This window comes from Schistocerca nitens, chromosome 11, assembly GCF_023898315.1.
Source record: "Schistocerca nitens isolate TAMUIC-IGC-003100 chromosome 11, iqSchNite1.1, whole genome shotgun sequence".
NCBI lineage: Eukaryota > Metazoa > Arthropoda > Insecta > Orthoptera > Acrididae > Schistocerca > Schistocerca nitens.
The window spans coordinates 68037139-68109227 of NC_064624.1; the positions used below are offsets into that span (position 1 = coordinate 68037139).

At 43.3% G+C, this 72089-nt stretch overlaps 1 protein-coding gene across 1 annotated transcript; it reads left to right on the forward strand.

Annotated features, from left to right (window-relative positions):
- Positions 1-9234: 9234 nt before the first annotated feature.
- On the forward strand, positions 9235-59054 carry LOC126212642 (uncharacterized). Its single transcript, XM_049940068.1, has 7 exons — positions 9235-9397; positions 20993-21120; positions 35696-35871; positions 45437-45645; positions 56171-56626; positions 56942-57135; positions 58896-59054. The coding sequence occupies exons 1-7, from the start codon at positions 9241-9243 to the stop codon at positions 59052-59054; spliced, it is 1479 nt and encodes a 492-aa protein (XP_049796025.1). The 5' UTR covers positions 9235-9240.
- The last annotated feature ends 13035 nt before the right edge of the window (positions 59055-72089 follow it).

The following is a 72089-nucleotide window of genomic DNA, read 5'->3' on the forward strand; positions in this document are numbered from 1 at the left end:
GTACTACAGTCGAGATCTGGCAACGTCGTTCTCTGTTCATTGGCTGACTGTATGTTTTGACGTCAGATGCGCAGAACGAAGCTAAACTCGGCCGCCAAGATATATGACGCGCACTTTAGTGCGGCCCGTACCACGTCCTGTGACCTTCCTAAAAAAGAAAAAAAAAAGAGTAGTTAGTGCGCGGGAATAGGATACGGAAGGTCATGGGTTCGCGCGTGGGTGGATGCGAAAAATTTTCTTTTCCTCTTCATAAAAAAAAGAAAAAAAGTTGATAGAGCACTTGCCCGCGAAAGGCAAAAGTCCCGAGTTCGAGTCTCGGTCCGGCACACAGTTTTACTCCGCCAGGAAGTTTCATATCAGCGCACACTCGGCTGTAGAGTGAAAATTTCATTCTAGAAACATCCCCCAGGCTGTGGGTAAGCCATGTCTCAGCAATATTCTTTCTTCCAGGAGTGCTAGTTCTGCAAGGTTCGCAGGAGAGCTTCTGTGAAGTTCGGAAGGTAGGAGACGAGGTACTGGCGGAATTAAAGCTGTGAGGACGGGGCGCGAGTCGTCCTTTGGTAGCTCAGTTGGTAGAGCACTTGCCTGCGAAAGGCAAAGGTCGCGAGTTCGAGTTTTAATGTGCCAGGAAGTTTCATATCAGCGCACACTCCGCTGTAGAGAGAAAATTTGAGTCTAGAAAGAATATATTGTTACACGGGGAAACGTATAATTTTAGAATTGTATATTTGCATTCGAAACGTTCTAAGAAGTATGTATGCGTTAATGGCACATGCTGTTGCTGATGTCCGTGTCTGCTATTTCCAGTTTGGCTGGTATCTCGGTATTGCAGATGATGTGCAGCGACATGAACAACGGCATGTGCTACTATGGTTTACATGTCTGTTATAACGTTCTGAGCAAAAATAACACATTCCCAAAAATATGCCTATCCCAATGCGATATTTTACTCTTTACTCTGCAGAAGAATAAAGGAAACCCGCTGGTGATAATGAAATATGGCTGAAATACATATCGGTAAAAAGAGAAGAAACCGTGTTTTTTCAAGGTTGAATCTTTTCAAATTTTTGTTCTTAAATCAAAGACGAGATTTAAAAAAATGAGATTTCATGTAGAGAAATCACCTCAAGATGAATACCTACTCATAACATTCCAAGAAGCTGTATGAAGCGAAGAATCTGAGAATACAAGACGGACGCCTGGCTGTCGCTCTCGTAGGGCCGTCAAAGACGAGGTCACACTAATTACAGGGCGCACAGGAGCGAAGTGGCCGGGGAGACGGTCCAGTATGTGCTACTGCAGGAAAAACCCTCTACCACGCACTTCGCAGGGGTTTGTGGAGTATGGAAGTGGAAGTTGATTAGGATATTACCAACATGTTATTTTTACAGCCTTATGACTGAATATTTACTTTCGCACAGGAAAAAATAAATTTCACGAGCTAGGTGACTGAAGCAAAAGCGGTAGTGCATGATATAGAAAAATATACTGTCCCAAATAATTTATGATCTCAAGCACATGCACTCTTACTTATTCTGTAATTACTGCTTCCATTTCCTTACAGTTGGCATCCTTCAGCTTTACCTTTAGTTGCCAACATTAAAAATGGTGTTACAAGCAATTTGAGTGAGCGAGGCGCAGGAGTTTGAACTTTCTTCGACGTACAAGACTTTATTATTTAAACGTTTGCAAATCCCGTTAACGTTAGTAACGTCTTCACACTACGACATTCAGTAAACAGATAACCGAAGATTTCCGTTGCTCGCCTGCCGTTGTCCTCGTTATATACCAGCTGGCCGGCCGAAGTGACCGTGCGGTTCTAGGCGCTGCAGTCTGGAACCGCGAGACCGCTACGGTCGCAGGTTCGAATCCTGCCTCGGACATGGATGTGTGTGATGTCCTTAGGTTAGTTAGGTTTAACTAGTTCTAAGTCCTAGGGGACTAATGACCTCAGCAGTTGAGTCCCATAGTGCTCAGAGCCATTTGAACCATATATACCAGCTTATTTTAATGTTACTCTCAGATATGTACATACTACTCACACAGCTGATACTATCAGCTGGTCTAATGACATTTCTCAAAATATTGCAGTGTTCTCTGTAATTATCTCTAAGTGATGGCTCTTGATACTGCTGTATTCCTTGGTAATATTATGCTTTTAATATGTGTTATTCTGATGCATTGTGTTTTACACGCTTGCTGTTTGTCACTTGTAAAAATGGACAACTTTTTCCTGGAATATATGAAACGAACATATATCCGGCCTTCTAGTTAACAGTCAAGGCCAGGAGCGTCAGGAGGAATTAAGTGCAGCGTACCAGCTCACACGTTTTGTGAAAACAAATGCTAGGGAGATGAGGTAATTACAGTTGGAGCAGCACGAAACAGCCTGTGGTATGAATACAAGGTGTACTATTGCGAGAGACTTGGATGAAATAGGAACATGAACTGGCCACACAAATGTGGTGTTCGTGGAGGTCTTACAGCGCCATGTTCGGTCCTGCGTAAACACTGCTGTAAGGCGTGTTAACACTCTGGCTTGCTATCTGAAGTAGTGGAGGAACGGGATGTTCCAGATACCCCCAAAACCTCACACGCGCGATGTTCCTGTTGATACTACTGGTAGGTGAGGATACACTACGCATGGCCTGCACCTAAATAGGAAGGGGAAAGATAAGTCAGCTTCTCTATTAGCAGAAACTGTAAGGGGGAGCCTCAGTCACACGAGGGTGACCCCTGTGGTTAATGGGACCAGGTAGACAGGTTTTTTATGTCAAGGTCAAAGTCCAAACAGATAACACTCAAGAAAAATTGAATAACAGAAGCTTCATGTACAGTAAATAGGGATGAAGATAAGGGTAGTATCAACTTACTTCATCAGAATATCAGGGGAATAAAAAATAAAGTAGATGGTCTGTTAGCATATGTAGATGACCTATTACGCTGTCTGTCAGCCAAAAACAGGAAGTTGTTAATCTGTGATGATTTCTATGTAAACTTTCTAACCAGTTCAGATCGGAAAAGTGAAAGTGTTATTAATTGCATATAACATAGAATCAGCTATCAATTCCCTACACGTATAGCTCAAGGCAGTAGCGCTCTAATAGATAATGTATTTGTAAAGCAAGAGGGTGTAAAACTAACACATGCTTTTCCATTGATAAATGGATTATCAGTCCATGATGTACAATTGATTAAATTAGAAAACACAGCAAAGTGTACAGTTCAGAAACCATGAAATAAAACTGTAAGGTTGCTCAACCCAGTGTTTATTGAGCACTTCAGAGAAAATTTAATAAATATATATAATGAGCCAAATGCACTTGTGCCTGGGCGTGGCCCGTGAGCCAATGTCTTGGCCACCCGATTTCTACACTCTTCGTTTCTTTTGTAATTCCTACAAACAATAACCCCTGTATTCGTACTGGTAACTAGTTTAAATACAACCTACTGGTGAATTTTGCTTAATGGGTATTAGGCCACTGTCCATGGCATATTTGTGTGCCTAAGACTTCGTCTCCTAAATGTGGAGGCACCACCAGAGACACCACCAGAGGCAATAAACAATGACACAACACTAACTTGTGGAAAGACACCTATCCGAGATTTCAATTCTGATGTATTCTAGAGCTTCCAGCAGATAAGGGCAACGCTACAATGCTCATGAAATAATGAACCTACTGCAGAAAAACTTGCGTTGTATTGCAACCAAGAAGGTACAGTGAGATTAAAATCAATCTCCCAAGATCAGTACTTAGGGTAACGGATCAGCTAGTAAAAGCCTCTCTGATTTTTCTCACCAACTAGAAGTGTCTTACTAAATCAGAACTGGTCCCATCAAGATTGTGTGGTATACCAAAAATTCACAAACCCGTCATTCCATTAAGACCACTTGTTAGCGCTATGGACTGTTCGACAAGCGTGACTGCCAAATACCAGGACAGTCTTCTACAGACCTCTGTAGCAAAAAAAGACGTATAAAAGGTTCAGTTCATTATACAAAAAATAGAATCCCTCATGTCCATCAGATATTAGCCCATTTAGACATTCTATTACTGCTTACCATAGTTGCTCTTAATAAAACGATGTCACATATGGAATTTACACTCTTAGACAAAAAAAGGAACACTCCGTGAAGGAAATATTCGAAAGATACAGAAAGTAGTAGTTGTGCTGTACATGAGCAGACAAACAAGTGGATGACTTATTCAAGAGGGAAGCTTAACAAGTTAAGTAAGTCAATAATGCTTCCTTATGTAAGCAATTTTTCATCTTGACATTGATTGACAGAGTTGTTGGATGCCTCCCTGAGGAACATCATGCCGTATTTTGTCCAAATGCTGCGGTAGATCGTCAAAATCCCGACCTGGTAGGACGTCCCTGCCTATATCGCTCCAATTATTCTCAATTGCGAAGAAGTCAGGCAACCTTGCTGGCCAAGGTAGGGATTGGCAAGTCTAAAAACAAATAGTAAAAACTCTCCCCATATGCGAGAGGGCATTATTTTGCAAAAAAATTTAGCCAAGAATGGCTTACCTTGAAGGCAGCAAAACGGGGTGTAGAACAGCATAGACGAACTGCTGTGCTGTAAGGGTACCACAGATTAAAACCAAAGAAGTCCTGCTGTGGATAAAAATGACACCCCACACCATCACTCGAGGTTGTCAGACCATATGGCGGACGACAGTAAGGTTGGTATACCATGACCATCCAGGCAGAAATGCAAGTCCTGAGGGATGAAATAGACAGGATGGGTAGGAAAGCTAAGACGAAATGGCTGCCTGAAAAATGTGAAGAAATCGAAAAAGAAATGATTGTTGGAAGGACTGAGTGAGCGCATAAGAATGTTAAAGCAACCTTGAGTGAAATTGTTAGCAAAGGGTGGGAACATGAAGAGTGCAGTTGGAATTTCACCGTCAAAAAAGGAGGAGGAAGTGGATATATGGAAAGCGTACGTTGAAGGCCTCCATGAGGAGGGAAGATTTGTCTGATGTGATAGAAGAAGAAAGAAGAGTCGATTTAGAAGAGATAGGAGTCCAGTAATAGAATCAGAATTTAAAAGATCTTTGGAGGACTTAATATCAAATAAGGCAGAAGGGATAGATAATTTTCCATCAGGATGTCTCAAATCATTGGGGGGAACTGGCGACAAAGCGACTATTCACGTTGGTGTGTAAAATGTATGAGTCCGCCGACATATCATCTAGTTTTCGGAAAAATATCATCCACACAATTTCTAAGACTGCAAGAGCTGACAAGTGCGACAATTATCGAACAGCCTGTTTAACGAAATTGGAGAATAGATCCAGCAAATAATTGAGGACGTAGGTCGCAAGTGCTGCACTGAGATGAAGAGGTTGGCATAGGAGAGGAATTCGTGGTGGACCACATCAAAAGAATCAGAAGACTGACGACTCAAAAAAAAAAACGAAAGGTCTCTAACGTTTCGTCTCCAAATGCTGGAGATATCTTCAGAGGCTATAAAGGCTCAGGCAGCAGTTTGAAACTTCTATAAACTGTACAAGCTGAACTGTTTGTTCGGATCCCTGCCACAGTCGGTCTGTGACGTCATCAGACGGCTGCTTAAGAGCGCAGAGTCACGAGTGCGTGTGTTGTCGAGCTTCTGCTGGGGAACACTTGGCGCTGGTTTCTGTATTCAGCACTGAGGTCAGCAACTAGTCTAATTTCTCTCATTCTTCTTTCCGTTAAAGTTGTTGTATTCCTGAATTTCCCTGAACATTTTTGAACTTCCCTCTTTCATCATGGGTAATAATATTTTAATTGAAATGGTTTCTTCGCAGTTGCTCTCTTTGTACCTATGTTTTTCTTTCCAACTTTTGTTATTGTCATTTTCAGAGATATCCATTCCTCTTCAAGTGGACTGCCTACTGGGATATTCCTTGTTGCTGTATCCATAGCCTTACAGATCTTCAAGAGTATCTCGTCATTCCTTAGTACTTCTGTAACTGACACATTTGCGTATAGATTCTTTCTGCCTTATCTCTTAAACTGCAGCGTACTGTTTATCATTACTACATTGTGATATGAGTCTATATCTGCTCCTGCGTATGCCTTAAATCCGCTATATCGTTTCGGAAGCTCTGTCGGACCATGATGTAATCTAACTGTAGTTCTCCATATCACCCAGCCTTTTCCAATTATACATCCTCCTCTTGCGATTAAGAGTATTCGCTATTACTAGCCGAAATTTATATCAGGGCTGAGTTAGTCTTTCTTCTCTCTCATTCCCTATCCCAACCCCATATTCTCCAGTAACCATTTCTTCCACGTTTTCCCCTACAACTGCATTCCAGTCTCCCACGAGTAATGGAGTTTCATCACCCTTTACGTCCTGTATTACCCTTTCAATACCTTCATATACTTTTTCTGTCTCTTCATCTTAAGCTTCCGACGTCGGCATGTACTATCTGAACTACCGTTGTCGGTATTGGTTTGCTATCGATTGTGATAAGCGTAACTGTATCACTGAACTGTTCACTGTAACACACTCTCTGCTCTACCTTCCTAAAGAATCCTACTCCCGCTATACTGTTTTCTGCTACTGTTGATGTTACCATAATAGCAGGCCAAAATATGACAGTCCCGCCCCGCAGCAGAACCCATGGATAGAGACCTGCACCGGTGCCTGGTCACCTTCACAGCCTTGTACGTCGATCCCCAGTCGACATTCGAAACCTGTACTCGCCGGTGAACACAAGCCCACTCCGCTGATCCAGGTTCCATTTCACGTGTCCCCTTAGCCAATTTCTTCGCACTCCAAGGTCCCAGGTAGTTTTTTATTGTTGTTCGTAGTGGTCGCCTAGTGATAACATTCATCTAGTGGAACTGGCTACTTACTGACTGTGTCGACGAGCCTCCATGTTGACACCAAACAGAGGGAGTACTTTTACAGATAGAGACTCCAGCCAAACACAAGCGGAACTGAGCCCACAGAGTTCTACCTCCATGATACAGAGGCACACAGGCAGTCATATGTGCCCCTGGATAGGACCAAAATTTCCTGCAGCTACTTCCTTAATTACCTTGGTGTCTCCCTCTTCCTGTCACTGTCATTTATGCAGCACTGCACGGACCTGTGAAAGTCGTTTGGTTCTATTCTAAATCAACTGCACTACATTCCTGCAAAAACTGGGGAGCAAATGTAGACAAAAAAAACAACGCTGCAATTTCTCTTGGTTATTGAGCTGTCGCATATTGTGCTAAAGCATGGGAGAATGGCACTCATACAGTTAAGACGTAAGGACCCATGTTGAGTATTAATGACATTGCTACAACAGCTCCCACTTAGGGGTTGTACGTTCTGTCAAATTTTGTCCCCGTTAATCTCACAATCAAGGATGCCAAGGTACTAGTTCCTAAGACAGAGTGCAATAAGTAGTCAGTCCAACTGAGTAAGGTAGCGCAGTATGGTCTTTCTTGTCACGAAAGATCAAAATTCAACCTCATCCAAACGGCAGAAGAGAGACATGGCAACGTCTTGAAAACGTGGTATTATAGTGGAAGTGCTGCTCGTGATTATGGCGCCAAGGAGCAGACGGTGAGCCATGTTGTGGGGCAGCGCCCACTCCATGCCTTTGAAGGCGGTCTGCCGTGCTTGTCCAATCAGAGTTCTGGCTGCATGTTTGCATGTGAATTCTTGTATTTCATCAGAAAACGATCAGTTCGCCACAATATGTTAGCAGACTCGCATACCAGCCGTAATGTACGCCATAATTCCTGACACGCAATTCCTGATGCGCAAAACTATAGACCTATATCTCTGACGTCGATGTGTTGTAGAATTTTAGAACATGTTTTTTGCTCGAGTATCATGTCGTTTTTGGAAACCCAGAATCTACTATGTAGGAATCAACATGGATTCCGGAAACAGCGATCGTGTGAGACCCAACTCGCGTTATTTGTTCATGAGACCCAGAAAATATTAGATACAGGCTCCCAGGTAGATGCTATTTTTCTTGACTTCCGGAAGGCGTTCGATACAGTTCCGCACTGTCGCCTGATAAACAAAGTAAGAGCCTACGGAATATCAGACCAGCTGTGTGGCTGGATTGAAGAGTTTTTAGCAAACAGAACACAGCATGTTGTTATCAATGGAGAGACGTCTACAGACGTTAAAGTAACCTCTGGCGTGCCACAGGGGAGTGTTATGGGACCACTGCTTTTCACAATATATATAAATGACCTAGTAGATAGTGTCGGAAGTTCCATGCGGCTTTTCGCGGATGATGCTGTAGTATACAGAGAAGTTGCAGCATTAGAAAATTGTAGCGAAATGCAGGAAGATCTGCAGCGGATAGGCACTTGGTGCAGGGAGTGGAAACTGTCCCTTAACATAGACAAATGTAATGTATTGCGAACACATAGAAAGAAGGATCCTTTATTGTATGATTATATGATAGCGGAACAAACACTGGTAGCAGTTACTTCTGTAAAATATCTGGGAGTATGCGTGCGGAACGATTTGAAGTGGAATGATCATATAAAATTAATTCTTGGTAAGGCGGGTACCAGGTTGAGATTCATTGGGAGAGTGCTTAGAAAATGTAGTCCATCAACAAAGGAGGTGGCTTACAAAACACTCGTTCGACCTATACTTGAGTATTGTTCATCAGTGTGGGATCCGTACCAGATCGGGTTGACGGAGGAGATAGAGAAGATCCAAAGAAGAGCGGCGCGTTTCGTCATAGGGTTATTTGGTAACCGTGATAGCGTTACGGAGATGATTAATAAACTCAAGTGGCAGACTTTGCAAGAGAGGCGCTCTGCATCGCGGTGTAGCTTGCTCGCCAGGTTTCGAGAGGGTGCGTTTCTGGATGAGGTATCGAGTATATTGCTTCCCCCTACTTATACCTCCAGAGGAGATCACGAATGTAAAATTAGAGAGATTAGAGCGCGCACGGAGGCTTTCAGACAGTCGTTCTTCCCGCGAACCATACGCGACTGGAACAGAAAAGGGAGGTAATGACAGTGGCACGTAAAGTGCCCTCCGCCACACACCGTTGGGTGGCTTGCGGAGTATGAATGTAGATTTAGATGTAGATGTAGACACCTTGATTCGTCTCTAATGGGCTGGCGACCTCTATCAATGGGAAACGTGAAAGCTGGAGAAGTGCAAGTTGAGTTTAGTTTTCACTATTCTATTCTACAAAATACAGTCAAGTTTCATAATATCATCTGTCACATAAGCTGACTCCATTTTATTTTGAAAGGTTGAACAACATGGAATGGAACATGACAACGCTGCAAACAGATGATCTGAGGCATCATATCCTGTCCCAGTCAGTGCATGCTGTTCGACGCATCACAAAAGCCATGGCCAGCAGAGTGAATTGTGAGTGGTGGCGTCATGTTCAGTTTGAGTGGAGGGATAAACATGGTGAGTATATTATTTGGAAGTTCGTTATTGTTAAATAAAGCGTAATGTGCTCATTTAGGTTTTCTATAAAAACTCTCGTCGAAGTTAATCAACACATGGTGATGGAGTTGCACCACATTTGAAAATACTGTCCTAATTAAAGTGCACAGAAATAAAAACATAAGAACTAAATAATAATCACACTGAAGAAAAGAAACAGTTATCTAATCACAACCGATTGCATCTAACAAGAGAAGATCATCAACCTGGTCTGATATACAAAACGCACACTTGCCAGGTGTGAGCCCCAGCTGTCTATGTCGCGCGGAGATTTGCACCACGATTATGACTGTACGCAGTTAAGACCTTCTGAACACATAGCTTTTCAACGCTCGTGTAGCACTTGTTTCTGGCACGCTCCGCTGCGTTCGCCCATTGTCGGAGCTCGAACTACTGTGCGGTACGGTGAGTAAGAGGTTCGCGTTTATAGTGCCGGTCAACCGACAAGCGACAGTGTGGCACCTCCAGGAGCAGTATACAGTGACGGTGAAATTGCCACGTTTAAACGTCAAAGCTCGCGACAATTGTGACTGTTAAGCGTCGTTATATGTGGCTATTCGACTAACTCTTACACGAGGCAAAAGAAACTCTATGAGCGTTTCTTTGTGCTACTATTTGTACCTTGCGATTTAGTTGCGGCAGTCATAGAGAAGACCCGTTAAATGGAGAGAAGAATAGTTGATTGACGTTAGACTATTCTTTATGAGAGGATGGTGGTGACAATGATGACGATGCCATTTCACCACGACCACTTTCGTCAAACAACTTCATTGGCACAATGCGACGGAGACGTAAAATCACGAACTGACTATTTAGGAAGCTTGCTTTGAAGAAGTAATATTGTCAGATTTCACCTTGCCTCTGTCCGTAACAGAGATCTGTGTGTGTGTGTGTGTGTTTGTGTGAGTCTGTGTGTGTGTGTGTGTGTGTGTGTGTGTGTGTGTGTGTGTGTGTGTGTGTGTGTTTGTGTGAGTCTGTGTGTGTGTGTGTGTGTGTGTGTGTGTGTGTGTGTGTGTGTGTGCGTGCGTGTGTGTGTTTTATATAAAACTGTTGCAGAATTTGTCCTAAGATATTGCTCAATAGTGTTGACCATATATGCGCATGGCATTGACATACTATCTGCTCATATTGCTTACCCGTTTTTCATGTTAAATAACATGTGTTCTACTTGAAGAACAAACTTTCGAAACACATGGGGCAACAGTGACCGGCCCCACACACGTCTTCCCACACTTGCGACATGAAGCGGGTATGAGGGCTCTGGACGTCTCCCCGCTGCACAGTACTCTGCACTCGTGCATCAGGCAACTGCAGTGGGGCGGAGCCAGTGGCAGGCAACCTGCACCTACAGAACTTTAAAAACTCAGCATTCAAGACGTCTAAAATGAGTATTATCATAAGTATGGTCATTTATTTTAAGAGGGGGCGGGTGTTTGGTATCTAGGATTGAGATCTCGCAAGTGTACGTTTTTCTCCTTACAAAACAAGGTCGAGTTAGTTATGTTTATGTGGAAGGTTACAAGTAATAAACGTGAAGGTTGAGGACAGATTTCATTCGATGTCAGATAAGGAGAGATCATGCTGACACAGGAGTAGAGCACACCACATCTAGCCTCGACAAGGGCCTGAGTTGGCCGACAAAGAGAGTCCACGAGTCTCTCCAGTTGTGTCGTGTTCAGCTGACGTCACTCAACAGGTCCCGTAGAGACGCCAGATCGCAGCGACGTTGAGACCGCCGCTGTCCACACGCTGGAGCCAGACGTTTCCTGTGAGGCTGAGACTGGATGGCTTAGGGGGCATGTCGGGATGCGGCAGGACGGCTGAGTGGTCGTCCAGCCAGGAGCGTGTCCACGCGGTCTGTGAACACGGCTGCTGTCTTGGGAGCGTCCCCAGGATACTCAGCACGAAGGTAGCGCACAGGTCCGGATTAAAAATCACTATGCGATGTGATGCGATCTAGACTGCTCGCTCACTAAACTTCAGCACAGATCTCTGACACGTGACGTTTTAACACTCCCGTTCATTGACGTTGCGATAAAGGTGACAATGCAGGAAGGTACTGTAACTTTTACGAAATTTTTAGACCTTTAATGCCATACGCTACTGAGCGTACGAGGATCCACTACACGATGCCAACCCCAGCAGAACAGACACTAAGAGTCGCAAGAAACGACAGAGCCCGTGTCCTTAGAAATAGTGTAATGTGCGTTATAAAAAGTAGCGGAATTTGGCACATTGTGTACATTTATTTACTTCTTTATGCGTTTACTCCACCTGATAAAATTATGGCATTCGTGCACTCTCTTATACATAACCTGACATCTCAATGAGTCAACATTACGACATGCGAAGTACACGAGAAACACACGGTAGTGATAACTATACTACTTCCGCTAATAACAACAACAACAACAATGGAGACACATAAGAACACACGTTTCTCTTGATGGGGCATGCACAACTGTTGATACACATCCCAGTGATAAAATCAACTGCTGATGTACAATTTTGCCACTGTAGCAGGTACTATCACAGATGACAGAAATTAATGTATGAGGTTTCATACATTCCACATGTTATGCTTTATATCAGAATACACATACTACAAAAATTGTAGCTCTGCCTCTTTAAGTTGACTTAGATGTAAAACAGTGTAACTGTTTCAAACTGTGGATGCATTACTTTTACATGTTTGTTCGCCTTTCTTTTAACAAATTACATAATGATAAAAATATCAAAACTTAACGTACTGCAATTACATGACATTATTGCTTCAGTACAGTCATGACTGCACACGACGTTTGACCTTGGAGCGGAGTGGAAGAGAGGGGAGTCCCTTTCTCTCTCCCTCTGTCGCTCTTTGTTTTAACTCGCAACCGTCAGTAGCTATAGAAAACTCTCGCTTCCCCACGGGATGTATGCTTCGAAAAGGATCGGGGCACAGGAAAGTTCCATCTGAGGCTACGTCCTGGCGCGACTCTTGTTAATACTCGTACATTTGTATTTATGGGAAGAATTTTCCGATTATCTACGTCTAGAAGTCGAAATCTATCGTTTTGTAAATCCTGTTCGTAGATTGTGTGGCACGCGTAGGGCCAGATATAAGTTCAGATCTCAATTGAACTGCGATGAAGAGTGGATAGGAGTTTAAGAGAATTGTCTGGAAGAATAAATGCAGAAAGGAGTGGGACACTGAAGTGGAGGGCATTCATGAAATGCCTCTGAATTTCTCTTGGGCTGTAGATACTACGTTGATGAATACCACACAGGCAGTTCATTTGAACAGGAATGGACGTCTATGAAAAGGGCATCACAGAAGTTGGGCAAACAAATAACTGGCAACCAATGCTGTACAATCGCAATAAAGTCATGAGATGTTCAATTGAATCTTTTATTAGAGCATGTTACGCGTTTCGGGATTACACCCATTTTCAGACATATGTTACAAAAAAGTACAAAACATAAGCGAACAGCATACTCAACACGTCTCAACGTTACAGAAAATGAGATGTGATCATATGAGTTACATACCGCAAACTTCAACTCCTTCCTACCCAACCAGGCGTACAGCCTTGACAATTCAAAGAAAGTGTCGAATAATATATGACTGCGGCTCAAGCAGTCTTGAAGCAGAGCGTATGCTGACGCTAAACAAGTCAACCAGCAGCGAAGTGCCCTCGGTAGGGGATGCTGTATGGTTTACATGTAATTTAAGAATAATAAACTCATCATATAAATCTAACAGGGTGTAATTACGGCTAGCAGTCGGAATAGTACTTCTGTACACGCTAACACTAAAAGTTTTTAAAATTTTTTTTCAACTCCAATTTTTTTTACATTGCCATACTATGCCTATAGCCAGTAGTGGCCCTAAACACAACTCAAACCATATGTCAATATAAAATAAATAATAGGGAGAGGGGGGGGGAGTTCCTTGGTGAATAAACCTTTCAACCTCTCAAATCTCTAAAAGAATACCACCAAATTAAATATAACCAACATTATCCATCATAAACTAAAACCCTGTGATCAGCTCGCGTACACAAACGTCTTAGGCGGCATCTGTTATAGCCAACGGCAACCACATCGGCGGAAGCCATCCGCCTATCGAGTTACAGCCAAGTGATACTCACGGGCCATGATTGCCCAAACAGAAGCCTTCAAACAGCAACTTACACTCCTCTACCACATGGAAAAAGTTTAATGGTGAGGGGAAGAGCATTTTCATAAAATCCCAAAAGATACGTGGGCTATACCTCATACATTCCTTATAGAAACTAGTGGCACGACAATTGCCCGAGTCCCACCTATGCTATCCGCATACCGGAGAGCTATAGATTTTTAAAAAACAAATACAAAACATTAAAAGTTTTAAAACTTTAGTCTAAAATCAGTAAAATAAACCATGGTGTCACCAAAGAACACCCAAAGGGCACGGTGGTGAACAAATCTGTAAATGCCAACCTATATGCCCATCTAACTTTCCCTGTATGACGTTAAACTAGCCAACCACTAGGCAAAAAACATAGCTTATCATAACGGTACGTGGACAGAACACCACGAGCTCCTATAAAATACACAATCATACTTCTAATGAGGGGATAATAGATACCAAGCTCAAAACAGTATCCGTTCAAACAAGCCAGAAAACCAGTTGTTCCCACCGGAAGCCTGTTTATTAAAGACTGGGTGTGCAGCGTGCTGTATACGCGTGTAGATCTCCAGATCTTCAAAGTTATCTAAAATTTTCCCTTTAGGTTCTAAATGCTGAATTCTTAGGCTATCTTCTATCAGGGCCCGCTTTTGGCCAGTCTCCCTCATATGGCACCCCAGCCCACTTTTATTACTATATTTATGTTCTCTAAACCTTGTGGCAAAATCCCTACCCGTCTGGCTAATGTATGTCCCAGCACATCCCCCACACTTAAATTCGTATATACCGGATTGCTTAAACTTATCTGTTTTCCCTTCGTCCTTATGTAGTAATATTCCCCCAACTTCTTTTTTGTATGGAAGCCTACGCGAACGACAGCCTCCCTGAATGCTCTAGTTATTTTTTGGCAACATGGTCCAACATATTCCATTGACACAAACTTACTATTTAATTTTTGGCGGCCTGACTGCCGCGTCTTGTTAAGAATTTTAGCTCCAAACTCTCGTATAAATTTTTCCTAGTACCCGTTAGCCCGTCGTAATTACACCCTGTTAGATTTATATTCTGAGTATATTATTATTGAATAACTTGTGAATGCAGCGCCCCGACACTTTCTTTGCGTTGTCAAGACTGTACGGCTGGTAGAGTAGGAAGGAGTTCAAGGTTGAGGTATGTAACTCATATGACCAGTTCTCATTTTATGTAACGTTGAGATGTGTTGAGTGTGCTGTTCACTTATGTTTTGTACTTGTTTGTAACATATGTCTGAAGATGGGTGTAATTCCGAAATAAAAGATTCAATTGAACATCTCATGACTTTATTGCGATTGTACAGCATTGGTGGTCAATTATTAACATAAAAATTATCGCAGGCCTCAGACGGGATTTTATGTCCTATATATCAAACAAAGATAGATATGAGCTAACAGAAAAGAAACCTTGTCAAACAGAAAAAAACACTGCAACTGATCGGTAAATGTAGAAGGTGCAGAAACGTTCAGAGGAACACAGGAATACAGCAGTATAAGTCACTTGGGGACGAAGGAACTAGGGGTAGATGTGAAACCAAAGCGAAATGGCTGTTGGAAAAATGTGAAGAGAAATAATAACACATGGTCGTCTGAAAGATTTATTCATTGTACAGATTACTCAAAAGAACATTTGACGTAATTAAAAGTGAGGACGTCATCTTCAAGAAAGCATGGGGAATTCCACTGTCAAATGCAGAGGAGAGTGCAGGTAGGTGGAGAGAGTAAACTGAAGGCATCTACGAGGGGAAAGACCCGTCTGATGACTTCACAGAAGAAGAAATGAGAATCACAACGGAAGACACTGGAGATCCCACATAAGAGTCAGAGCTTAACACAGCTTTGGAAGGCAGGAGCGATAGGTAACATACCTTCGGAGTTTCCGAAATCATTGTCGAAAGTGTCAACCAAGAAATATTGAAGTTGGCGTCTAGAATATACGAGAATGGCGCTATACCATTAGATACAACCCTGAAGATATAAGCAGATACTTGCGAGGCCTATCGCAAAATATGGTTCAAATGGCTCTGAGCACTATGGGACTCAACTGCTGAGGTCATTAGTCCCCTAGAACTCAGAACTACTTAAACCTAACTAACCTAACGACATCACACACATCCATGCCCGAGGCAGGATTCGAACCTGCGACCGTAGCGGTCGCGCGGTTCCAGACTGAAGCGCACAATCAGCATAACACCTCATGTATGGAATTTGTCGACAGGACTAATATACAGAGTAATGGAAAAGATAATAGAGGATATGATAGATGACGATCATTTTGACTGACAGAAGGCTAATAGCACAAGAGAGCGGCACGTCTGACATTGTAACTGATGAGGGAAGCAAAACTTGGAAAATAAAATGGACACATTCATAGGCCCTGAAAAGAAAAGCATCCGGAAATGTAAAATTCTGCAAAATGTTCGGAATATTGAGAAAAATAAAAGTTGCAAAGAAAGACGGGTAATACGTACAAGAAGCAAGAGGGAACAATAAGGTTGCATGACCAAGAACATCATGCTGTGCCATCGTCCTACCAAAGTATTTGGTATGTTCCATTCTTCACCGATTCTGCTGAGAACCTCATCATTTCTTTTCTTATCGGTCAATCTAATTTTCGACATTCTTCTCTAGCACCACATATCAAACGCTTCAGTTCTCTTCTGTCCCGGTTTTCCCACTGTCCATGATTCACTTTCATAGAATACTGTGCTCCAAACTTACACTATGAGTTACTCGTCCTCCAACTAAAACCGACACTTAATTGGATAGATAAAAAAAAACTACTCACCAAGCAGCAGCAGAGCACACACATAAAAGACTGTTGTGATAGACAAGCTTTCTGGCCAGTGGCTCCTTCTTTAGGTAGGAGGGTTGAAAGGGAAGGAAGAAGGGTGAAGGAAAAGGACTGAAGAGGTCTAGGAAAAGGGGTAGATTTTGGGAAAGTCACCCAGAACCGCAGGTCAGGGGAGACTTACCGTACGAGATGAGAAGGGAAGACTAATTGTTGGGGACTGCATCGGACGAGATTTGAAAACCTAAGAGCTTAAAGGTAGAAGACGAGGTGATATGTACGACAGAGATTACTGCTAAGACATTTACCATAAGTTATAAAGAGTAAGAAGCTAAGTGCATTGTACATAACAGAGGTGGGATGGGCGGTGCAAAATAGATGGGAAAGACAACGAAAGATGCAGGAAACTGAAATGGAGTGAAGCAAAGAGCAGTTACACTGATAAGAAGCTGAGCGGCGAGAACCAAGGACATGTTGTAGAGCTAGTTCCCACCTACGGAGTTCTGGGAAACTGGTGTCTGGGGGAAGAATCCAGATGGTGAAACAGGCACCGAGGTCACGAATGTCATGCTGTAGAGCACGCTCTGCCACAGGATATTGTGAGTTGGCAGTGTATACCCTCACCCTATACCCATTCATCCTAACTGATAATCTGATGGTAGTCATGCCTATGTAGAAGGCTGAACAGTGTTATAATAGCTGGTATATGACTTGTGTCGTTTCGCAGCTGGCTCTCCCTTTGATAGAATATGTTTTGCCAGTTACAGGGCTATTATAGGTGGTGATAGGAGGACACACTCTTATTAACTTGTGATCACTGTTTTAGCAGTAATCTCTGTCTTGCATGTTACCCTGTGTTCCACCTTCAAGCTCTCAGGTTTCCAAATCCTGTCCGATGCAGTCCACAACAAGCAGTCTTTCCTTCTCATCTTGTACGGTAAGACTCCCTGACCCCCTGTTCTGGGTGACTTTCCCAAAATCTCCCCCTTTTCCTAGACTTCTTCAGTCCTTTTCCTTCACCCTTCTTCTTTCCCCTTCAACCCTTCTGCATGAACGAGGTGCCACTGGTTCCAAAAGCTTGCCAATCACAACAGTCTTTCATGTGTGTTCTGCCGCTGCTTCGTGAGTTGATTCTTTTATCTATCCTATTAAATAATTTTATCAATAATTGTTTGTTTTCGTTGTTACAAAACTGACATTTGATGTTAGTTGACTTCGTTTGGCCAGGAACATCCGCTTTGAATGTTCTTCTCTACTTTTTATGTTCTCTTTAACTTGTCCATTATGAGTTACTTTATTCTCAAGGTAGCAGAATTCTTTCAGTTGGTCTAGATCCTCGTCTACAGTTCTGACCTTAAGTTGAACACTGATCCCATTTCTGCTAGAGTTCATTAATTTAGTCTTTCTTCGGTTTAGTCTTCATTCATAGAGTGTACCCTGTCATTGATAGCCTTTCAACACGAATTTTAATTCCATTTCTGAACCTCTCATTCCTACTTCGATGTACAGATTGAATGTTAGGGGCGATTACATGTATGTCTTTCACCTTTCGTAATTTGAGCTGTTATTGGTCTTCCTATTTTATCCTCTTGTTTGATGTACATATTGCACGTAACCCTTCTTTTGCTAGAGGTTACACCCATTTTCCTGAGAGTTTCGGAAATCCTGCATCATTTTAAAGTATCGTGGGATTTTTATCTAACTACAAATCCTACGGATGTTTCTAGATTTGTCCCTAAGTCTCGCTTTAATCATCAATCGCCAACCCAGAAGTCCTTCTCTGATGCCTTTACCTTTCCTAAAACCAAATTGATCGTAATCTAACACTTCCTCAATCTTCTTTTTCCTCTTATACACATATTCTTGTCAGCAACTTGAGTGTGAGAGCTCTTTAGGTATTTGTGCGGATGTCCTCGTACTTATGTGCCCTTGCAACATACAGAACTATGTGAATGATATTTTCCAGAGATACTGATTGTTTATCTCGAGAACCAATTTGAATAATAATTTGGCTTCCATATTTCTCAAGAATTTTCGAAATTCCTAAGAACTGTTCCACATGCCTTCCACATGATTTGATCGCGAGTCTTCCTAACCCCTGTTTGTTTCTGTGGGCTGGAGAGGTAGGCATCTCGACGACCGCTGCTTCCCGTGACGTCTCACGAGGCCACCTGAGGACAGAGCAGCGTCGACCTGACCGCCACAGGCAAAAGCGACTCCCGCCGCTGAACACCACAGAACGCCCTACACTATGCTGCTTGTGGTGTGGTGTCAGTGGTAGCCACAGATCTCAACCCAGGCTACACCGGTCTGTCTGTGATGGCTGGTGAACTTCTCAGCTCTCTGTTGTCTCCACCCCAACCCGTGGCTATACATTCTGCAGTCGTTGCCCTACAGCCAGATGCCAGTGTAATGTGTCGGTACGATGCTCTCAAGTCCCTCATGCCGATGATTCGTTTTTTTTACAGAGACATAAAGATGCACGTTCCTTGGACCTTCTCTTTTGCGATTTGCCACTGAGTAATCCCAATAGCATTAGGAACACAATAAACATCGTGTACATACATCATTCTCCATCTGTAGCAATCTCTTTTCTGTACTGAAAATAAGCTCGCATAAGGACGAAATGCGAAAAATTTCGCACAGGCATAAAAATAATGCAGTATTTTTCTTAAAGACGTCGTATCTGCCATTAACTGTAACATTATTTGTTTCCACGACTACAGTTTCGATCCTACGCCCTTTATACAGGTATACAGCAATAACCGAAAAGTGAAGGGCAGATGGCATGTATAGAACGCCACTATCATCCCATACATGAGGCAGTTATATTACAACAAATGCTATAAACTGTACGTCACTTGCATTGGGCCACTGGAGGTGTCAAAATTTACGAATCTTCTGACGTGTGTATATCTCACTGTTGTCTCTGTATGTTGAGTCTCCTAACTCCGAGTGTACATCAACTTTAGATGAGCGTAAGGATCATAGTTATGGCGTAAGGTAAATTTATTGTTACTGATGTTACCTTCACTAACATGAATCCCATCAAATCACTGTTCATGTTGTTTACATGACAACTGAGGCGGTTGGTGGGGAACATATTCACAAGTCGTTTCTTCTTTGTTCTTAGCAGTGATTATACATCCCACAGTAAACGTTTTATATCAGAATGTCAACATCGTGATTACGATACAATCATTTCATGTAAAGAAATAAGATAAGACATTTCTTTATTATGATGGGGCGTAATAGTACATATGGTATCCATCGTCAAAGGCTTGCAGTAGCTTGGCTGCTCATGAAACCATGGCAGTAATAATCATATATATATATATATATATATATATATATATATATATATATATATATATATATATAATTTTACATATGTATTCTTTGTACCATATTACATCACAAAGGCATAAATCGCCTTCACAACAACTTTCGTACATGAATTGATCCACTGGACAAATAAAAAGAAAAAGGAGTACCAAAATGAGATAAAAACGTGTGATTGGATACTTGTCACAAATTACAGAACATTATGTGTATCACCATGTAATTGCGAAATGTACTGTTAATATGTAAGGTATTGTACCAGTACAAAAAATGGTTCAAATGGCTCTGAGCACTATGGGACTCAACTGCTGAGGTTATTAGTCCCCTAGAACTTAGAACTAGTTAAACCTAACTAACCTAAGGACATCACAAACATCCATGCCCGAGGCAGGATTCGAACCTGCGACCTTAGCGGTCCTGCGGTTCCAGACTGCAGCGCCTGTAACCGCACGGCCACTTCGGCCGGCTGTACCAGTACAAATATAGTCATACATTTCCATGGTCCTTAGAACGTTTAGGCCGAGAATGGCTTTTTCAGCTACACTTGCAAAACACCTTATTCATTTTTTTACTGAATTATTAAAATGTATTACTTATGTTAAAATAAATACACCCTAATTATAAATACGTGTATGAGTGGACGTAATTCTTCCTCATTTCTATACATATCATACAACTCACGGGAAACATCGTAAAGACTACTCATATTATAAAACCAGCATAGACACGATTCTGTGCATATCGTTACGTCCTATGCTTCTCAGTAAGTCAAAGTCAATAGCCGAACTATACATCCTCATTAATGTTACTTTCTATTATTAGCACATAAAACTGACTGGAATTTATCTCAAGATCTCTTATTTCTTAAATCTGTCTTATTGTTGGGCAAGCCGTGTGGGTGATTTTTGAAATAGTTGTATATTTCCACTTCTTCAGGTATTTTGATACTTCAACCCTTAGGTTAATTTTTATTACTGGATCTACGTTAGGTGGTGGTACTCCTCTCTCTATGCTTGATGTGCTCTTTAAATTTGTCGCTGGAATATGAGCTTTGTAACGTCTGGTCAAGGTGTCCATGCTGTAACTCATACGATTACTGACATTGTATATTGATCTAGTTTCAAAAGGTAAATGCTACCTGCATACACTTTGTGGGGGCAGAAAGTGAAAGCTGTGCTTCCTACAGAAGTCTGATCCACTAGCTTGTTCACCAGTCCGTCGTCTCCCGTCTTGTGCAGAACTGCAGGCCCAGGCGGCTGTTTTCCGGGAACGACTCTCCAGCTACTGGCGGGACTTGGCGCAGCTGCTCTCACTCGATGCGACCCTCGCCTCGCAGCTGTTGGTTCCCCTCGCATTCGAACGAATGGTAAGTGGAGTTTTCTTCCTCCTCTTATAAACTGTATTATACGTACAGGGGGTGAGAAAATGACACACACCACCTGGTGTTTCCCAGTTTACCTTCTTCACACTGTAGCTATCTTTGGCTCTCCAGTTCTAATACTAACCATCTGGAAGAATTCTGAACCAACCTCTACTTCTGTGAGCCTTTTGGGGCTATGATACTGGGAGGCTAAGCTCGGAATGGTTAGAGATCGAAGAAAATTGTCTGTATCTTTCTTTTCTCGTATTTGCTAGCTACTTCTTTAACAGATTCAGATAACTTTGCATCCAATCCTGCTTTACAAGCTGAAGCATGTTAGCTTCATATTTAGTGGAGAGTGGTCTAGAGTCTCAGTGTGGCATTTCAAGTCTCCATCAGCATCTTCTCTTCCTAAGAATCTCTACTCCATATGGAAGGCCTATAAAATTACTTCTCTCAACATGGAGGTTCGTCAACTTCAAATCTCGTAATGAACCTGTATACATACCACATAATTTATACAGTTCGTTACAACTGCTCAAACTCTTCCCACCTTAACATTCACGTGACCATTTTCCACGACTCCATGACCAGACGATAGCGCAGCTGACACTTGTGGCTCGACGCCATTGGTGGCCCCCTGTGCTCACCACTGCCAGCCAGCACTGTCCGTGTGACACGGCAATGCCCCAGCCGCCGCAGCCACAGAGGACGCGCAATGATAACGAAGGTCCACCAGCTAGCGCGTGTTGCGTCAGCGAGTGGCTTTGTTAAAGGCACTGTGCTACTACAGTCACAAGCGGAATATCTAGTGAATGCGTCAAGGCCAATGAAAATGTGTGCCAGGCTAACCTGAAAGCGGATGCTGCTTTCTGAGAGCATTCATCTTAGTCGTTAGCCTTTCTGCACGTGTCTCGTGGCCTAACTCGAACCATTATCGAGTCTGAATTCTCTGTCTATGATTTATGAACACTACCACCAGTGATTTCCCCACTACCGAGAATAAAAGCTATGTGATCTTAACACATACACTCGACTCGCATTCGGGAGGACGACGGTTCAATCCCGTGTCCGACCATTCTGATTTAGGGCATCGCCGACTTCCTTCCCCATCCTTCCCTAATCCGATGAGATCGATGACCTCGCTGTCTGGTCTCCTTCCCCAAACAACCCAACCTTAACACATAGAATGGCCACTGTGCATTATGACTGTTTGGATTCTGACAGTAGTATACATGGAAAGCAAAAGGACGCAGTATGATCTGTGTCTTTGTGTAGCTTTTTGTGGCGTATGTAGCAACGTGGCAGTCCCTAAAGTGTCGTGTGAGCCTCATTTTGGATCCTTTGAGAAGAGAATTAGGAGATACCTGTTTTAGTGAACTGAAAAGGTTCTGGGTACATTAAATCTTTTTCCTATAAATATTACGGATGTTTGCTGGATGGTAATTTCAAACATTGATAGTTGCGGGTTCCGTATTTAAGAATGGTTTCTGCAGACATCGTATCACGTCCTGTCATTGCATCTAGTTTTCGATACCATCATCCATGCATTTCACTGCAGCAAAGGCAATTTACCTGATACGTATCCAATATTTTGTAGTTAGTACCTCACAGCTTCCGAGAATGTTTAAAGGACGACTTCTTTATTACATTTGCGGTGCAGCTACGCTTCGTTGATCATACACTGCACCTGCTTAGGAAAAGTGTAATTGCGAAAAGTTATTCCGTGAAACCAATGTTGTACAGATAGTTTCGATTTAAAGACACACTTTGCTTTCTGAATGAAACTTAAGTCTTCAGACAGCTGCAGCAGTCTTGAGGTATTCGTATTCGAGATAATTCCTCTCGTGGTTCTTCACTACAGCCCCGCAGAGTAGTACGGCAAAGCATGCTGTGGCCCAGGTAACGACGCAGCTTACGATTTTGACCCTGTGCCCCTGGTAACTGGGCTCTCAAATAATACTGTGTACAAATATGTATGTATGTATGTATGTTCAGAATAGTTCAAATGGCTCTGAGCACTATGGGACTTGACTTCTGAGGTAATCAGTCCCCTAGAACTTAGAACTACTTAAACCTAACTAACCTAAGGAGATCACACACATCCTTGCCAGAGGCAGGATTCAAACCTGCGACCGTAGCAGTCGCGCGGTTCCAGACTGAAGCGTTTAGAACCGCTCGGCCACACCGGCCGGTATACGTAGATTAGGCCTAGATGGCAGAAAGCGCAGCGGCGCCATGGCAAGGACGACGGATTCAACGTATTGGAAGGTGCAGATTCAAAAGCATGCAGCACCTTCCAATTCACTGCTCCTGCCCCACGATGGAAATTCTGAATTTTATTTTTCGTTTTCTATACTGCTTATCGACGTACGGGTAAGAGTCGACTGCAGCCACGTGTCACCACTACAGTGAGTTTGGGTTGGTCCGTACGCCGGGCCCCCTACTGTGTGGACTCGGCCCGTGTCGCTCGCTGGCCTCCCTCGCCCTGTGTTGTTGTGACGCCCACAGCCGGGCTGGCGGAAGCGCGAAGTGGCTCAGACGGCAAACGGGATGTTAGCTGCCCGCTGACCGCTAACCGCATGCTGTCACAGCGAGGACGTGACGCACGTCCCACACACACGCACACACACACAAGTAAATGCGTGCAGTATTCCTGGCGCACATCCGCAAATCTCTACTTACGCAAATACGAATTGGAGGCGATAAATCGCGATTCCGTCTAGAACCGGTCGGCCATGTATGTATGTATGTAAATTTAAAATATATTGTATTCGAAAAGGAGTCCTTTTTTCTCTGGCTCCTGCCATCAATATAAAACTGATAAAGGAGGAATTTCATTCAAAAAATATGAAAAAGAAGAGCAACTGTATTGTGAAAACAACTGAAAGCTTTTTAATTTCCATTTTTTCTCGTATTTGTGATATACGTAACAGTTTCGTTATTTCGTAATTGATTCATTACAATATACACATTCTTTTGTGAATAAGGTAATTTTTTAATTTCCAATGTCTATTAAACACTTATTAGTAACTCAGAGAGAGAGAGAGAGAGAGAGAGAGAGAGAAGTTTTCAGTGTGTACATACTTAGAACAGCAACAGCAATGGCAGCTCAAAAACAATACACACACACACACACACACACACTCACTCACACACACACACGCACCATGAACATATAAAATACTTTCTTTACACGGATGCATATTGTACATGTTCCACACGAAATATATACTCTGTCTCTCTCTCTCTCTCTCCCTCTCTCTCTCTCTCTCTCTCTCACACACACACACACACACACACACACGCACACATGGACGCACTCAGTGTGCAATGAAACATTCGTAATCTCAAACATGCAGTCAGAACTGTGACAAACAGCTCATCAAACTATTCCACACACACCCAGTCAAGTAGAACACCTTTTTACTAACAAATAAACCCACCCAGACACATCAGTAAATAGTCTGGGTGCAGCAGATTTCCACACCTATGCCCCCTGATGAACCACTTGTGATCGTGATAGGACACCCCTGCTTCCAGCTGGAATTGCAGTATATACCTCTGTATATAACCTCAGTCGGAAGGTCTCCTGATAATCATTTGTGGTGCAGCGCCAATGGCCTAGAGGAGGCACCTGTTGAAGTCCCTGAACGTGAAAGTCTTTCAGGCTGAGCAAATCGCCGTCTCTGTCATGCAGACTTGTGGGATAGTCCAGCTCTACCTCTAGGACATATCCCTCAACAGCATCAGCAGCCACATATTTGATCTCTTTCCCCAGTCTGGTCATTTCCCCTTTGGACATCCATGAGAGCCCTTGAAAAGGGAGACTTTGTTGCATGGTTTGCCTTTAGAGACAGTTTACATCCAGGTACAGGAGAAACTGAAATCGTCAGACAACCTGTACTCCCCCTCGATTATTTGCAAGTTATTTGCCTTGGCATACCTGCGCACACATTGGCAAAGTCACTCGTGGACCGCATGTTCCAGGAAGACATGCATTTCAACGTTGGTCAAGAATTCGCTGCTGGCTTGTGTCTTTCTTGACATGGCATCCCACGAAATCTCAGCCATATGCTACAGAACTTCTCGAAGATGTTGCCGGTCAGATGTACATTCGTGTTCATCATTTTACATGTTCTGATAAATCAGAGATGTCGAAGTCCTGCTGTTCATTCACCAAGTGCCCGTTCTTTCCATTCATTATGGAAATGCCTCTTAGTTTACTAGAGAATCCAGATATTCGTATGGAAAGACCCCTTCTCCGTCACAAGTTGAAACTCTTAAAACTCTACATCATCGAGATAAGTGGCTCCCATTGCTAAGCATATCTCCAGGACGCGTTGGTTCAGCAAATTTCTAAATAGGCGTGAGCATGAAGCGTTGTGAATCCAGGAAGTGGTGTGATCCTCTGTGAAGCGGCATGTATTTGTCAACGGTGTCAGCAATGACACTGATCTATCATCCTACTACCCAGACTCGTCAAAGTGCTGAACTAGAAAGTGGGCATCATGCTCACTGAAATTGTGGAAAAGATGGCTGTGTGCTGTGGCAGTTGGTACTTAAAGTTACATGGGTTGTCAGCTGCACTCTGGGACTTCCCCGTTACGTGGCAACAGTCTCTACAGGGAGCTTCCTCACCTCTGTCCAGTCACAGTCCCCAGGTATAACGATCAGCTGCCTGCTTGTACAGTGCATCATTCTCCTTCACGTTGGTCATGAGGACGTTTTCACTATAAATGTTATAAACATCCCGTACAAGACTTTCAAGCTCAGTGAGCAGCCATCTCGCACTATTCCCTTGACATAAGATTTTAATTTTAATGCACAGAACTTGATGAGTAGCCACATATCGTATGCATCATTTTGTGACAGTGATACGGGAGGCAGAGGCACCACGTTCACACTGTACCACAGGAGCTAGGAGGCGCTCTAAATCGACGTAAACGACGAATGGACAGAAGTGTTGGTGAGAGGCATTCTTAAACTTCGAGAACCGTTTATCCTTGATAAGCATTTCCACACCTATTGTTTCCTGGCTCTAGCAGTCAATCAGGTGTCTTTCAAGATACATGCTCTTGGTAAACGACTTGAGACATCTACAGCAAAAATATCTTGCTCCTTTTTTGTTTTCATTTCAGAGGAACGTAGGTGGGACATGCATTTTATCCAAACGTTGTGTTGCTTATCGTCTTCAGAGATTAGCAGCAGGTCTACACTTTTTGGATGTTTCTCGGCTAATATGGACAAGAAGAGGGGACCACCTAATTTACGCTCGACTTCTTTGTCGATGTGCCACACAGCGTATTAATGTTTGTCTTCTTCTTATGGCTTTCCTACATTCGGCCATAAACGAGAAATTAGAACGTCACTGGACATCTGGTGTTCGTTGTGTATCTGTATGCCCTGTATTTTTTGGTTAATTTCTATCATTAGTGAGAAGCAACCATGGAAATCAGTTTAAATTCCTCTCTTCATGATTCTGGGCATTAGGACATGCTTTTTGTTAGCAGTATATACTTTTGAAGAGAGATGTAACTGGACCCCACAATAAGTGGATCAAAATCTTATGAACATAAATCAAGGCAGAGCATACAGCTGAGTGTCTTACAGGACTCCCTTTCCTGCACCTCAGAAAAGTGACTCAGTATGACCACTCTGGTATCGACTCACCCCATGATGTCACGACAGCTCTCCCCCTAACTTGGACAATGCTCTTCCCCTCAACAACACGTCGAACTCCTAATAACTCTGCACACGAGAAGGAGAAACAGGCGCAGTTGATAAGTATCTAAGGAAGGAGAAATAAAAATCCGTATTCGTATAATAATAATAATAAATTCTGAGTACTTACAAGTAAAACTGCTGTTATGTTCATTACTGGAATACACTTCCAGCAACTCATCATCAGTGGGCATGTTTGTCATTTTATTATTATTTATTTTATGGCCTTCATTGGACCACTGTAGTCAAAAATACAAAGTTCTAAACAAGTTGTTACACATGGATACAATCTGGTTCGACAATAACTTAATATATTTAGGTAATATAATTATTAGACGCTATTCTTATATGAAAGGTGTTTTGCTCTTCTGTCTGCCCAATATTTCTTCATTCTTTCAGATATTTTCTTTCTTTCTTCATCTGAGACAACTCTTCCTGTACTCCTTTTATTGATTTTCATTTGTAGTCTGGTTTCCGGGTCTTGCAGTATTCTGGTTTTCTCTGTCTTGTTTTTTAGGTCATCTACTGTAATTTGAAGTTCTTTTATATCTTCCTTAATTTCTGTGATCCATTTAATGTCGCTCTTGCTATTCCACAATTTTTGTATTATTTTTTTACTAATTCTGTTTTCTGGAGTTCTCATCAGATGTCCAAAGAATGAGATGCGTTTCTTCCTGATTGTGCTCATGACTGGTTCTATTTTCTTATATACTGTTTCATTTGATGCTATTCTCCAATGTCCATTTATTTTAGACTGTTTATTTATACATGTCCTAATTATTCTTCTTTCTATTTTTAGTATTCTGTCAATTTCTGCTGTATTAGTTGTTTTGAAGATAGTTTCAGCTACATATGTTATTTCTGGTTGTGTAACTGTTTTATAGTGTTTTAATTTTGCATCTATAGATAGGTTTTTTTTTGTTGTATGTAGTTTTGGTAATGTAATTTGCATAGTTCAGTTTTTTTATTCTATTTTGCCATGATGGCTTCTCATTTAGATTGTATGTTATTATTTCGCCTAAATATTTAAATTTATCAACAATTTTGATTTCCTGTTCTCCTATTGTAATTTTGTTTCCAAGTGGTGGATCAGTTAGCATAATCTCTGTTTTTTCAAATGATATTCTAAGGCCTACTTTCTCTGCTATATCTGGTAGTGATTTCGCTTGTTGCCTGGCTTCTTGAACGGCGTTGGCTAGGAGAGCAAGATCATCAGCGAATCCCAAGCAGTTTAAGCTAATATCATCTTTTGCACTTCCAATTCTTATCCTCTTTGGATTGTCCTTGTACCATTCTCTCATTATGTATTCCAGTGCACAGTTGAAAAGTAATGGTGATAGGCAGTCACCTTGTCTTAAGCCTGTTTTTATGAGGAATGGTTCCGAAATTTCTCCTCTAAACTTCACTTTTGATGTGGTGTTGGTTAGAGTGAGTTGTATTATTTTAATTAGTTTTGGATGGAGTCCTAGATTTCTTAAAATTTTTAATACTGAAGGTCTGTGGAGACAGTCATATGCCTTCTTAAAATCTACAAATGTTATTGCCAGGGGTTTGTTCCGTTTCTTGTAGTATGCCATAATCAATTTTAAACTAATTGTCTGCTCTGCACAGCTTCTCCATGGTCTGAAACCTCCCTTATATTCCCCTAACTCCTGTTCTAATTGCTCCTTGATTCTTTCATATAGGATCTTGGATAGAATTTTATATGTTGAATCTAGGAGAGAGATTCCTCTGTAGTTGTCTGGGTTGCTCTTATCTCCCTTTTTGTGTAGTGGGTGGATGATAGCTGTGGTCCAATGCTCGGGAAATTGTTCTGTTACCCAAATTTTTGTTAGAGCCATGTGTAAGGAGGTCTTGACTGCGTCACTTGCATATTTCCACATTTCAACAAAAACCTGATCTTCTCCACATGCCTTATAATTTTTTGTTCTTTAAGAATTTCTTCTACTTCTTGGAAAGTTGGAGGGTCTAGTTTGTTAGGGTTGGTTTTTATTGGGGTATTTATGTTGATTTGTAAGGGTTCTTTGGGTTCCTCGCAATTCAGAAGTTTGTAAAATGCTTTTGCCGTGATTTCTGCATTTTCCTTGTTACTGTGTGTCATTCTTCCATCTTCATCTTTCAGTATTAGTGTAGGGGTCTCATATTGTTGTAGTTGTTTCCCAAAGATTTTGTAGTAGTTCCTGGAGTTGGTTTTATGATAATTACCTTCTATAGACTTTATAATATCTTTATGAAATCCTCTCTTGATTCTTCTAATATTTTGAGTGAATTTTTTTCGTTCATTTTTTGGGTTGATGGCATTTTCTTCAGTTTTATGTGTTTGAAACTTTAACCATGCTTGGTGTCTATCTTCATGGAATTTGTCACATTCTGATGTCCACCATGCATGTTTCCTTCTTGGATTCAAGGGAGCTAGATTCTCTGCTTCTTTTTTAAGTTTAGGCACTAGTTGTTCTAGATCATCTGTTAATTTTATGGTTTGTGTTATTTGTTGGTACTTATTATTTTTAATTAGCTGATGTGGGTCAAACCTCCTTTTTATTTTATTAGTTTTTCCGGTCCTCTTCTTTAATGGTGTGAATTTGATTTTAATTTTAACCATATAATGGTCTGAGCCTGTGTCTACTCCTCTCAGTACTTTAACATTGTGGATCTCCTTATGAAAATTTTTGTCCATACAGACATGGTCTAGCTGCCACTCGCCCTTCCTCCAGTCTGGATGTTTCCATGTTTTAAGTTTACTTGGCTTCCTCTTAAAGTATGTTGATTTAGATATAAGGTTGTGTTCTCTGCAGAGTTCTACAAGTCTTTGACCGTTTTTGTTTGTAAATTTATGTGGACTCCATTTTCCAATTATATCTTTATATTTCCTTTCTTTTCCCAACTGAGCATTGAAATCTCCCAATAAGATTTTTACATTCTTTTTATTTACTCTGTTCACAGTTTGTTCTAGAAGGTCCCAAAATTTATCTACCTCTTCCTTTGTTTTTGTTAGACAATTTGTTTTCATTTGTTGGGGCATGAGCATTTATTATTGTATAGGTTTTATTCATTGTTTTAAAGCTTAGAGTCGCAATTCTTGGTGATACTGCTAGGAAATCCGTTACTGAATCTATTATTTTTATGTTTACTAAAAACCCTGTTCCAAACTGGGGATATTGTTTCATTGCCCTCGGTCCTGGTTTCCCATTATAAATTCTGTATCCTTGTGATTCGAATGGGTCCTCTGTGGTGTTTCTCATTTCTTGTATCCCTGTTATTAAAATTTTTTGTTTATTTAGTTCATCTGTGAGCTGCTTGAGTTCTCCGGTCTGAAGTAGTGAGTTTATGTTGTGTGTTGCTATATAATTTATTTGCTCATGTTTAATCTTCTTTTTGTGTTTTAGTGTGCATTTGGATGGTTGCAAACGCTCCGATTCGTTGCTGTCTTCTAGTTGACTACCCACCGAATCCGATGTAGCCTTCTCCTGTCTTTTTTGGAGCAGGACGGTGGAATTTTTTTCCTAAAAGACCTTTCCATTTTTTACTGTCGAAGGTTATCAACCTTAGTTGGAGCAAGCTCCGATTTACAACTCCGGTTGTTAACCGCAGAGGGTGTGTTTGGTCCGCGAGAGCTATTTTATTTCACTCAAGTCCGCCAGTAAACCGGTGAGGACTTCCCTATCCGCCACCTGGGACGCGCCACGTAGGAGTATCACCTCTCCTCCTACTATGACAGCATAGTAGGTTCGTGGCATGTTTGTCATTAAGGGCATATCCAGCATGGGTACTAGAGGAGGTGTATGACGTCGGCAGGGGAATGTGTCTGAAAGAATATGGACAAACCCAAACGAAAACACAGGTGCAAAAGAACTAGTAGCAGGTGGTGTCAAAACACCGATATTCGCATTGAGAACATCTACAAACTAGAGCATCTCAAAAATAACAAAAAAAATAATTAATACTGTAGAATAAGCGATATCTGCCTCAGAACAATCGAAGTCGTTCCCCAGAGATCATCATCATCGTCATCATCATTATCAGCTGCTGGGTTCAGATCCCACAGCGAGTAACGCCTGCTCACACCTAGAAAAGAAGAAGTAGAACCCATAAGAATCACTTACACTACCAGCCATTAAAATTGCTACACCAAGAAGAAATGCAGATGATAAACGGGTATTCATTGGACAAATATATTATTCTAGAACTGACAGTGATTACATTTTCATGGAATTTCGGTGCATAGATCCTGAGAAATCAGTACCCAAAACAACCACCTCTGGCCGTAATAACGGCCTTGATACGTTTGGGCATTGAGTCAAACAGAGCTTTGATGGCGTGTACAGGTACAGATGCCCATGAAGCCTCAACACGATACCACAGTTCATCAAGAGTAGTGACTGGCGTATTGTGACGAGCCAGTTGCTCGGCCGCCATTGACCAGACGTCTTTAATTCGTGAGAGATCTGGAGAATGTGCTAGCCAGGGCAGCAGTCGAACATTTTCTGTATCCAGAAAGGCCCGTACAGGATCTGCAACATGCGGTCAGGAATTGTCCTGCTGAAATGTAGGATTTCGCAGGGATCGAATGAAGGTAGAGCCACGGATCGTAAGACATCTGCAATGTAACGTCCACTGTTCAAAGTGCCGTCATTGCGAACAAGAGGTGACCGAGACGTATAAGCAATGGCACCCCATACCATCACGCCGGGCGATACGCCAGTATGGCGATGACGAATACACGCTTCCAATGTGCGTCCACCGCGATGTCGGCAAACACAGATGCGAGCATCGTGATGCTGTAAACAGAACCTGGATTCATCCGAAAAAATGACGTTTTGCCATTCGTGCACCCAGGTTCGTCGTTAAGTACACCATAGCAGGCGCTCCTGTCTGTGATGCAGCGTCAAGGGTAACCGCAGCCACAGTCTCCATGCTGATAGTCCATGCTGCTGGAAGCGTCGTCGAACTGTTCGTGCAGATGATTGTTGTCTTGCAAATGTCCCCATCTGTTGACTCAGGGATCGAGATGTGGCTGCACGATCCATTACAGCTACGCGGCTAAGATGCCTGTCATCTCGACTGCTAGTGATACGGGGCACTTGGGATCCAGCACGGCGTTCCGTAGTACCTTCCTGAACCCACCGTTTCAAAAGTCTGCTAACAGTAATTGGATCTCGACCAAAGCGAGCAGCAATGTCGCGATACGATAAACCGCAATCGCGGTAGCCTACAATCCGACCTTTATCAAAGTCGGAGACGTTATGGTACGCATTTCTCCTCCTTACACGAGGCTTCATAACAACGTTTCACCAGGCAACGCCGGTCAACTGCTGTTTGTGTATGAGAAATCGGTTGGAAACTTTCCTCATGTCAGCACGTTGTAGATGTCGCCACCGGCGCCAACATTGTGTGAATGCTCTGAAAAGCTAATCATTTGCAATCCATCACGCTTCTTCTCTCCCCACTAACATTACTTACACATAGCGCATTGCGACAGTGCCCAGCATGTTGGTACACATTTGAACATGCCTCTCTCAACTTGCAACTGCTCTCATTACTTACCAAGCGTGGACGCAAGGCAGCACAAACGGGTTTATTTCTCGTAAGAAAAGAACTTCCACATATTAAACGAGTGGTATTGTGCTGTGACAGAAATGCGCGAAATGGAATATGCTGGCTGTAAGTAGCTGCTGATCGGCTACGTTTTGAGCGACACATTGCAGAAACTTCGGAAATCATCTCGACAGTTCTCCAAAAAGAGTGTAGATGTCACGTGGTAAATAAACACAGGTGACAAAAGAACTGTAAAAAATGAATTCGGGAGTATCTAAACAAGTACAAAACTTTTATTAAGAAAATAATATTTGCACATATCTGCAACACAAGTAAATCCATTTTTCTCTCCAGCACCATGCACTTGCTTAAGGTGTCTGCCTGACATACAGTTGAATGATTCCAAATTCAGGATGGCAGTGTTCTTGAAAATATCCCACATTCATACCACCACCTCACGACCTTTGACTGCATGACGCTCTCTCTGCGATCACAGTTTCGGAGTGATGTCAGCATATCCTCATAGGTCATTCCTGTATCGTGGCGGCTACTGCGATAGTGGAATCGAGTGAATCACGCTACTGTCTTCCAAGACATGTCAGACTTTAGTGTTCTGAGCAGCTGGGCAGAAGTGACAACTGTGTAGAGACTTTTCGAAACACAGACTGAGTCTATGCGTGTGACAACAGCTACATCTTTAATCATCTTTAAACATGAAGCGGCCGCACTCGTCGTGGAGGCCTCGCCTGTGAGCAACAATGTTGTACCAGGAGGCAGGCAGCTTGGACCCTGGCAAGCAGGTCTTCAGCTGTATCTACAGGTGTTTTGTACACCTACATCTTGGCATCACTTCAGAGAATGAAGTCGAGGATTGTAAGATCCAGCGATCGCAATGGCCATCAGAGAGGACCCCCCCTTTCCAGTCCTACAATGAGTGTGAGTATTCTTCAGGTGCTTGGTGCTTGCAAACATTAACATCAAAGTGGAATGATCTTGGATAATGCCCTAAAATACCTTGACTGAGAATCTTTGCTGTTGGCCTCCGATATGGGTGGCGTGGGTGTTGTCCTCATTCTAGATCTGCCTCATCCACAAACAATACAAACTGTATGAAATTGGACAGTACAGCGCTGTGAACGATACTGGATTGACACAAGCAGACATAAGGCTCAAAATCCGTTCGTCCCAGTGCTTGCACATTTCATCTTTGATTACTCATTGTGCACTGTACACAGCAACACACCTCACCATGAACACGACACAAGCTATCTGATGCAATGGACAGCTGACAGCAGGGTCAGTGGTGTACTTGCGGCACAGGTTAACGCGCCTGTGCGATGCTAGAGTGCTGTGAGACCAATTGTGTACAGTATGTGTGTCTGGTGGACAGGTGTGTACACAGTTTATCAGATGCTACTGTTCGAGTGCACAACGGACACCCGAGATCTTTGCCAGAGTGTGAAGAACTGCAGGCATCATTGCAATACATTCATTCAGACTGACAGTCGTTGCTTTGAAGAATTACTATGAGCTACATTGTTGTTAGGTGGTGTATGCTGTGTATGCCCTTAACACAATAAATATGCACTTTCGAGTATTGGTTCCCTATCTCAATATAATCTATTGTGGAACCACTGTCACCTGTTTCAGTGTTCTGTACAAACTCCCCATCCTGGGAATGGAGATTCCCAATAATTTTTGCCTGTTATCGACACTTTGTAACTTTACTGGCAAGATACTGGTCCCAGGAATACCATGATCGGTAAAAAAATTCTACGTTATTTCCTCAGCCCAGCCCGAACTAACAAGAAAAAGCAAGCAGAGGACTTTAGTTTATGTATGTAGGGAGAGAAGATTTAATAACATATTTCTGTTTACGTACTAAATCATGAATACAACATACAATTTATTTTTGGATGCAGTAATGTTCGTATGTTATACTTTCAACAGGTGATGAATACAATGTATGTCCAAATCGAAAACGACATTTTTATGTGATATAATTACAAGTTAACAAGTTTCAGATTTTTTGCTTTACTTGTACCGGAAAACTTTGTTGTTGCCAAATCTCATGATTCCAAGTCAATGGAGGGCACCCTATAGGTTTCGATGAGTGAGTTTTCGATTATCAAAACACGAGACATAAACAGCCATATCTGTTGACTGGAGTCAGTTATAAGCTTACAATTTTTACGCCGCCATACCTTTGTATGTGACATAACTTGAACATGATACCCAGAACTGATCCAGAGAAAAAGATTCCCAACAGATGGACAGACAAACAGACAGACTGATAAAAAATAATACGAAAAGTATTTTCTAGAGTTATATAGTTACCAATTATGGATTTTAAGATTTTTTCCTTTATTTACACTGTGAAATCTGGCTTCTTCCAAAATGTCATGATTCTAAATCAACAGGGACCACCTTATAGATTTTTGTGAGTGATTTTTCAAATATGAAAATGTGTAATTAAATGGCCATATCTTTATTGCATTGGTTTAGAAGCCTACAATTTGTACAACGCCAAAGGAGCATAGACCTTAATATGTGACATAAATGTGAACTTCGTACCCGAAAATTGTCAAGAAAAAATGATCTTAACACTCGGACAGTCAATACATTCCTTTAAATCTGCAATATTCGAGACGTGTTCAGATACAGACGACATCGTGTTAAATGACGAGCAACAAACGCAAATTTTTGGCAAAAGCGATCAGCCAGGCAACAGACAAACGTTACAAAATTTTGAGTCAAACTGACATTTCGTGTGTGCACAATCAACTCAGATAATGTTTCAGATATGGAGCGGCTGATGTCTATCGTTGCGTTTGTAGAAGGTCATAACATGTGTTCAGGTTTCTCACAGCGTTGGTAACGAGTAGTATTTTGACGGATTTGTCAACAGTCTGGCCATTCTATTTTCGAAAATCGTTCAAAAGTTTGAATAGAATCTCCTCAGAGTTCCAGCCACGCCATGTGGCTTTACACGTAGGAACTCGACACTGCTGGCAGCTCCAGAACATTTCAGTTGGATACATCGTCATGGGAGTATACATTCATACATTCAGACGTCTGTAATGTCTACTACCAAGAAATATCTGCACCTCTCTTATCTGATGTCACAGTTTGAGAAATGTATTTATTTAATAAAACATCTGCTGTGCATTAATGTTTTTATGCCTGTAGAAAACTGAATGTACTACACTCACTAAGCTGGCAGTAATTTCAGTGTCAAGTAATAGTACTACATGTAACTGTATACTAACACAGGCTTGTGGATGTTATGAAAGTAATTTGAACTATTTTCTGTGTGTCTCAGGGTAACCACGCAAGTGATCAGCAACTCCACGGTTGGATTAAGGACATGGAACGTGTGAAAGACACGCTGCGCACGAAATTAACCGGATGGGTACATGACATGCAATTAGCCAGCAAACAGGTGGAGCACTACGAGGTGGAAGAAGACAAGGACAGGCCAGGGCACTTGATAATCAGGTATAAACCAGTGTACACTCAAATGTCTGTCGTACTCACTATGGTTTATTGGAGTTTATCTCACTTTTATCCATGGAAGTATTCATTAAAGTTATAGAAAACACAGGGATCATTTAATTCAGAATGGAGTAAAGAACTAGCATTAATAGTCAGTAGTGAAGGACATGGTTACAGGAACTCGTGATTTACAAAGGTTTTTGACTCCGTTTAGCCTTCGACATTTTGATTCGTATTGTGTCTTAAAATGTGCCACGTATTACGTAACAGACCAGCGGAGAAAACTGGCACAATAACTGATGTTACTGCATTTACTAGAGAAAGTATTGATGGTTACAGATACTTCCGAAGTTTTCGTAATTTGTGGAAACAATGATGTGGAACCTGACACGAAAAGTGAGCATGTCCTCGTCTTATTCGGGACCAAAAAAAAAAAAACACTTCGGGAGAAATTACGGTAATACCATGTAGTAGCGACTCTAGTCCAGATACTGGCATCCAGTCGGTGAGGAAAAGAGGCCACAAGTCATGTTCATCTCAATAGATGGAGGAAAAATCTAAGTAGCGATGAGGGAAGATGGGAAGACGTCAGCAGAGGGCAGGAAGCGGATAGCCATCGTTCTTATATTTTGTCCTGTGGTTGGTGTGTTTAAATCAGTCCGTAGCATAGAGCATAAATACTGGAAGTTGCGAGCGGGAGGAAAGCGGAATAGTCTCTCGAGTGGTTGACATATGGGGCCGTGGAATGGAATAGTGCACGAGATGTGTTGGCACTACGGAGGGTGACCAGGTGACTTCCTATGTGGGAATGGGTAAGCTCCCAGCAGGCACCCCAGGTCTTGTGGCGGTGTTGTTGGATTCTTTTAGGTGGCTTATTGTGGGATAGCTATGGAGGTGGAGAACATGGATTAGGATGGACAATTAGACTAAGTCGTGATTACTATCGATAGGATGAAAGACTTCTGCAGTTATATCTGAAGAGGTCGGTAGGGGAGTCACTTTGGAATGAGTGTGTCTGGGAAATGGACTAGGTCTTGTGAAACGAAGGTGATCAACCGACATCCACAGTGAAGTTCATCATGAGAATTGATGTGGGTAAACAGCTGTGGAGAGGCAGTGGTCAGTGTGAGGAACGAAATTATGTGCTATAGGATGATGACAGAGACAGGCAGTAGGACAGATCACGGTCAGGGTGGTAAAATACACACTCAGGATAAAGTACACTCCTGGAAATGGAAAAAAGAACACATTGACACCGGTGTGTCAGACCCACCATACTTGCTCCGGACACTGCGAGAGGGCTGTACAAGCAATGATCACACGCACGGCACAGCGGACACACCAGGAATCGCGGTGTTGGCCGTCGAATGGCGCTAGCTGCGCAGGATTTGTGCACCGCCGCCGTCAGTGTCAGCCAGTTTGCCGTGGCATATGGAGCTCCATCGCGGTCTTTAACACTGGTAGCATGCCGCGACAGCGTGGACGTGAACCGTATGTGCAGTTGACGGACTTTGAGCGAGGGCGTATAGTGGGCATGCGGGAGGCCGGGTGGACGTACCGCCGAATTGCTCAACACGTGGGGCGTGAGGTCTCCACAGTACATCGATGTTGTCGCCAGTGGTCGGCGGAAGGTGCACGTGCCCGTCGACCTGGGACCGGACCGCAGCGACGCACGGATGCACGCCAAGACCGTAGGATCCTACGCAGTGCCGTAGGGGACCGCACCGCCACTTCCCAGCAAATTAGGGACACTGTTGCTCCTGGGGTATCGGCGAGGACCATTCGCAACCGTCTCCATGAAGCTGGGCTACGGTCCCGCACACCGTTAGGCCGTCTTCCGCTCACGCCCCAACATCGTGCAGTCCGCCTCCAGTGGTGTCGCGACAGGCGTGAATGGAGGGACGAATGGAGACGTGTCGTCTTCAGCGATGAGAGTCGCTTCTGCCTTGGTGCCAATGATGGTCGTATGCGTGTTTGGCGCCGTGCAGGTGAGCGCCACAATCAGGACTGCATACGACCGAGGCACACAGGGCCAACACCCGGCATCATGGTGTGGGGAGCGATCTTCTACACTGGCCGTACACCACTGGTGATCGTCGAGGGGACACTGAATAGTGCACGGTACATCCAAACCGTCATCGAACCCATCGTTCTACCATTCCTAGACCGGAAAGGGAACTTGCTGTTCCAACAGGACAATGCACGTCCGCATGTATCCCGTGCCACCCAACGTGCTCTAGAAGGTGTAAGTCAACTACCCTGGCCAGCAAGATCTCCGGATCTGTCCCCCATTGAGCATGTTTGGGACTGGATGAAGCGTCGTCTCACGCGGTCTGCACGTCCAGCACGAACGCTGGTCCAACTGAGGCGCCAGGTGGAAATGGCATGGCAAGCCGTTCCACAGGACTACATCCAGCATCTCTACGATCGTCTCCATGGGAGAATAGCAGCCTGCATTGCTGCGAAAGGTGGATATACACTGTACTAGTGCCGACATTGTGCATGCTCTGTTGCCTGTGTCTATGTGCCTGTGGTTCTGTCAGTGTGATCATGTGATGTATCTGACCCCAGGAATGTGTCAATAAAGTTTCCCCTTCCTGGGACAATGAATTCACGGTGTTCTTATTTCAATTTCCAGGAGTGTATTATGCAGGATGATTGAACATGATTTGTAGCCAACTGGAGCTGTTTTTGAGGAACGGTATTGTTACTCCACAATGTTTATTGTGTGGGGATTTTTGATTTGCTACTCCACATCTGTCATCAGAACTGTGAGTGGGTTACTGGTTCACTGTGTATAGACACATGCAGATAGTGTGACGGGATAAAACTATCGATATTGTGTCAGGCAGTGGGAATGAAGGTAACAGTGGTTGGGAAGGTGAACTGAAAATCTGGGATGGGTAGATTTGAAGACAGGGGTGCAGTACACAAAGGAAGCAGCTAATCGGATAGCAGAGTACTTGTGGAGAGTACATGGGGGGTTTCAGGGTAGCCAGTAGTTTGAGGTACTCTCATGAACACTCGCCAGTTGGTTCACATTTAGGGAAATCAGATAGCTTTCAGAATAGTCAGTTCGACTCTAAAACTTTTATCAGTCAACTGTCGAAGTATTTGTAACATAGTTCCCAAATTTACTCTCCTCCATGAACGTTCTCAGCCTCAAATTATTCTTGAATTGAGAGCTGGCTAAGACCCAAAGTAAAAAAACTGAGATATTTAGCGAGTCTTGGAATGTTTATCGGAAGGACATATTTGACGCCGTAGGAGGGGAAGTGTTCATTGCAGCTGACAAAAAATATTCTCTTTACTGAGGTTGAATTTGAGTGCAATAGTGAAGTTACGTGGTCGCACATAACAGGACTAGGTGAAACCATATCAGTTGTTGGATGTTTTTACCACCCACCCGACTCCGCTGGGACAGATGAGGAGCCATTCAAAGAAGATAAATAGTCAGCATTGCATAAATATCCAGATCACGGGACACTAGCTGGCGGTGACCTTAACCTACCGAGTATAGACTGGGACGTCTATGGATTCACTGCAGGTCGTGCTGACAGACAGTCTTGTGAAGGACTTTTCAGCACGTTTTCCGAAAACTGTGTTGAGCAGCTAGTTCGGCAGCCAGCACAAACAGGCACGACCTTATCGATGGCGTCAGCATAGAGATGGGGATTAGTGATCATGATGTTATCATAGCGACTATGGTTACGAAAGTCAGTAAATCAGTCGAGAACGCTAGGAGAGTTGATATGCAGTTGTCAGCGTCTCACTTAGACAATAAAATACAATCATTTAATTCCAGAATTATGGCCATAGAGGAATTATGGCTAAAGTTTAAAGAGAATGTAAATCGTGATCCGGAAAAGTATGAGCCTACTAAGTGGATCAAGGGCGGAAAAGACTCATCATGCTTTAATAACAAAATTCGGAAAATGCTGAGGAACGAAAGGCTGTTAAATTCTCGGTTCAAAAGAGAACGCGCAAAAGAGGACAGCAAGATTTGTAGAGATTCGTGCGTCTGTGAAAAGATCTGTGCGCGAAGCATACAACAGCTACCACCGGAGAACCGGAAAAAGTTTTGGTCTTCTGCAAAATCGTTAAGCGGATCTAACGCTTCTATTCAGTCACACGTTGACCAGTCTGCTTTGGCGCTAGAATATTCCAAAGTAAGGCCGAAGTTAAAAATTCCTCGTTTAAGAAACCGTTCACGCAGGAGAATGGTACAAACGTGCCGTCGTTTGACCATCGCACAGAGTCCCGTATGGAAATCGTAGTTTAAATATCTGGGCGTAATGTTGCGAAGCGAGATGAAATGGAATAAACGTGTGAGGATTCTGGTAGGGAAAGGGAACGGTCGACTTGGGTTTATTGGGAGAGTTTTGTGAACGTGTGGTTCGTGTGTAAGGGAGACCCCGTATAGGACGCCAGAGCGACTTCTTGTTCATCATTGCTCGAGTGTTTGGGATCTGCACCAGGTCGGATAGAAAGAAGACATCGAAACAATTCAGGGGGAGCAGGTAGATTTCTTACCGGAGTTTCGATCAGCATGCAAGTGTTACGTACATGCTTGGGGAGCTCAGCAGGGAATTGTTGGAGGGAAGAAGACACTCATTTCGAAGAAAACAACTGAGAAAGTTTAGAGAATCGGCACTTGAAGCTGGCTGCAGAACGATCCTAATGACGCCAGCATACATTTCTGGTAGGGACCACGAAGACAAGATACGAGGAATTACGGCTCCTAAGGAGGTATATAGACAGGCGTCTGTCCCTCGCTCTGTCAGCGAGCGGAACAGGAAAGGAAACGACTAGTTGTAGAACAGGGTACCCTCCGCCACGCACCGCACGGTGGCTTGCGGATTATGTATGTAGATGTAGATACAAAGGACGATAGTTGAGAGGAATTGTTGGTTTCATGTCCGTAAATTTAGTGAAATCATTTTTGGCTTGGTTTCATTTGGAATCGTGAGGTTTTATCTATTCTATTTCATTTGTTTGGTCTTATGACTGCATGCATGAGGGTTGTGGTGCAATAGGTGGCCCCAGTTGCGTGTAGATAAGGACATTGACAGGAGTTTATGACGGCGGTGACGAAGCTACAGTGGTGGTGGATGTGGTTGGAACTTCTGGCTCCGGCAGTGATGCGGGCGATGGGGCGGGCCGCGGTTTGGGGCTGGCGACGGTGTTGGCGACAGAGCCAGCGACGCTGCTGGAGAGGGAGTCGACTGTGGCGCAGGTGGCGGCGACGGTGGTGGAGCATTTGACGGAGGCAGTGGTGAAGGAGCTGCCAGACTACGGCTCTCTGTTAGTGGTGAAGCAATGAAGACGACGACGAAGGGTGGGAGATTGTCGGCGAAGAACCACTGGGAGAGTCCAGGTGAGAGCTGAGGTGCTGGCGAAGTATAGTGGGGCGTGTCAGTAAAACGGAGGATATACTTCGTTCTGGAAATTTTGGGAGGACATTTTGAGGTTCACATGAGTAAAGCGAGTCAGAGAATATACTCCAGCCGAGAATGTGCTCATCGTGAGTAAAAGGGTGAGGGATGTTGCTCAAAACAAAGAACGTTCTCCGATTTCGTGTGAACAAAACTAGAGGAGCTTCTCACAACCGGAAAATACTGAAGCGAGATCTGTAGCATTCTTCGGGCTGAGTAAGTTCTGTTAAGTTTTACCTACATTTTGGCAATGATGGCAGAATTCATATTGCTTGGGAGGCAGAAAAAGAAATATATAGCCCAACGAAGTGCGGAATTGAGGAGCTGTAGAAGTTTATATCTCTTTGGCAATAATAACATTATCTGCGTACTACCTCTCAAAAGAAGTGAAAATTGAAACATTTTTATTGCTATTTAGTAGACCCAAGTTTTTAGACTGACGTACGAGAACATTTAGCTGTAGGCCTACACCAAACAACCGTGTCGCTGACGTTCCGAGACGTTCACCTTCATGTCTTCTCACAGCATAAGTCTTATATAGTGTGATGTTACCAGAAAAATTAATAACTGGTTTATTGCAAACCTAGCGACCTGTTACTCGTAAGGAACGCATGGTGGGGCGCTTACGTGCTTGCCACGCGAGCAGACAGTTGTGCGCCGTATATAACCAAAATTATCTCGTGTTGCAGAACTGTGACAGAGTTCCGATTTGGTGTCATTTAATCTTCAGATTTCGTTCGCATAATGTGTTCACCTAACATCTGTAACGGAAAATTTTTCCACATGTTGTAAATTCGGTAACATCGCAAGTAAATACATTTTCGTAAACTGTACGTAGTTGTCTTAATAATTTGTTGCTGCACATAAAATAAACAAAATGAAACGCAGTGCAACTCTGCCTGAACACACTGGTGCCGGTTCCAGACATGTCGCCCGTTTGAGCGAGCTGAATGACACGTGACACTGCGCGTGCTTTCTGTACCGGACACGGCAGACCACACACACCGAGAACTCAGCAGGGAGCCGAGGTAGTGAGAAAAAGGAACCCTCTCGTCACAGATTATGGCTTCGAATGTCTTGCTCGTAAGAACTTTCTCAGAGAATGTTCTTTTGCTCGGAGAATCTTCTCCAGAGAACGTCGTCTTGTTTATTCATACGACCCAGCGTGTTTACCTTCTGTTGGATGTCAATACAAAGGCGATAACCAAAGACGCATCAGGGGCCACAGAGCTCCAGCGGCAGTGGTGCAGCTTAGGTAGCGCCCTCCTAGTCCAGGCAGCGCACAATTTCGTGTCTCTTCTGTAGTTCACGTGTCGCCATTTACAGTCGGTCATTTCTAAATTCCGCCAATCCACTTCATTACTGGACTCGCATGATACCTTTAGTAATGGCTCCAGCACTACAGGCCAAAGCCGCCTATAGCACACTGACCCTGCCTCTGTACCCTAATTCACGACGATTGCCTTCCGTGGTAGCGGTCTGCCTCGCTTATCGACACTCCACGTCCCTGTGGCGAGTATTGATTGCGTCTTCTGTGGATTCGCCACTCTGTGTGCCAACGCACGTTCCCCCAAAATGAATATGGCAGTCAGTATTGTAGTATTACTGCTGTGTAGTACATAGGCAAATTGTCCAGAAGTCTCCGGGCTTTCTTTACCATTTTAGTGGAGTTTGTATGTTCACCTCAAATGATACAAATGGCTCTGAGCACTATGGGACTTAACATCTGAGGTCGTCTATCCCCTAGAACTTAGAACTACTTAAACTAACCTAAGTACATCACACACATCCATACCAGAGGCAGGATTCGAACCTGCGACCGTAGCAGCTGCGCGGTTCCAGACTGAAGCGCCTAGAACCGCTCGACCACAGCGGCCGTATGTTCACCTCCTTCCTCCACTTAAATACTTTCTTTGGTTGCCTTATGAAATGAACGGTTCCATTGCGTTAAAAACAGCCCTTTCCCGAAATTCTTTGCCAAAAAAAATCTCAGTATAATGATAATTCAGATCATTTTCAGTATGCATCTGCTTCCTGGATCTGTGGCATGCAAACGATAAATTTCATCACGGCACGGATTCTGAGTCCCAGCTTGTCAGTGCAGTAGGTGTGGTACTGTACCTCTAAGCAGAACAGCGTGCTGGTGTACGTAGCGTGGAAATGATTTGCGAGCCTTAGCACCATGGCACCACATGTCTTATGGGAGGGACAGCTTTCCGGTCAAACTGGGGACCCAGACATCACACGGAACTCATTATGATGCAGCTTCATGCTTTAATTGACAACGACGTTGTCAAGTAACAGTGATAACCAAGGACCGTACTACAAGGAGTACAGGGAGTAATGATTGTTCTGCATTGTATCTGGCAGTATGGAAACTTTCCATCGTTGATGGGCTATAGGGAATGCAGTCGTAGATTAATCAGGAAAAAATTGTCTCACACCCGATTCTCCATTCTCATCACAACATGTACCTGACACATATGCATAGAATCGATGTACCGAACACTGACCTTAGGACAAAGTTTTACGGCCATTTCTGTATGATAATTTCCACTGCCAAACGAGAGACCCGCAGCAACCACTCACGAAACGAGACGGAGCGAATGCTTCAGAGCCAAGTAAAGAAACATTTTTATGCAATACTGAAGCGTCATTTTGTCAAGTTTTACGTCAGGAGACATGTACTTCTGCTCGTCAAGCATACAAGAGTGAGATGGTGGGCTGCGCACTGCCGGATGTAAGCGGAAACATTATAAAAATGCCACAACTGATAAGGGTATAATGAGTAAAACGAAAGACCTCTTGTGAAATAAAAACACATGTTTGGTATTTGCAAAGACGGATTTGAAATAGTTTAAGTCATCGTATCGCGCTGTCCTTAGCCGTCGCATTAGCTGAAAGGGACTGAATAAGTGGACCTGCTTGACGGTACATTCAGATTTGTCCATAGAGCTCTTCTTCCTGTGGGAGTTCTGCTTTCAGCTGTCATACAGTCTTTACGGAATATTATCGCAGATGTCACATCACCTAATGCAGATAGGAAACTCCCTGGCCGGTCAGAACCGTGTGTCGGATCCCCGACGTTTCAAGTGACTGCACTCTCCACTGCAGAGTGAGGATTCGTCCAGGAAGCAACTCCCGAGGCCTCTGGTCACTGCAGTGCCCATCCTTCCGGGAGCGCTGGTCCCGCCAGCCGTGCAGGGGAGCTTCTGTGACGGCTGGAGGGCAGCGGCTGAGCTACTGGCGGAAGTAAGGCTGTGACGGCGGCTCTCGGTTCCTGCCTGCCCAGCTCGATGTCTATCTTTTTAGGGGCGTCATATTCGCCATTGACTTTAAAAATTATTTGTTTTACTATTGCAGTTTCGGCCTTTTGAGCCATTTTCAAGTGGTAATGTGTGCTTCAGATCATGACAGACATGTGTATATGTCAGCGTCTAAAATCATCTATAACAAATTCGAACAATTCATTCATATCCTTAACATAAATATCACATGTTCACTCTCTTGCAATGCATACGAAATTCTTCTTTAAAGAAAAGAGATATTCTGCGGCAAGCGCTGCAGCTCTGCTGTTTGATGTGTCTGAAACCAGTTAAAACGATATAGCAGCACTGAACGGAGTGGATGATCTGCAAGAAATAGTTACAATCGGTACCTCACTCAAGTGCTCTGAAATCTAAAGATGAAATCTCGATGCGCTAAAATGCTAAAAAGACCAATGGATTTGCGATTGTTTGCTGTGTTACTATGCATCCTTTAAAGAATGAAAAAGTTCCAGGTTTGTGTCCCAGTCTGGTACATAGTACTCATCTGTCAGGAAGTTTCTAATCCACTGCTGAGTGGAAATCCGCTCTGGATACTTTTAGCCGCACGGGATTAGCCGAGCGGTCAAGGGGGCGCTGCAGTCGGGCTGTGCGGCTGGTCCCGGCGGAGGTTCGAGCCCTCCCTCGGGCATGAGTGTGTGTGTCCTTAGGATAATGTAGGTTAAGTAGTGTGTAAGCTTAGGGACTGATGGCCTTAGCAGTTAAGTCCCATAAAATTTCACACACATTTTTGCATACTTTTACGTTCTTGCATAGACTATACATGCTTGGTTTTTAACTTTTAACCTGGCACCTTGTGTGCTACAGGCAGCCGCTGTTGAGTGAACGCCTGCTGCGCTATCAGCCGTGGAGCCCCTCCTTTGACGACGACTTCAGTGCGCTGTGCGAGGAGCGGCAGCCAGAGGCGTCGCAAATGTTCAGCCTCGCTGACGATCTGTACACCTTCCATCGTGTCTACTGGTACACTACACCTGAGTACATCGATGCATTCTACGAAGATGACGTCAAGATTGTAGGTAAGTTTAATACTGGGACCCGGCCACTTCACGGTTATGCGCTGACAACTGTTCAGTTGTTCGAGGAATGAGATTCAAATATCCTTCTGAATATGTAGTTTTAGCTCTTGCCTGATTTTGCACGCCACGCAAGATAATCTTTGGTGCTCTTTCGAAAGTCAGTTTTTAGATTCCTCGGAAACTCTCCATCTGGATCTATGACAAGCTAACTACTTCATTTCGATGTATTATTGACTTCTCCATTATACAGGGACTAAAAAAAGACTACATACACAAATTTTTGAATTGTTTACAGAAGATTAAAAAAAAAACAAATTTTATTTGACACAAATGTCACAGGTGTACCCTCCACCTGCACGTGGCCCATGAAGGTTTCGACGCCAGTTATGTACAGAGGCTGTGTGATGTTTTAGAGACGTTACTGAATTGCCAGCTGGGCGCTAACACACTCGAAACAAGTGGGTGTCTCTCAAATAATGTTTGCAGCCTCAGCCTAACAGGCAACCACCTCACCTGGGGTGTCTGCCAGTGTCTGGTACACTCAACAACTCGTCTCCCTCCCGTAGGAGGCACGCAACACCTCTAAAACAGTGCCCATCCCACAGCACTTTGAACAACGTCTCTGAACGCCAGTGCGGATAAGACCTTCATACGTGTGCGACACGTGCCTCATATAAAAAAGTGTTCCTTTTTATCTTCTATAAACACTCTAAAATTATGTACATGTAGTTTTTTTCAGACCTGGTCTAAGGCTTTTTAAAAATGGCGAATGGTCTCTGCAACATAACGGCTACAGACAAGCTAATGTTCTGTCAATACTGTAACTGGTGTAGTGATCTACATTTCTCATGTGTGATCCTAGCACGATACTGTTCGTATTTACTAATTATCTTCGACGAATAATATTTCTATTTGTAACTGAACAGTTAATTGTATCAGATACACTGTTAATATTATCCTTAGAAGTGTTAATACTGTAGTAGGACTGAGGAAACACAGCTATCGCACCTGTCTGCTAAACAACTCTATTTGTTCGAATCACTATATTTTTTAAATGTATTATCTTATTCTGGTTGCTGGACTTTATCTCTTACTCGATCATCTATCTATCGTGCACCAGACATGAAACGAGTTGTAATCGTTTAATTCTCTCTTTGTACCTCCCTTATAGCTACTTGTTCGGTAGGGAGTAACTCCATTTAAATGAGAGGAAGGGAGGACAGTGGGCTTGTGCCCTCTCAGCGGAAAAATTATTTATGCCTGCCGTTGTCACTCTTGACCGCTTCAGGCAATCGAACTTGGAGGGTTTTCATTGGTAGTAAACCGACTAATTAAGAAACTAAGGTGGTCGAAAAGGGTTACAACAGATAAGGAAGTAAGTTATCATAAGAATATGCGTATATTAGAACCAGGAACTGTAATACTGAGAAAAGAGGCCTTTCCAAAATTCCGGCTGTCACCGATAATTTACTGCAGACACTCATAAGAATAATACTGGCAGATAAAAGGAAATACGCATTGTTAGCAAGTTACTAAACAAGCAGACTCTTACCCCATCTGTTGCTAGACTGAGCTGCACTCTGCAGCATGTCTATAATTATGACTGAAACTGTTATGGACACCGAGAACAAACGTGTGAGCTGTAGTTGATGTTTCAATTCCTCACGAGGGGCGACAAGATATTAAAGAATGAGCAGCGACAAGACCTTACAGAGTTGAGGACCACTAGCCGTTTGTCTGGAAGCTAATTAAGCCCGACATTGAAGATATCTTCAGGGGCCGACCGGTGTGGCCGTACGGTTCTAGGCGCTTCAGTCTGGAACCGTGTGACCGCTACGGTCGCAGGTTCGAATCCTGCCTCGGGCATGGATGTGTGTGATAGGTTAGTTAGGTTTAAGTAGTTCTAAGGGACTGATGACCTCAGATGTTAAGCCCCATCGTGCTCAGAGCCATTTTATCTTCAGGGGAAAGTGGTCGTGATAATCGAGAGAGATCGGAGAGGTCGTGGCAGTTCGGTCGAGATAGGGAGGGGGGGAGAGAATGAAGAAACTCGTGCGAATCTCTTCTGAGCACGTGGCGATGTTCGAAATGGTTTGCACCATCCAGCAGGCTGCTACAACGCCCTTGTCTGAAAGAGTTGCCATCGCCACTATTAAAACCGTGGCGCTTCTCTGCCGGCTTCTGTACGCATCACTGTCCAGCAGAACTAGATGCTTGCCCGCAACAGACCAACGTATCAGGAACTGAGCCCTGATTTGCTGTCGCTGCCATTGTGTAAAATCACCTAAATCGCAAATCCAAGCCTACAGATCTCACAAGTACTTTCTGTGTGACGACTATCTGACCCAGTATCGCAGAACCACCTGACCTATCCCAGTTACAAACAAGACCACCCATCAGTAGGACGAAAAACCAGTCCAAGTTGCAAATTTTTATTTTTTATTCATTCGATGATTTGTTTCGGACCGATACCCATTTTCAAATCACCATAACATAGTCGAAAATGGCATTTCCGAAGATGTCAATAACGTGCAATGAATATTTACAGCGCATACAGATAACTCATCGAATGAACAAAAACTTGGCACGGTTTGTCGTTCACTGATTACCAGAAGTTGCTGACCCAAACTATTGCAGCATACTGGAAGTTCGTAAAACCACCCATGTTAACTATGCCAAATGTACAATCCTAGCGCAATTGCATCATCTACACAGCCGCAACTCGAATGATCTAATAAATATAAAGTAAACGCATTATTCACGACACTAAACTTACATTCCGCATCCCAACAACTACATGCATTGCATCCTCACCATCAAAGATATTAAGTTCAGATCCACAGTTTTCTACACCGTCAGTCGAGCTCATCGTCTTCATCCCAACAGTTTCTTGTGTCGCATCCCTAACATGAAAGACATACAGTTTAGAACCACTGTTTTCCACAACATTGAATCTCTTTCAACGTCCACATATCGTCCAACAGATGACGATAACAGCCACAGTCACCTTCCATTTTAACATCCAAGTCACCTATTCCAAAAAGCAATCCAACTTTATCTTCAGCCACACCAAAACATCAGCTTAAAACCTATACCTAACCTTGTTTCGCCACATAAAACATCAAGACAAAGCAACAGCATAGCATTCCATCCATACGTCAGTTCCATCAAGTCCAACGAGATCTGCATCAGTTACATGTTATCTCAATGCTACAACTATACTTTAATGAAAATTGTTACAGTCGCGTAACACAGTCCCAGTCATTCTACACTCTACAAAGCATAGGATAATTGCTACAACATACAATCAGATGGTACTGCCAATGGGTGCTTGTGAGATATCCTGATACCAGCACCTCATTCTGCAGATCAAAAACCCTGGGATTGGTGGTACACATGAACAAAAACACTGTCACATTTTCCATAAACTGAACAATCTATTGAAAAAGGATTCATTCTCCTCTCATCCACAACAACCACACGTTACCAAACAACTTCAACAAGCCAGATTCAGTGCTTCATATCTTCAAGATATACTCACTGTATCTAATGGCTGCTCGACAATTCGGTACATACAATGTCACACAAATACGACCACCATATCTCTTGTTCCCAGTTTAAAATACCTGTCTATAACGCCACAAAACGAATTAAATATAGCATTTACAACACAAGACTATAAAGCCACACATTTTGTGAGCGTGTGGGTTGGTGCTATTCTGTCATTCTGCACAACAGATTAATCTGATATGTACCCTTTACCCCCTGCAAGATGCAATTTCCACCCCCATGCTACTACAGAAGTCAGATGGACACTCCTAACGTTCTAAAGAGAAATGCCTGAAAAACTTTCAGCAATAAATACCTTCTGGAGTCGTCCACTGTAACGAAATGACACAAAAATTCACAAAATGTCTTACGTAACTAATGGGATACTTGGGTACTGGAGTAGTGCTAGTTAGTGTAAGAAAAACATGAAAGTAACGAAAATTATTATTTATTTTGCAAAAATTCTGGGAAATCACAATAGCACTTTTAGTTATGAATTGAACACGTTATTTGCGGGTTCTTTTCAGAATGGGAAGTTACCTCTTAAGGATAGGATTCGCTGATGAAATTTCTACACAAAGTTTAAGATTGTTATTGACTTGGCAGAATGGCTGAGAGCTGCACCTACTCAACTTGAACAATTATCGGTTAGAATGTTGCTAGGTACAGTCGATGCTGTCACGTGTGATATGCAGTGAAGGGTACTGTTTTGAAGGAAATGTGGGGGTCGCAAGAGCTGTAGCTGTGATGACTGCTGTCTGCGTTGCTCGCTGCCAACAAATAAGATAACTCTCGTTCTATACCTTGACCTTTGCCAATCAAACTCTTCCTACGCCTTGATGAAGTCAAGGACTCCTATTCGCCCCTAATCTATTGGCGTGGTACACCGGTCAGATGACCAGTCCACCCCGATGCCACTCAAAAATTCGCTCGCAGGCGTTTAACTATTACTCAGTCCGTTCACACCACACAATAAGTGTGGCGGCCAACACAGTGAACAACGCTTAATCGCAAGGACTCAATATACAGTTGCACTTCGATTCGCTCTCGACAGAGGTGCTCTCCCAGTGAAGTACTGAGGAGAGACTTGTTCCTCGCTCTTTGAGTACATGTACGAGCGCGCATGCTCTCGTTACGTGTTCTCGCTCCAAGAGCGACACCGGAACGGCCCCTCTGCACGCCAGACGTGAAAGGGTATATCTTTCGATCTCTTCCATTACTCCTTCAGCTCAAGGCGTCAGAAATATCGTCTGCCAATCAGCATTGCTCTTCTAAAACGGGACAATGACGTTTTGTTTAAGGTGACCAATCCGGAAATCTGTAGTACCGGTGTTTGGCGTTTGCTGTCTCCCTGTGAAAATCTCTGAAACTGCGTGCTATGTGTAAAGAATGCGTAGGCTAACCGCTCCCACACAATGTAGCGGAATTTGCTTTTAAGCCGAACACGGGGTCGTCCTTTCACTCGGGCTAATGCTGTCTGCTCTACAGGTGGTCACTGGCCGATGTAGATAGCTTGGGACCGGCCTCCTGGGGTGCAGTTGCCTCTCTCGAGCTAAAAGCTCCTGTGACCGTCGTGTCTGGAATGTATGTGTGTACGCCAGCCTCGAGTATTTCAACCACGGTGCGCACTTGCGATTTATTAGTTATTTGCATATCGGTTACATGAATTCATACAATACTGACTTTATCTTATCGAGTTTGGGCTCGAATGAAGCATCTTGATGTGCAGAATATGATTGTGAGGGCGGAATATGTAAGCAATGAAGGAGACCACGACGTCTTACAATTTCAGGAAATTCTTATGAGAGGCTGCTCATGACTCAATTACTTTCGACCTTAAAAAAAAATCCTCTTATTTACTACTAGCTGTAGTCAAGTTGTGTGATATCATACTGTATGCAAGTTTATATCCCACGGCTCACCTATGATTTAAGGGTAGTGTCTTTGTATACTAATCAAAACGTCATGGAACCCAGGTTCGAACCTCGCTACCGCTTAAATATAGAATAAAAATCATCAGTAATGATGGATGGGCGGATAGAGCTTCAAGGCACTTTTTTCCCCTGCTCCTAAAACCCTGAAGAGTCAGCAGTGCTCAAAGGCATGAGAATGCAGAAGGTAATGGGAACCACTGGTGTCTGTCCACAGGACATGTGGCCTATAATTGAAAAGTGGTATGATGACTCCTCCATTGGCGAAATATTCCGCACTAGTCGCACATTCGGATCTCTGGGAGGAAACTGGCAAGTGCCAGGTGTCCCAATGAATTATGTTTACTGTATAGCTCCTTGTCTGGCACACCATGCTTCTTTTGTTACTGTAAATCTTACTCAACAGCATATCTCCATCTGCCTCGATAACTTTACCTCTTGGTGTAGCCTCTGCTACATCAAAATCACTTATGTTAAAAACCCAAGGAATTATTACAATAAATACCACCAATCATTTCTCTCTCCCTAACTTCCACTATGGCACACATAAACATGACTGTGTGGTGGTACACTCTTCAAAGGTAAGCTGGTTCGAATCCAGGTGATGGAAGAAATTTGCATTGCTGGTATTTCCCCAGTAATGGGAGGGGGAATTGAAGCATAAAGTTTCTCATCATCAGACCTCGTGTCAGTGTTCTACATTAAATCACCTCTCCTCAGTGTATCATGATACACTGATGCCTGTGACACTGTTGAGGGTGACACATGTGGTGTCGACGATAATCGCCTGCAGCAAATTGTCAATCGACCACCGCAGAGATGCTGTACACCTAAGCAGCATCGCCACCGCCTATGAGAAAGAAGTAGTAAGCCACTCCTCCTGTAGCTTCGAGGCGCCACACACTACAAGTATTTCCAGATCTGCCAGTGCCTGGTACGAGTTCTGCCAGAGTCCAGCCTGTTCTGTATACGAGGGTATCAGCAGTTCCATGACGACTGCAGAGAAGCGACGAATTTCTGCCTTCAGGGTGCAGTGTCGGCGTAACGTCACTCAGTCAAGCCTAGGCCAAGCATGCACGTACAGAGAGTCGAGGGCCAACAACAGACACATATTTGGCACAGTTGTAGTAAACGTTCAGTGCTCATCATGTGCAGACTTGCACTGTAATGCCGCTCAGTGTTTTCAGCAGCTCCTGTATATTTGGACCCCAATTAATACCACACGTGCTCCCGCAGTCACAGTCGCGAGGAGCTAAAGATAAGTGGATTGCTTTCCAAACAATAAGGCGTTCTGATCATTGACTGTTTCATTTATCTACTTGTAAATTTATTAAAAGCATGACACAACAACATGTGTGTCAGATGTTGATGTTAAGCTCTTAATGCATCCATTACAGTCATGTACACTCAACAGATAACTCCGAGTCACAGTTCTCTCACAATGCAAGGACAGTGTCCAATTACGTGGAGGAAGATAAGCGCTTGCAGTAAGGCGGTGGACCTGCTGCTCCATTCCTCTCTGCTGACATGGCAGAGGACTCTCACTTTCTCATATCTTGGAATAATCACGCATCCCCAGCTTACAACAAACTCAAATTAAGAAGACAGGAAACTCGACAATGTGGGGATTCCATCATTCAGCCATCCTCTGTACTTGGGTAAAACCCACTGAACGAGGCGATGCTGTGGTAAGCTGTTGGCTCCAAACTTGATTTTCGACCATATTTAGTTTCTCAGCGATGTCCCTACACAGCTTAAGGGGAATGACACGACGGTCCCTATGGGTGGACGCAGCTGTCCTGCTTCCCCATTCTTCCCAATTCTGGGTTATGCTCTAATAGCTGTTTCACCAACAGGACGTTAACCCCTGATCTTATTTCTTCCTTCGTCTTTCCAAAAGCCTTAGTGGCCCCAGTGTTACTTTCGCCAATGTAGCTTGGATCTCAGCACTCTCAAAAATTTACTATTCCTTACAGTCTTAGAACACCTTGCACTCTGTATCATATTTGCCGTCTCAGACGCAACCTCTATCAGCTGATTACATTGCCCTCTCTTCTGAAGTTCCTCAGACTTTGTGACAAATTGTAAACGTTCCCTAAACGTGGGGAACAAAAGCAATTTTGTCGCCTATCCTCAGGATACCTAGGCTTCTGGTGCGCCTATACCAACATGTCATATCCACCCTCCACTTGCCACCCTTCTGTATCCTATTCGAGCGGAACTTCAGCTGGCTGGTTCTTCCTGTTCCAGAATAGTATGTAGACACTTACTCCTCCAACCAGCTATAATCCTAGCGTCTACGCCTCTTCAATATGTAGATGATCCCGCTTCCAGCCTCCTGACCACTGTCATCCGTCCCTCACACCTCCCTCTACCCACATCAACTTGTCAATCATACTTCCCAGCCCACTCCAACACCTTGAATACATACACCATTTCTGGCCGGCACCGGCATCAAACTGTATTACCCTCATAGTAGTTATTGGGAACTGACTGCCAGTGACTTGCCAGAAGCACGAGCCTTATCTTCACCATAGCACCATCATCAGCTTCAATGTACATGTGTTTATGTAAGGACGCTATGGCTTTTATTTTTTTGAAACCTATCATTTTATTCATTCTCCCATAAAAGCTATACTGGCCTAACTTCGATAGGCTGAAGAGCAGCAAAGTGTCCGAAGCTTGCGCACCACACGATAATGTGGTGGGAGTGGAATGAATAACAAAGAAAATGGAGTGTTTACGACAAAGTCGTGCATTCGGCCTTTCACAGAATGTGCCTGTGTATAAGAATCTTTCAGAACTTATTCGTCTTACTGGGTATTCATTTGCGATCAACACGCCAATGAACTATATACATTGGATGATGTGTAGCATATCAGTATCATTCTCCTTTGATTTGTACTCCGAACAGGAATAGTGCTCGAGGAAAACGACCATCAGGACTTCTCAGAGTGCAGTAGGTAAAGCCGTCATCAAGCTGAAGCCTGGTTTGGTCACCACAGTGCTTCGCGAGCCATTGTCCTACTGCAGGTTGTGGTCACTCGCCGTCTTCCTACTTTTGAACTAACTTACCCAGTTAATAATTGTAGGACAAAGTTAATTATTGGGTCTCCGAACAATTCTACAGTTCGAACATTTTCGATTTCCATAAATCAATGTCAGAGGTGAAAGAAGAGATAAGTGAGAGAAGGAATCTCGGCAGCAATGCCTGAATCCCAAATCTCTGGAGTTGTAATCCCACATTCATCCACTCAGCAGCTGAGGCATGTATGTCCGAATTGCATTTATTGCTGAATTATTATCATTACACAAGGTACGTGTGAAGCGAAGTAATTACATTTCTCTGCGTGTTTTTGAATGTTTGCAAACAGAGTATTAACAGTAAATCGTTCATTGTGGTAAAGGTACTTCCAAAATCGTCAGTCACTGTATTTTGTTGTGCTTTTTCTCGACAATCTCGTGCTAACGAAACAAACTGGTGACAAATATGCTCCATCATTTTTTTTCACGCTGCGGGATGGGGTCACTAAGTTCACGGAGGAAAGTGAAATATCACAAAGACGAGAATTCAGACTGCATCCTATTTATTTGTACAGGACGCCTATGCAGTTATGTCAAAAGAGTATATTCTATATGGACGTAGTTAGATAGAAAAGAAAATACGTATCCAACGGATCAGTGTACGGACGATCACACCTTCCTCAGATATCTATGTGTCTCGCTGTCCCCCTTGCTTTATTGCGGATCGTTCTAGTAATTCTGCTTAGAAAGACTTCCTCAACACTTGTGTCAATTTTCCATTAATCTTTCAACGTTGAGCCACATGCGGCTTTATTATTCTTCATATTCAGTTATTTGCGTGTAAGATCAAAAGTTTGTCATGACGATTTCAAAAGGTTGTTGAGGTAGTAATGTTGGGATTTCTGGTAACCATTTTAATGTGGCTTTAAATGCTGCAGAACCAAATAGAATCCGAGAATAAGTTGTTCATTAAGAAACCCACACATCTGAACAACAAAACGAGACTCAAGCTCCTTCCTTCTACAACCACACAAGATCCGTGATTGCCTTGTCATGGAGGTGAGATACTGGAAACTTCTGTTGTACAGAGAAATGGAAGTTCCCATTATATGTAAGCTTCAAAAGAATGTGGTCCTAACAGGTATTCTGATCACACAATGGCCCACATAATCTGAGGTAGGTTCCTCTCCAACTCTTGCTGATAATGGGTACTTTCCTTAGACAAGAAAACAATATTTTTCGTGAGCAAACAGTGGTATATGGCACATTTATAAGTAAACAACACTCTTGAGCGAGACATGGCACAAGTAGCCACAACGAAGTACGGTAGGTTACAAATCGTTGCTCCACACCATTGTCAGATAATTCAGTAACAAACATGGGCCTAAATCCTTTCGTATTGATATTTTTTCAATGTGGTGTCGTACATTGTTGAAGAAGGTGCTTTAAGTCGAACTGCTCTTTTGCAAATGGTTTTCATTGGAGACTGCTCACCTGGTTAAGAGTGGGTGACACACGTTTCCTCTCACTTTTTATTTCTTCCAATACGTGGCCTGTCTTTGAGACAGCCTGAAAATACAGGACATTTATCTCAATCAGGCATGGCTTCTGCGGATGTTCATGCACCCACAAATCGGCCACTAAACTCTCCTTTACAAGATGGATTCGGAACTCAAAGACTGCAGTGCTGAAACAAAAATATAATTCTGATAACATTGTTTTTATGCCATCTTCAGTGCAGGACTATCAATAAAACCTATTTACTTCCTCATTTTTACTATGTCAAGAGCGATACAGGGACTTGTTGGACACCCTGTAGATGAAATAGACGTGCATAGTAACATGATATCTGTCTTTGTTAGTACTCTTACTTTGTGTTAACATGCCGCCTTACATACTTCTGGGTAACCGAACCTGCACAATGTGGGTAAACAACGCCCAGGCTCGTCATCCAGAGAAGACTTTGGATTCAGCTGCCTGCAGTGTACGGCCACCACCTACTTGCTGTCGTTTTCTTGCAGACGAGGAGTGGCAGCTGGAGGACAGAAGCCACGATACGCTCTCCGTGAACACTGACTGCGTGCAGCTGTTGGTGAACGCCCTGGACCACCCCACGTGTCCGCTGGAAGACCTGCCACTGGAAGCCGTGAAGCAGCGCGAGCAGTGCCGCGAGCAGCTGTGGGACGACGTGGTGCAGAGGTCGCCCCACGTACCCGTCACCAGCTACCTGGCCTACACGCAGAGGATAAACGTCAACCTCTGTCTGCTGGCCTGGATGGCGGTCAACTCGTACGGCATTTGTCAGGACGTCCCGTTTAGTATGATACAGTCCGTGCACGATGCTCGCTGCTATTTCGATAGTCCTGACGATCAATCATGTCGGCAGTCGAACGCTACAGACGCCATCTGCTCTGTTTCCAGAGCTATTCTGTTGCTAAAGTGTCGCGACTTTTCCTCCATTAGGACTTCCCTGAATTGTACGTTCATTAATTTCGCAAATAAAATATTCCGTAATAGTAGCAGTGTACTGTATCAAAAGCTAACACAAGAAACACTGAACTACAAAAACAGTTTAAACAACGCCACCTTGAAATACAAGGATTTCAAAATCGACAACTTGAAGCCTTTAGAAATCTCATTTATACTGATAAATATCATTTTCCGTTTTTCGACTGCCGGAGTATACATGTATCTTCCCCAGTTACGCAACTTGCCTGGAAAGATATTCTTGTCCTTTCAGATCACGTGCATAACCCAGATCCTGTGTTCTGAGGTCGTGTATCGTATGGCAGGCGTCCCTGACTTATCTACAGCAGTGCTGATAGACAGCGCCCTCACACTTCTCAGCTGTATCTGGCTGAACTCATTCTGCTACCAGATGTATTCTTGTGTTCGCCATCTCAGGCTTCCTAACCAGCTACTACCTGCTGAAGTAAGCCAGTTATTCTGTCGTGAGGTGCTGTATGTGCTTATACCGTGGCGTATGGTATGTGTGGCAGCTGTTGCTTTGGAAAAGACGAGTAAATATTACTTGATCCACAGTCGCATGGTGCTCCATGCGGCAACTCAAAATTGTTCATAACAAGAAATTTGCCTCAAAGAAGCAATGTCTTTTTATGTCAGTTAAGGCCATTATATTAAGTGGAATATGAATTATTATTAGAATTGGGTTCCACCAGGCTCAGGGAATAGCGCAGTTAGTGTACTATATGCATCTAGTTACGATGGTGCAAGGACCAGTGCTCTTCGTCTGTTTCGTTTGCAATGGAACGACGCTCCCCATACTGAAGAACAGGATACTTCTTTGGTGGAACCCAACCAACATCCCTGCAGATCTGGAGCTGTGTTCCGCAGCCGAGAGGAATCTGGCCAGGAGAAACAATGAACAGTCTCCCTTTTCAGAATCCTCGCTGTAGCCTCCTTCAGTATTTTTCGCAAATAACTGTCTCCACACTACACTGCATTAAGCTCAGCAATAAAAATGGACTCTACCTGGTATGACAATATTAAATGTCATTAAATCTGATATCGTACAGCCAGTACTTCTCTTTCCTAACATCTCCTTCATTTATAACTGTGTGCTTGTTTGTGAGTGGTAGCCTATGTCTACCTATTCTAATGCACTGAGACTGCTTACTAAAATTGTTGGGAAATGCTTCGTGTATACAATAGGCTGCGTCAATCACACGGTCTGTTATATACAAGGAAAACGCAGCACGTTGTCGGAGGAATTCCCGTTCGTCAGTGTAATCTACCGTGGCGATGGTGCATTTCTGGACACATGTTCGTAGGACGTTTTTTCTCCGTTTTCCTTCGAGGATCTGTCTTTGCAGTTTGTCGGTTTTATTAATGTATAATGTGTGATATTAGTATATAACGTTATGTCTGAAACAAATAAATTTTCCATATTTGTGTGAAAGATGTACTTTTACATGATTTGTAATTCAAGTACCATGACAAGAGACATTCAGATACTTATAAAATCAAAAGAGAGGGGCCAATGACTGAAGTGGTGTGTGCATGAAAGTGTAAATGGGTTTGTTGAGCTTATTAGTGGTTCGATTACATAATGTGGCTGAAACAAGTACTGTAATAAAGTAACACATGGCTTGTTGTGTGAAATGTGGCTTGAAGTGAACGCAAAGTGTCGAATGGCAGAGTTATATGAGATTAGCATTATTGGGTTTGTGAGACAAGATGGTGATTTGTTAAGCTAGAGGTTTGTAAGGGTACTATGGCAGATGTTAAAAGTTAATGTTCCATGTGCCACTCTTGAGCAAGGAAGAACATTACTTAAAGGCGTATTTACAGAAACAGTACTGTGGCAGGATAAACTTGTGCCAGTACTGTGAGTCCTGGAAAACATGTGCCATAGTAGCTTCACTAGAAGCACACAGTACGCCGAAATTGTTGTGATTCGTAATCAATAGACGATCTCCCATTTGTTCAAATAAAACCTGAGTGAGCAAAGTAAAGGAGTGTCTGTGTGAATTTAGTATCCACCCCAACGGAAAATCCTGTGATAAATAGTACTACGTGGAGTGATTTTCGTGAATTGTGAAACTAAGGCATCATCACACACTTAGCAGGTGTCCGCAGTGTTAACAGCGATTTTCGAACTGGACGCAGTGGAACCAGAGGCCGCAGCGCCACGAGGGAGGCAGGTGCCGGGTGCAGCCCGCCTGGCCGCAGGGGGGCGCCGGCAGATCAACAGATTCTGTAAAACCGTTTGACGAAGATTTGCAGGCCGTGCGCCTCGATTCTGTCAGCCCGCTTTGCCTGACGCCACAAGAGCGCGCCGCGGCCTTCTCTTTAGGTGGTGGTGGCCAGAGCCGACACGGGGCGCACTGGGGGCGCTTAGCGGCCCACCCACACAAGCGTCCTGCACCACCGGGACACGCGTGAAGTCAGTCCGACACAGTGGTCGCCAGCCGAGCCTCGATCCGCTGGAAAGTATCGAACCTCATCGCTCGAAAGCCAGTAGTTAACGGCCCTCATGCTACCTACTTACCCCCAGGCAAGATCCCGAGTTCCGACCGCAGTACTGGGAACATTCACAGCCAAGTCCAGGAAATTACTTTCGACTGGCTGTACGAAATACACAGTTCAAACTCAACAGGAAGACGGTCACTCAAAAAACATTAATCCCAGATTTGGATAACACACTGAGATTATCGCTATCCAATTACCCCAGCCAAGTTAGTCATTTGAGTCGGAGCACCACTGCCACTTAGCTAACATCACCGAGTTTTCCCTGAGCTTCAATTCGCCGTAAACGCCCATACTAATTACTATGCAACGTTCGCAGATAACGACAGGAAAGTTCTTAAGCGGTAATGGATGCGCGCAAACGAGAACGCGTTTGGAAACTCGAGAACACTGTGCGTCGCGACACAGAACTCCGCTCCAGAGCGCCCGCGACCCGCCACGTCGGCCACACGGGCGCCGACGGCCAGCTTTCGATTCCCCGAGCTCCGAGCCTCTCCACGAAATCATTCTACACGTGGGCCTTTCAGCCAATCAGGAGCAGCAGAGGACTGCAAGCCCCACCACCGGCCACTCCCTGCTGCTGCTTACAGCCGCTGCTGTCACGTTCTGGTCTTCAAAAAGGCGAACCAGCGAGCACATATGGGTGGTCAGGGAATCACCTGTTACAACCCTTTCACTCGTGGGGTATCAAGAAAACTTCTGCAACCGATATACCTACTAAGGGCTTTCCTCTGATATACCTGGAGGCAAGCATTCTCGCAGCCGAAACTGCTTGAACTGTTGTTACATGTACGTAGTTGTTCGACAGCACACATGTCACTCAGACGATGTCCCCTGCAAAGTGCATCATGCGTAACTCGCGCCACTGTCGTCAAACGCAGCATTGTCAGAGCGATTCAGACTTGGGATCAGCAGTCTGCACAACCGCCACACTTTGAGACAGGGACGACCAATTCGCATCTGCCGAGGCTAAAGGCACAGAACTCAACGCTGACTGCGAGTGTTCTTAAGCAGGGCGTGGGGACTATGGATCGTCCTGTTTCCGATATGCAACAACAGTTTTCAGCGCACCAGACTGAAGCAGGGAACTCTGTCTCCACCAGATCTCAAGAAACGCAACGCTACGCGAACTACCTGAAAACCCAGACAAGAAACCCGAAGTAAACAGGCAAAGTCGCCACAAACACGATACTCCAATTACAAATAGTTTACACTCATCCAAATTCATCTCACGAAGAACAAGGTTTACAACTGGTTGGATGCAGATGGAATTAAAGCACATCTAACACAACTTATGGCACTTTAGCAAACCCTGCAATAAACTGTAAAATAAGAAGGTGGCAAAGAAACCGCCAAATCGTTGTAACCTGCACTAAAACAGTTGCCTGGGCCACCAAGTCGTTCACAAAAAAATCCGAAAAAATTTGCCAACATCACAACACACCCATCAGATATGGAAACCCGAGAGAACAGTTCGAGTTACTTACCGATCTGAAGCAACAGTAACAGAAATCACACCGCACGCCAAACACTAAGCAAAAGAGAAACCACACAGACTCACGCTCGCCTTTGTGATAACCAATTTTGAACGTGATATAACAAAAGAAAAAACTGAAGGGGACCTAAAGATACCGGGAAACTAAATCAAAATTCTCCGCTATTCCTTCCAGTCATCTATAGTTGCAAAGAACCAACTAACAAGCTACTTGTTCACCATTTCAGAACGAACTGTGTACCTCACAAGGTTGGACTATTTAAACACTACCTCCTCAATAACAGCAACGTCCATATTGCAACACTTTCCAATAAGTCACGGAAAGCTGCGATATAAATTGAAATGTGAAGAACGGAGTCGAGCCCAGCCTATCTCAGCAAACAAAACTCAAAACATTAAGCGCATTGATGAAACTATCACGGTCTTCGTCCAAGAATGACACGAAAACAATCAAACGGAAAACATACTCTGAGTCTTCACTACAGCCCTTCCCAACCTGATATTTGTAAGAAGGGAAAGAATAACAGCAGTTTCTGAAAAGCTCCTACTACGTTCTTTGGCGAACACGGATCCACGTCTATATCGCCATATTGATAGACAAGGAGGCCTATGCCCAAGCTAGCATGAGACACCAGGAAACAAGAATTAACCTTCACATTCAAGCCTAAGAAAGATATTGCCACTATCTGCATTGTCAACACACTGGGTTTCTGCTCTAAAAACAAACTCCCTAAAGGCATAGTAAGAGAAAAAGAAGTTGGTATTATAGTCTCAGCACATACCTCATGAGCAGGTAGAGAAATCAATCTAGATAGCTGTATCTGTCACGCAAACCAGACCGTAGTACAAGCTGAGATAGATGCTTCAGAGTCTTTCATATAAAACACCACAACGATGTATCCCGCCGAGGAACTGCCAACTGATCTCGTTAATTATATACTCTCATTTTGCCCAGCTAAAGGAACAGGAGGTTTAGTACTAGATCTGCGATATTTGCTGAAAAATTGAACAAGAAAGATATTAAACTTGTTGTAGCCATTTTGAATCACGCAAGACTCAGAAATGACTCTCCGCCTTTTATCAGTCACTATGGCACTTCTATCTTAGAACATATACTACGTACAACATAGCTACCCAGATTCTGAAGCTGTACTGAATTTGGCGACTGCATAGCTAACGAATACCTCATATTTATTATGCTGTGAACCACAAAAACTAGGAAAAAACTTAAAAGATCATAAACTCACGAAATCGGATAGTCGAAAAATTCAGATTGATACGATTTAACACAAAACCTAACGGATCAACTATTCAAACCACTCCTTATAACATATTGTAATCACCAAAAAAAAGTGGAAGCAATACAACCTGCTATACCTAAAACTACCCTAAGAAGAAAATAACATAAGAAAGAGAAAGACTCCTGACGTACATAAGAAACAAAATTAAACAGTAGGGAAATTCCATAGACCATACGGCACTAACCAAATGCATATGCTACGATTGGCTTGAACGTTTCAATGACCTAATAAGAAGAGAAACCCACCAAATGATGCGCGAGGTAATCACAAGAATTGGGTCCCACAATAGCAGTAGTTTTTCGAAAAAAGTTCCAACAGGTCATAGCACACCATTTGCGAACAGCCATCCTTAATAGCAGATGGGAATGTCATGCATTACTGACGACCTCAAAAAAGTTCCTTAAAGTGCTACAAAAACATTCACGGTCATCCACGGTATCCAAAATTCGATGAAACCGACGAAGAAATAATACTCGAAAATCCGAGTGCAACCGCTTAACATCCACTACCTTATAAGATCGACGAATATGAAATGGAAAGAAAGCAGCTCAGAGACTGGAGGCACTGAAAGATAACAAAATAAATCACTCCTTTCACAAGACACCTGCCTCAAACACATCAAACGTTTCTTCATCGCGGCCATGAAACTGAAAATAGTCTCTCTAAAATGGAAGCAAGATAAAATCGATTTCCCAACCTGAAAGACCAAAAAACAACACCAAATCATAGGTTACCGTGCTCTCAGTGACAGGGAAAGCTTTCGAGACAGGGAATAGAGCAACATAATCGCACAAGAACAAGCCGGGTTCAGCGGCAACCACAGCACAGGTGACCTGGTCCCAGGACTGAGCAGCAGAGCGACACAGGCTGAACGCAACGTCCGCATCTCGTGGTCGTGCGGTAGCGTTCTCGCTTCCCACGCCCGGGTTCCCGGGTTCGATTCCCGGCGGGGTCAGGGATTTTCTCTGCCTCTTGATGACTGGGTGTTCTGTGCTGCCCTTAGGTTAGTTAGGTTTAAGTAGTTCTAAGTTCTAGGGGACTGATGACTATAGATGTTAAGTCCCATAGTGCTCAGAGCCATTTGAGCTGAACGCAACATCGCAGGCGCAACGCCAGCAAGCTTTCTCGTGGACGGCGAACGCGCCTTCCATTGGTTGTGGCATGCTGGGCTGCTCTTTGAAACGTTACTTTTGAACTTCCCACCCCAAAGTGTGCAGTTTACTAAAAATGTTGCTGGAAATAGGTAAGTACAAGCGCTGCTTGGTGATCACCATTCGACAAGTAAGCCAGCAGCAGAGACGCCACGTGGGACAGTCACGTCTCCACTGCTACACACCAACAACACGGCTGATATCGCTAAAGGTCGAGGATCGAAACAACAGCCCTGTACACAGACGACACTGCGTACTGTTGTCGCGGCCCGACATGCGGCAGAATTAACGAGCAGGTCAGCCCCTTCACAGACAAGCAGGAATCATCGCTAAGCAAGTAGAGTAGATTAAAATACAGTGGATCCACGAAATCTATCCTTCAGCACCAACCTGTCATCTTCAACTACCCCCACTTTAAATAAATATGTATTCCTCACGTCATCTTCAGAGGTACTCTGACAGTCAGTTATAAACAATGAGGAAATACACCAAGTGGAAAATAAGTTGTTATAACACAGGGAGATGTTGCCCCGTCCCTCAGTGTGAAGACTGGTTTTAAAAATAGCTCTCCATTCTACTGTATAACTTAAAGGCCTCTTCATCTCCAAGTACATACTGCAGCCCACATCCATCCCAATCTCCTTAATGTATTCACCACCTGGTCTTCCTCTACGATTTTCACCCACACTTCACTTCAAAACTACATTGGTTACCTGTCGACGTCTCGGAACGTCTCCTACCAACCGACCCTCCATTTGGTCAGGTTGCACCTCGCATGTTCCCACGTTTCTCTGTAATCCAAACTTATCTTCCCTGAGCTCAGCGTCTACCAGCTTTTTTCATTCTTCTGTAAAGAATTTGTGCTAGTATTTTACAACGACGAGTTATTAAACCGATAGTTCAGTAATTTTCACACCTACCAGCAACTGCTTTCTTTGGAACTGATAACATTACATTCTTCTTAAGGTCTGTGGGTACTTCGCCTGTCTCGTACGCCGGGCACAACAGGTGGGAGAGCTCCGCCATGGCCGACTCTCCCGAGGCTGCCTGTAATCCTGTAAAGTGTTCTTTTTACAGACCATTCAATGTCGCTTTCTAAATATTCCAGTTTCAATGGCCTCAGTATTATCATAACAGAAACAGGGTCACATGTTGTAACACGCTGCTGTGACGTCACGTGATGATTAAATCTAATGCTAATTCCAGAGATCTCTTTATCCTCACACGTGCTGATTCCATTATGTGCATGCTTAATCATCAGGATATGTAATTACCCAGGGGCTGTCTTCTGGATCCTGAGGTGTATGTCATAATTTCATCAAATAATTACAAATGATTTATCAGTTATGCTTCTCCCACGGTCTTGGTCTCTGTATCCTGAGGTGAACTGGGCCGTGGATACTGAAATAGTACTTACCGGCGACAGTCGTTGCACAGTGTCATTTTCACTATGCCTTCACTGCTTAGAAAGTGTGTTAACTGCCCTGTCATCGTGCTATATAATTTTTGCATGTTATTGCATTAAGTCTTGGGATTTCGAGGTCATCTATACCGCAGAGAGGTATATAAACCATACAGCTCTATGATATTATCAGTTCATTTCAGAATGCTACTATTTACCAGTACATACATGTTAGCTTATGGTTCAAAACATGTAAATGTAGGATTAGCATGAGATCGTGAGTGTGAAGTTACAGTAGAAACTGAGGATGTCCGTCGTAATATAAAAGACAATTTACAGATATGAGTTAGGGCGAGCATTGTTAGCCGATGAAGCACACTGAGAAGTTGATGACAACAGACTACGATCCTTTTCAACTTCCTCTTCACATGAACATCTGTAGCAATAAGGCAATCATCTTCGACCTGTATAAAAGTGTCGTGAAGTTCTATTGGTTATGCAGTGCACTACGGATGGCAACAGACAAATAGGGTGGCAAGTATATGTGAAAGCGTTACTAAACGATGTTGTATGTTATGTAAGTGAATGTTGCATACAAGATGATTTAGAACAATATGTAAACATATGTATGCTTGCAGCACCAAGGGCTGCTACTATAATCCTATAAATATTGAAACTGTAGAGCCTGGTTTACAGACAGATAACGGAGATACGTCGTTGCTCCTGTTGGATTGAACACAATGGAAGCAGAATTTATAGCATAAAAGAACCAGTTATTTAAAGAATAATGTAGAGATATAAGACAGAATGAATATTAAGAAATGTGTCAACAATTCTTTTTTTTGTGCATGTACAAAACGTTAATAAACAAAGTTATTTACAACGTGTACTTGTCTTTCATTGTAAGAGCACCAGTGCAAAACAAATATTATGCAAGATATTTACAGATATGATAAATACGTCATACTATTCTGCAAACCCTCAATCATACATACAGTAAATATATTCACTCATTGAGTGAATAGAGCCAGTATGGTACAGTGTCAAAAAATTTCGACGATATAAACACACATTTAAAACAGCTTATAAAGGGTTCAAGTTACTTGCAAATACCCACATACTTAAAACAGAGATATGAGCAACCGAAGACGGTATTGACTTTGTAAGTGGAGGTCCAATAGTACTACCTTCAGGCTTTCTGTTAGGACAATGCTTAGCATTTGATGCTAAAAAGGTTTGCAAATCTGATCTGCCAGTAGATACACACATCAAAATGTATTACATCACCTCGGTTCCGAGAGATACAGAACCTGTACAGAAAACTGGAATAGAATCAAGATAAACATCATTTCCGCTCTTTTTATTGGTCAAGAAAACCACACATTGCACATTGTTCCACCATACAGCGAGACCTTCAGAGGTCGTGGTCTAGATTGCTGTGCACAACGGTATCTCTAACACACAGTAGCACGTCCTCTTGCAATGATGCATGACTGTATTCAACGTGGCATATTATCCACAAGGTCATCAAGGCACTGTTGGTCCAGATTGTCCCACTCGTCAACAGCGATTCGGCGTAGATCCCTCAGAGTGGTTGGTGGGTCACGTCGTCCATAAACAGCCCTTTTCAGTCTATCCCAGCCATGTTCGATAGGGTCTATGTCTGGAGAACATGCTGGCCGTGAGATACAGGAGGATTCCAGTTACATTACGTTATAGTCAGGCAGAGGTTCCGAAATCAGGTATTGGATTGTAACGCATACCCAGGAGCAGTTATAGACTCAGCTCACAATTTAATAGTGGTGAAGAGTAGACTGAAGTTTGAAACATTAGTCAGGAAGAAACAATACGCAAAAAAGTGGAATACGTAAGTACCAAGTAATGGAGAGGCAAGCTTAAATGTCTCTGAAGCTACTGATACTGCAATATAGCGAATTATCCAGTTCAGTAGAATAAGAAGGACACTTCTATAAAGGGCGATCAGAGAGAAACTGTCCAGTAAACGAAGTTCTAAAATGCATACCTTATGAGCTATGAGCACTTTTTCACGTTCGATACTGTGGAACGAGCACTAAATAGTTTACCTCTCACTCTTTTTGACGTGTCAGTCCTTACGAATATGTCTATAGTAGTGGAAAAGGGCAGTCACTTGTGTCCTGACAGCAAAGTTTAATCATCCTCCACTCGATCGTCATTTCAGCATCGTCAGAGTTCTGAGATGCAGCGATCATGGTTCATTAAGTTACTTCCTGAGTTTGCACACATACCTGCAAATCCATCGCTATCTTCTGGTGGAAATGATGAAAGTAACTGTGACTGTTGACATGTATGATCTACACGTGGGCATTATCGAGGCATTTCGAGCCATGGAACAGAGAATAATTTTAGGAACTGGAAAATAAATTTTAGAAAATGCTGCTTGTTCCAGATATAGGCACAGAAGCTCAGGACGACTCACGAGAAATATGCACAGATAGTCCAGTTACGCTGGAATCCCTGAAAAGTTAAAGCAATCTTAGATAAATAAGGGCATAAATGAGAACTGCGCAACGGGAAGTGGCACCTCATTTTGGAATGATCAGAAGTAGAAGTCTGCAGTCCTGCGAATGAATTAGGACACAAGCTGGCCAAAGAGCGAGAGAGTGCAACAGGAAACTAGAGCGGAAATTTTGCATCAGTGAGGAAATGACAAATGCAGCGCAAAAGTGAAGTGAGAAAGAGTGGTCAGAAACCATGAAAGAGACTATGACAAAAAAGTTTTTTTTCAAGTGTTCAACATCGCCATTCTCCCATTTACCACTGTCGCCTAGTCTTACAGCTGTGTCGGCTGTGCAGGGGAGATTAAAGGCTCTCTCCAGCTTGCTGAGACTGTTGAGTCTGGTGGGCCTGGCGGTGGGGCGCGAGCCCGGAAACCGAGGGGTCACTCGACGAATTCTCCTCGGGTTATCAGCCGAGTGGTGGCGTCGTCTCGTCGCAACGTTTCAATGAGTTTCGTACCCAGCATCTTCTGGCGAAGTCACTTTGTCGAATCCCAGCCACAGCACAGAAATTCTGCCTTCAGTCTAAGCTTCACCTCTTTGGAGTGAACGTTGTGTAAAAGAGAAAAAGAATGCAGCTCGTCAGTCGACAAACCAGTCTTACTAAAACTATCCGAAATGAGAAATCGCATCATTTGTTAAAGGTGGAGAAATCACTGTTATACCTGTAAACCTGATATGGTGTATACAGTAGTTTTTTAAGAACCAATGCTTTCCATATTAATACAGAACAATGTTATAAGCTACATAAAGTGTATGATATGTACTGCAATGACGATAGTTGTATGCTGTCGTCTGGAAAATACTAGTTCGTTCTATTTGGTCTTGTTCATCGCCTATCTGGGAAAGAAACCGAACCTTGCCATGAAGTACTTACAAATTAGCAATGTGATGGAGCGTTTTGCAAAAATAAGTAAGCACCTACATCCCCACTCGTCAGATAGCTTTGCGGTGTGCGGCGGAGGATGCCTGCGACACCAAGGCCACTGTCGTCCCCACGTGACGTCAGCCTAGCTGCTGCACATCCCCCCCTCCCCCGCCATGACAGCCAGTACTTTTCCGCAGGTGTGGCCGCACTGCGTCAGCTGCTCGGGGAAGCCCCGGCCTCTGTCGAGCTTCCTGCCAGCGGTAGAGACGGGTCTAACTCGGTCAGTCGTGTGAACTACTTCATTCATTTCACTCTTGCCGTGAAGTGTTCAAATGAAGTAGTTCATTCACGAAGTACGGGAGCCTAGTGAAGTTGCTCAGCCGCGGCTACGCACGCTTCACCTCGCTCGTACAACAAAGCTTCGTAATGCTTCATAATTTGACCAACAGATGGCCGAACTATGCAGTAACGTGCACGCAACGTTTTACGCTCTTACAGCGTCTAACTTAAATAGAGCATGGTCGAAGGGGACAAAGGAAAGATAAACAAAGAAGCCTGTCACATATAAAGAAGGTATTACATTTAATCTTGCTCTGCAGTTTCTCATGAAGCACCCAAAGAAGACGTTATGTGCCAAGTGAAACCGTATTTGTTGTATTCATGGACTGCAAACTAGGGCTACCAATGAAATACCGTCCAATTTTATGTTCCTTTTTAAATTTAATCCAAAACAGAATGAATATGTTTACCACTGTCACAAAGTCTATATACCTATGTTAAAGTCATTATTCAGAAGTTTTCCTGTAGATTTTATTTTTGTTGAGAATAATAACCCTCCAAATTCAAAATGTAAACTGTCACCTCTAGCCATTTGTACGATTTCAGGTAAAATCCCTATTTATTTTATTCGGAAAGCTGTTTTTGTGTCTGTTCACTCTTATACTATGGCTAGCAACTCGCGATCGCGTAAAAGTAGTGAAATTTGGGGTTTCTTCACAGATTTAGGTGATAGGAAAGCAAAGTGCCCAGAACCAACACCAGCAATTGCCAGAAGCGGACAGCAGTCGGTTCCACAAAATAACAGTATCACTTCATTATCAGATAGCAGACATCAATATCATGGAAAATTACCTATGGATTTTCCGAAACGTCTTGCGAACAAAAGAAATCAGGAGATAGATTTCGCACTTCTGAAGACTGTTGTAAAGGGTTATTTGCCCTTCATCATAGTGGAAAGCAAACATTTCCAAAGTTTTGTAGGCAAACTGAATGGTGCTAAGAGAATGCCAGCTAGGAAGACCATTTCCAATACACTACTACAACAACAGTACACCATGATGAAAGAAATTGTGACAGTCAAAATTAATTCTGCGGAAGCGGTTGTGCTGACAATGGATGGGTGGACCTCAACCACAGATGAGAGTTATTTGTCGGTGACAGCACACTACGTTTAAGACCTGGAGCTGGCGTCTTCCCTCCTAGAGTGCTTTAAATACGACAAAAGGCACACATCAGAAAAACTCTCCGAAGAACTGTGTCGTGTCACAAGGGAATGGGGTATTCAAGAAAAAGTCGTGTGTGTTGTTAGCTACAATGCTGCTAATGTTGTGGCAGCTATAAGACTCACAGTGTGGAAACACAACCCCTGCTTTGCACACACAATCAATTTAATTGCTCAGAATGGGCTTCCACACATTCAAACAATTCTGAATAAAGTAAAAAAAAAAATTGTTCAATTTTTTAAAAGAAGTTCACATGCCCGCACGAAACTGAAAATGATGCAGTAACAGTTAAATGAGCCAGTTCTGACACAAAGACAGGACACTGTTACAAGATGGAATTCAACCTATGATATGCTGCGAAGAACAATCGAGGTTAAGAATTCCCTAATGACAGTTATCACTCTGAATTATCTGGATCTTCCAAGTCTGACTGCAGAGGACATTGCAAGTGTAACACAGGCCTGTGACCTGTTGAAAGTTTTCAAAGACTGCACGGAGGAAAGGTCAAGTGAAAATGTTGTCACTGCTTCTAAAGTTATACTCCTTAGGCGCTCGTTGAAAAAATGGTGTTGCAGGTTTGTTAATAACACTGAAATTGATGTAGACGTGCAGCAAATGGTCGACAAGCTAGCTAAGGACTTAAAATGACGGTTTCGAAGTATAGAGGAAAATTCCATTTTCGCAGAAGCAACTTCATTAAATTCCCAGTTCAAAGTACTGGTTTCCCTCATAAAAATTCTGCTGAGAAGGTGAAATTAAACCTGATCAGGCACTGTGAGAAATTTGTGACGAACACATCCACTGCTACTGCAACAATCTGAGTTCCAACCACTGTATCTACTTCTAGTCTCTGGCTCGAATTTGACGAAGTGTTTTCCAGGCTGCAGAGTAGTCCACACCCGAGAGCTGCTGCAATAGTGGAAGGGGACAAATACTTACAAGAGCCCCTGCTATAGAGACAAGGCAATCGACTTCAGTGGTGGTCTGAACGGGTGTCAGTATACCCCTCGCTCTTTGAACTTGCAAAAATACGACTGTGTATTGTTGCAACCTCCACGCCGTGTGAAAGAGTGTTCTCGAAGGCAGGACACCTTATAACTGACAGAAGAAATCGCCTGACAGGAAAAAGTGGAACAAATCATGTTATCAAACGGAAATCTCTGAACATTCGCCAAATCCGTTGATGTTTATTCATAAATATATATGTATTTTTTAAATATAATTAGGAAAATTCTTAAATTGACATTTAGTGTAATTATTTCAATAATGTGTACGAGATAAACAATCCAACATGAACGATTATCTTTCAAGCGTGGATTCGACTCATGCTTCAGTTCCAGACTCAGAAGGTAAGCACTTTATTTTCATGTTGGCTGTGTGTGCTCACACAGCCAGCCTCTTCGTTTGTATCTTTAATTCATTTGTCTGCCAGCGCTGACAACGGTAGGCTACCCGTAGTATAGCTGCACAAATAGTCACGGGTAATGTTGTCAGCACTGCAAGAAGCAGCTGACGCTGCCTTCCTCTCGCCCCTCACCTCCCCAACCCCTCCTAAACCTGTCGTTCCCCACAAACACCGCCCGATTCGTCGACAGGCAGTAGAGGGAGGACTGAAGTGAAGGGAGAATGAGAGACGTAGTGCCGATGTAGTGGGAGAGGGAGAGGGGAAGAGAGTGAGTGAACTAGAAAAAGTGTGGAGTGTCCTATCTGTGAAGAATTTGAAGTACCAGTTCATTGAAATTGAGTGGTTAGTTCACACTTCACTGGAGTGTAGCGTTGATTTGAACGACTCATTCACGAGCTCCCCATCACTAGCCGGCAGTCCACTATTTTGCGATGGCGATATACGTGCCCAGTCGTCAATCGGTCAGACTTTCGTGTCCTGAATGAGACTTCAGCCTTGAACCTCGACCCTAACTTGTTACCGGATGAGCAGCATGGACACATCTAACGACACTGGTCAAAACACATCTAGACGTGGAATGTTTATCTACGCCGTACACTCATCTCTATGTGAAACGATTCTGTACTGTGTCACGTCGGTTGCAGTTCACTGACGCTTTTAACGGGTTGCCAGAGTACAGACACACTTCTACAACTATGACTGGTGCCGTTTTTACTTTGACCAACGCTTGCCCTTAACAGGTAATTTTATATAGTCAAACTCTGCTGTCTACTATTTGTAGAACTTTTGTCCTACTTCGTTTTCTGACACTAAAGTGTCAGTTTTTATGTAAGAGGACTATTCTGAGCAAATCCTTACTTTGCTTTTGTTTCCATTCCATTACCTGGTAGCAAGGTGAACTGATGCGACGAAAATGACGTCAATAAAGTAACATCCTATGTTCTCCTACATTTTGAAATCACTAAAAGATTCTTTTACACATCAAAATGAGTAAATATATAGCATTGTGAAATTCGCCAGTACTCCGCCTCTCCATAAACTGATGTCAACAGCGTTAGCAGATTTTTGTGAATCGAGCTTACACACTCCATGGTTAGCGGCGCCATCTGGCAGTCGGTGCTTTCCTGTAGTAAAAACATACACACATATATACATTACATACGCGGCCAGTTCCCTGACGGCCGTAGTACAGCCACTCCCTGGTTCCTGCAGCGTTGCGAGTGACGGGCCATATCTACATCCGCACATGGGCTGAGTGATAGTTACCTCTGTCAGAGTCTGTGCAATCCA

What these genes read in the sequence shown, in the direction of transcription:
- LOC126212642 (XM_049940068.1), top strand. Translation starts at nt 9,241, where the DNA reads ATGGAATGGAACATGACAACGCTGCAAACAGATGATCTGAGGCATCAT. An exon ending in TGAGTGGAGGGATAAACATG is followed by an intron (nt 9,398 to 20,992) that starts GTGAGTATATTA and finishes CGTCTTGTGCAG; the next exon opens with AACTGCAGGCCCAGGCGGCT. An exon ending in CCAGGGCACTTGATAATCAG is followed by an intron (nt 35,872 to 45,436) that starts GTATAAACCAGT and finishes TGTGTGCTACAG; the next exon opens with GCAGCCGCTGTTGAGTGAAC.